The 72,089-nt window shown below is 38.4% G+C and overlaps 1 protein-coding gene across 1 annotated transcript; it reads right to left on the reverse strand.

Annotated features, from left to right (window-relative positions):
- Positions 1 to 2,780: 2,780 nt before the first annotated feature.
- Mmrn1 (multimerin 1) lies at positions 2,781 to 47,288 on the reverse strand. Its single transcript, XM_057775126.1, has 8 exons — positions 46,667 to 47,288; positions 38,594 to 38,713; positions 36,188 to 36,294; positions 24,146 to 24,259; positions 22,260 to 22,433; positions 17,682 to 19,640; positions 5,310 to 5,462; positions 2,781 to 3,962 (listed from the first exon to the last, which is right to left on the reverse strand). The coding sequence occupies exons 1-8, from the start codon at positions 47,230 to 47,232 to the stop codon at positions 3,541 to 3,543; spliced, it is 3,615 nt and encodes a 1,204-aa protein (XP_057631109.1). The 5' UTR covers positions 47,233 to 47,288; the 3' UTR covers positions 2,781 to 3,540.
- Positions 47,289 to 72,089: the final 24,801 nt, after the last annotated feature.

A 72,089-nucleotide genomic window follows, 5' to 3' on the forward strand; every position in this document is an offset into this window, starting at 1 on the left:
TTTGATGACATTCATAGGTGCTGTAATGTGTCTATCCTTGCATTAATTGGTATCTGTCCACTCTTTGGATACATAGAGTTTTTTACTTGTCTGTTGGACATGTGGATAAACGATCACCAAGAAAGCTACTATGAACATTCATGTGCATTCTTGGTACTAACATATGCTTTTGATTTTTGGTAAATATGAAAAAATTTTCAAACATCTCTTATATGAAAACATTATTTTTATTTTGAACTTTGAACACATTTTAAAATTTGTAAGATTTGATGAGGCTATGTTGAGCAGTTTAATATTAATATATTACAGATAGAAACAAATATATAAAGGTCTGATGTGGGAGTCCCGTCTGAATGCTGTGAATATCATTGGTTAATAAAGAAACTGGCCTGGCCTGATAGAGTAGAGCTTGGCAGGAAAAACTAAACTGAATGCTGGGAGAAAGGAGGTGGAGTCAGGGAGAAGCCATGGAGCTGCTGCCAGAGACAGACACATTGGAACCTTGCTGATTAAAATATAAAATAATGGAAATGGGTTAAATTAAGATGTAAAAGCTAGGGGCTGGAGAGATGGCTCAGAGGTTAAGAGCACTGACTGCTCTTCTGGAGGTCCTGAGTTTAATTCCCAGCAACCCACATGGTGGCTCACAACCATCTGTAATGAGATCTGGTGCCCTCTTCTGGCCTTCAGGCATACATGGAGGCTGAACACTGTGGACATAATCAATCAATCAATCAATCAATCAATCAATCAATAAATCTAAAAAAAAGATGTAAAAGCTAGCCAATAAGAAGCTAGAGCTATTGGGCCAAGCGGTTGCTGTGGGAGCTCCTTCCACTCCTTTAGCCAATAGCCATTGAGATACCAGCCCACTGGGGCGTGGTCTCTTTCTCTTTAGAAACAGTGGCAGCCCTCTGCTCTCCCTCTTGCTCCAGAGATTAGACTCCTTTCATGACTGTCATGTAGGACAGTGTTCTGTAAGTTTTTTCTCTTCAAATAAATAACTCTTTGAATCCAAACTGGTGTGGGATTGTTTCACTTTAAGCGGTGATTTAAATAATATGATTTCTGTGTGATTATTTTGGGAGTCTAGGCAGCCAGGAAATGAACAAGCAGCCTCCTATCACAAAGGTCCACCAGTTACCACTTAATGAAATTAAGAAATGTCTATTCTCTGTCCATACGTTCTTTCTTTGAGAGGTAAATCTTTCAGCCTCTGTGTGCCTCTGTATTTCATGGGCAGAAAGAGGGTAGGAATACATAATATGTATTTGATAGATTAATACATAATTAATGGCAGTATAGTGGTCATTAAAATTGACTCCTGAGAGACGATGGCATTATAAAAATATTCTCATTGTTTTTATTACTACTCATGAGAATATATTCAAAAATCCTCTGACAAATATAAAGAGAAAATACTATCCTAAAAATGCTATTCTAAAAATAATAGTAGTTAGCTTCATTGCTGCTGACATGATACCTTCCTACTTGTAGCATGCTGCTATAGTCAATGAGACCCTGTATAAAATTGTTTCGAAGACAAAGGCATACCATGCATCCAAGAATTCATTGAATCATACAGATTAATACTTAGCCTTTTAGGAATAAGGGTAGATCTGTATGTTATACTTTTAGGTAGCTGGATAAGACATTCTGATCTCCTCCAAAGATTAGAAAATTGCAAATTTCTCCTCATTTAAGATTTATTCCAGATAGTCTGTCAAACTAGGGGACCCTATAGGAAAGTGATTCAGGGAAGACACACCAAGAAAATGGGAGGCATAATTGTCTCTTTAAATGGATAGTATACATATATTTCTTAAAAAGCCCTTCCCCGCTACAGTTCTTACTCCTTTCCCAGACACTGGGTGAAACTTTTAAAAGAAACTAGACCTTCTTTACAGTAATTTTACCCTGCTTTCCTACTCTTGCAGAGTAGACTTTTACCTTACCAATTGTAGTCCTGCCAGTTGCTGCTCACAGTGATAAGGACCATCCAGTTCTAAGATGAAACCTTCAAACTCCACCAACATCACACAGAGGCTTATTGTGGAAATGATGAGCACCAGTCCTCTTGGAGATGCCCATACCTATGTTCCATGGCAAGCCCTCCTTAGTTCTGCCAAGTCCCCCTCATCTCCTGCCCATCTTTATTAAACCTGTACTAAAAGATCTTTAGTAAAATTTGCAACTCTGCCAGCTCTAGTCCTGATAGTTTCATTGTCAGAACTGAGAATCCTGGTTTGGCCTCACTGGGAGTCCCTAAACCTCTTTGGGAAGTCCTCCTGCTGCCGATGGTGACATGGAGGAATTGTGCCTCATTCACTTGTGACCTCAATGCCGACCTTCTATTTCTTGAATATTGGCCAAAGGTCTGGGAATCTTTCCCTTTCATTCCAGGTTTTCTCACTCTTTCTCTGAAAACCTCTTCTTTTTTTTTTACCAAGCATTTACATCTGGATCTCCATTGCTGAACATGATGACTTTCTTGAACTCTAACTCAAAAAGGCATGAAGGCCTGGGGAGATGGCCCAGTAGTTAGAGTTCAATGTGCAAGAGTGAGGACTCTCAGAACACCACACATACTTGTACACATGCACGTGCATAAACACACACACACACACATTACAGATGAAAAATGGAAAAGGTAGAAAAGCTCATGACCTTTTCCTTTCTTCTCTGTCTCACTCCTCCTAGAAGCTTCCCAAATGTACAGCTGCTTCTTTTTGCCCAAACTTTAAAGAAATGGGACTTGAGCTTCCTTCAGTGTCCATCTTTGTAATCCTTTATTATTAAGACTTAGAGTCCACAAAAGGAAACCCCAAATTTCCCCACAACACTATAATAAAAGAATATGAATCAAAAGCATTACATTTGTCTTCATATAGATGTTATATGACAGAGGCAGAGAAGTAATACACAATCCGTAGAATTAAGTATAAAAGTATCCAAATAGGAGTCAGTTATTTCTCCATTTTCCAATTTTGAAAGAGAATATTTAAGCATATTTTATATTTATATTTTACTTTACTTAGTTTTTAGCACAAATATAAATGTTAGTATATAAAAATGATCAACTCAAAAGTAAAGCACAAATAGAAGTTGAAAAATGGCAATTGTTTTTGTCTTTGAACTATATTTGAGCTTGTTATTCTAGGAAATTCTTGTTCTATAGTTACACACAGAGAATAAATCAGAATTTAAGTTTCCTTGGCAAGTCTTGCTGTGTGGCTGACAATAGCATGTGGCTGACATTTTATTTTACATTGGAGATACCACAATGAAGGAGCATAGGTAGGCGTGTGTACAGTAGCGTACACATTGGGTTTCTGTGCAGTCTCTGCATTTCCTTAGGGGAAATAATCCTTTCTTGCACAGGCTGACCAAATCATTTTATGACATATCCATTTAGACTCTTAAAAGACATTTCTCATTTCATGCAGAAATGCCACAACAGAGCAGATGCATGTGCAAGGGTAGATAAAAATAGAGAGAGGCAGCTCTGGAGTGGAGTGCCAGTCTGTCTCTTAGACAATCTTAGGTGCGGTATAACAAGAAACCACTAAATGTGGTCACAGGTGGGTATTTGATTGGTATTGTTCCTTTTACTAGACGCATCCACACTTCTTGCCCGTAGTTTAATTCAAATAAGGCATCCCCAGTCAAAACTCTATCACAGTGCATTTCATTGTCGGGGTTTTCAGATTCAAATCTAAGCTTGTCTACTCCATCAACCACCAAAAACCCTGAGATATGAGCACTGAATGACTCTATAGTGTATTTGAATATGTACACTCCAAGGTATGGAATTCTGAACTTGCCAGTCCTTGGGTTATATGAAGCGCCATAGTTGACGCCTAGATCATTGAACAGGATAGGACCAGGAGTTGTCATTCCGTGAGTGTGAGATACGAAAAACGCCACCATCGGAGCGTATCTGTAAGATCCTTTGGAAAAATCTGTTCAAGGAAAAAAACAAAGGCAGGAGTTATTTTTCAGGTTTTTATCTTGTTTTTCTTCCTATAGTTCTCCATTTATCTCAGTTGCACAGTCTTTAGCACAAACACCAAGGTCTCTTCCAAGCTGAACAATGCCCATTCGTCTGTATGCCTGCCTCCACTGTGGGATAAAGTATGGGGAAACAGTCTCCTGGAGCCTGTTTCTCCGTTCAGATCACGGTTGATTGTCACACCCCTCACCTCTCTTGTACAAATGCCTGCAAGATCATCTGCATACTGCTTTATGGTCCCTAAAGATGGTGCAATTCAAAGCCTGATCATTAGAGGAGGCCAGAATGCCCTGCAGGATGGGGAGACAGTTTCCACAGTCCTTGCTAGAGGCTGAAACTGAAGTGAAACGAAGCCTTGCTCATCAAGAAGAAGCAGTCAATAGCAAGTTTCTGTGCAATTAATTCCACATACACGTAGGAAAGATTAAAAATGGACTAAAATGTACTTTTGAACACAGGAAACAGATAAAGTCTAACTTGAAATATTCTGTGGCCACCAAAGATAATGTATTTTAAATGTTACACACATTTTCTATTATAAAAGTCAAGAGTGCTACATTAAAGTTTAATATTATTATTCTTATTGTATATATATACATTTGTATAGGTCATTGGTTGACTGATGGAGGAAGGTCATTGGTTAAAAATAAAGAAACTGCTTGGCCCTCATAGGTTAGAACATAGGTGGGTGGAGTAAACAGAACAGAATGCTGGGAGGAAGAGGAAGTCAGCTCAGATGCAGGGCAGCTCTTCTCAGAGACAGACGCCATGCTCTCCTCTCCAGAGCAGATGCGATGAAGCTCCGACCCAGGATGGACGTAGGCTAGAATCTTCCCGGTAAGCGCACCTTGGGGTGCTACACACATTATTAGAAATGGGCTAGTCCAGGTGCGAGAGTTAGCTGAGAAGAGGCTAGATATAATGGGCCAAGTAGTGTTTAAAAGAATACAGTTTGTGTGTTGTTATTTCGGGGCATAAGCTAGCCAGGTGACCAGGTGCTGGGGTGGCAGGAACACAGCCAGCAGCTCCCACTACAGTTGACTTTCAGGAATTAATTCTCCCCTTTCCCTGTGTGATCTGAGCATCAAATTCATGTGTCAACTGCCTGCCAGTACCCTGTCCGGCTGAGTAGCCTCGGGGCCAGGAGTGCTGCGCTCTCAGATGTGAAACTAACACCAATCTACAGGAGTGAAGAAAACAGGAAAAACAGGCTAAGAAGGCACAAATGGCCTTTCACAACTATTTCCTGCCTGTGTTCTATGTGACACTGCAAAGCATAACAAGGTGAGGCTTGTACCTGGTGCTAAGGCGTTTTCTTCCGCTGTCTTCACAGAGCAGGTATCCCCCGTGAAAGGGTGCCGGCAGGCACAGATGAAGCTGGCCGGCCCACTGATGCACGTGCCGCCGTTCTGGCACGGGAAGCTGCTGCAGCTGGAACGTTCATTCGCTCCTGGAAGGGAATCTTAGCAAAAAAAGGGATAATCTATTTCCATCTCCAGCAAGAGTTGTGCAGTAGGATAGTTGAAACGCTGAATTTGAAATAAGGAAAATGTGTCTTTAGCCTTAAGCCACTCACCAGTGTGGGCATGGGACTTTAAGCAGATAGCTCATTTCTGGCACTCATCAGGGTGGACATGGGACTTCCTGCAAAACCCTTATATCTGACCCCATTGTGTGATATAAAGATAATTCTGTGACCAATTGTATTTGAGTGTCTTAAACTTTTGAGCAACTTTGGAACAGAATATAACTATCCAAATACAGAACTATTTATATTTGAACTGGAAAATGACAAGGGTAAGGTTTCAAATCATTAGAGAAGGAAGACACTCTTTATATTAAGGATGTATTATTATTTAAAACTTTTATGTGTTCATATGCACACATGAATAAATTTATGTGTTCCATATGTGTACAGATTCCTGCACATGCCAGCAGAGGGACTTAGATTACCTGGAAATGAAGTTAGAGGCAGTTGTGAGCTGCCTGGCATGGGTCCTGGGAATAGAACCAGTGTTCTCTGTAGGACTAGTAAGCACTCTTAGAGTCTGAACCATCAGCCTTCTAGCTCTACCCTTTTTAAGACTAAAGGGGAGAAAAAGGCCTTTTATATTTGATCATCTGAAAATAAAATCTTACTTTGAAAGTTAAAATTTTGGTAAGTGACAAATTAAGAGAAAAATTTTAACACACAAATTTAGTGACTCATATTTATCACTCATGAAAGCCTCTGATGATCAGACATAAGAACATTTTAAAAAATGGAAAATGGCTAATGAGATGAGCTGACAGTTCACTGAACCCTGACAACACTCTGTAGGTTTTTAAACACCTTCAGCACTACTATGGATCACATGACTTACTATTATTAAATAATAGTAAATTTAGCCACAATTAAGTCATGTTTATATCAGGTAGAAACAGTTTAAAAATTCAAATACAAAGATCTAACAAAAAGGTCAAATGTTGATTGACAGTTAAATGGCCAGACCCCTTGACTGGAAAATTTGGCCATACTCACATTAAAGGGCTCATTTACTTAGGTCTGTACTTCTGGTCTGTGTACACAAAGGTCACTGCTAATAGGGCTTTTGTAATATTATTTTGATTTATTTTAATTTTATCTCAAAAAATTAAAATTCCATTTAATAGCTAGTGATTCAAGTTGAATCACTTGTCAATAAATCAGAGTATATTGCTACAAAGAGAGAAAGAAAGAAGAGCAACTAAAGAACGTGGTACAGCCTCAACACTCTTCATTGACTGTTGGGGAGCTTACAGTTCATGCAGTACACACAAAAGAATTTTGCTAGAGCTTTAAGTTACAATAGCAGGTATAATCATAATGCAAAATTATGTAAATTCAGAGAAAATGCTGGAAGAATCATTCTTTACTTGCCACAGTTTTTGTTATGGCACCACCTTGTGGCAGTAATCTAAATTTAAAATTCACTCATTCCAAATTTTGTGACTGTAGATCACTTAAATTTTGGAATTCCCCATGCCCCCAGCATACCCCTGCTCTGTCTTCGTATATAATGACTGGATTCTATATGTGAAGGAAGTTACATTTGTGTGAGTCTGCCTTATTTCTCTCACCATGGTGACATCCAGCTTCATTTAGTTTTTACATTATTTTTACAAGTGAATAGGCTTCTATTGTATGTTCATAAAACATCTTTCGTGTGTGTGTGTGTGTGTGTGTTCAGGGGTGCTATTAAGTGCATATGTATACATGTGGAGGTCAGATTGGTGTGGGGTGTCTTGACCACTTTCCACCTGATTTTTTGACATGACCTTTTGTTAAACCCGTATCTCGTTGATTTGGCTACTAAGGCTGGACAATGAGTGCCGCAGTCTTCCTGTCTCTGTCTCCCCAGTTCTGGGATTACAAACACAAGCTATATACATGAGTCCAGGGGATCCGAACTCAAGTCCTCATGCTTGTATGGCAGACACATTATTTACTGAGCCACATCCCTGACAGACAATATATTTATTTATTAAACTTTGATGAGCAGGTAATCAGATTTTATATCTTGACTATTGTGAATAGCTAATAAACATCGAGGTTTAAGTGGCACTATATATGCCAATTCACTTGAATTCATACACACACATATGCACACATATATAAACACAAAGCACAAAAATGTTTACACACATCCATATATGTGTGCATACATGTACAGATAAAAATAAACGCACGTAGCTATATATACACAATTATACACATACACAAAGCCACAAATGCACACACACATATGCACACATAAAATACATGTAAACAAATGTATATACATATATATAGTTGCACACATACACTCACACAAACAGACATATACACAGACATAAATGCATGCACATACACAACAGATGTACACACACAGTCAGATAGAGATGTGCAGAAAACTACTGAGATGCAGGGTGATTTTTAAATGTATTAGCACTGAAATTTACTTGATTAGATATAGTATCAGAAAAGGGAACAACAAAACCTCCATGAAAGATGTACACCCTGGAGTTGTATGGCTTGATGAAATGAGGAACCTATATTTCTCATTTTTAAAACTGGGTGATTTGTTTTGTTTAATAATTGTTTTATGTAAAAAAATCTGCATATCCTCTGTTTCTCTATGTACATAAGTAATTTACTAAAAATGTGGTCAAACTTATTAATTTTTTAAAGAGAATATATTAGTACATTCAATCATTCCAATCATTTTGGAATTTTCTTTACAGAGACTTTATAAACTGCTTCTCCCATCTAGGAAAGTATTTAAACAGTTTAGGCAACATATTTTATGTATTTGTATGTATTACATTCAATGTATTTGATGAAATGTTGTAAGCTGACCTGCATTTTTAGAACAGGTTCATGCCTTGAACCAGACATTAAGGCCTTTTGTTTGCAGTCAGAGCTCATCCTGGAACTTAGCCCACGGCCTGCTAGCTTGAAAACTCCCAGCAAGTCTCTATTGCTTGTTGAAATGTGAGCTCCTGACTGCAAATCACTGGCTCCATTCGTTTTGACATCCCCTGACCTAACTCCATGATTAATTCCTGGGAGACTGCTCACTTAACAAACTTCACTAGCAATGAGTAGATTATACAGCAGAGGTGGAGAATAATGAATTATTTCTGAAACTTGATCAACTCTACAATTCTAACTTTCCCAAATGACAATGTCAATCTCTCCTGTAGACTTGGCCTGTAGGACTCCAGACCTGTTCCAGGGAGAAAAAAATTAAGACACTATAGAATGACAACTTTCTCTCATTGTTACCAGTTCCATTCACTTCTTCAAGGCTAAGACTTCTGCTTGGTGTTCAGTGTCCAGTGTACACACTCAGCTGTCATTCTCCTGCCCCGTTAGTTTTTGCAATGGAGCTCTCGTCTCTCAGCATTACCGAGCGTGTTGCCCACCCTTCTCCCGATCTTTCTGTGGAGTCACTAATCTGCAAGATGGGTTCAATTCTGCCTACTTGAGTACCTGAACTTTATCCTATTACTTCAGTAGTTCAAACTTCTTGTGACCACACAATTGCTTACCCCCCGACTTCTGTCCTGTGCTTTCTAATCACCTGTCTGCATCAGCTTCCAAAATCTCTTTTTCTTCTTTCTTTCTTTCTTTCTTTCTTTCTTTCTTTCTTTCTTTCTTTCTTTCTTTCTTTCTTTCTTTCTTTTTTCCCTCCCTCCCTCCCTCCCTCCCTCCCTCCCTCCCTCCCTCCCTCCCTCCCTCCCTCCCTTCTTTCTTTCTTTCTTTCTTTCTTTCTTTCTTTCTTTCTTTCTTTCTTTCTTTCTTTCTTTTTGTTACATTCTTGGTCCCACTTGCTACTTAAGGTATTTCTGGCCTTCAAGTTGAGGACACAGCGACTCACAGTTTAAGATGCAATATCCATGTTACCTAGTACTGCATACATTATACCAACTGAGTCTTGATGGTAGAGACTACAGTGACAATTGCTAGTTGTCCCTTTTGAAAAGATTTCACATTTCTTCCAATGCAAAATAAGTCGTAGGTCTTATGTAGCTTTGCATCTGTCTAAAATTTTATCACAAGTCACTTATACTCTGATGTTACTGGCAGCATCTAAAAGTCTACCTCAACTCGTGTGTTTATGATTAGTACTGTCAATAATTAAAGTTACTCTACTTGACTTGTCATCTATGTCTGTGGAAACCATGCCTTGCTTTATTTTGTGTGAATGTGTCAGTGATCCAGGCCTGCTTTGAGAGCATTTTCACATTTACTTTGTGTGTTTAGCTAATCAGCGCTAAAACATGTGATGGCACCCTGCCAGGTATTGGGCCTCACAGACGGGCAAGAGTGGTTAATAACAGTATGGCAGTTGGAGTTGCTAGTAGTTGCTGCTACCACTCTACTTTTAGACATCCCATGACTCAGATTGTTTTTCTTTATTTCCATAGCACTTTAAAATGGTTAGGAGTTCAATAATCAATTTGTTATGGAATTAGCATAGAAAGTGAACTCTGAGAATCCGATTTTGTCACCTTCCCTGCTGCTACAATTGCCTTCCCTCAATGATTGCCTGATGTTGTATGTGTTCTCGTATCGAACTTATCACACTTGACGGTAATTGTGCATGTGTTTTTACTTCCCTGCTTTAGGAAGCCAAAGGGCTCACACTTTCCTCCTTAGCTGCATTGCCATGAATTCACAGAATGTGTGACATACACAAAACGGCAAAGCTTTAAAGGATGATTGAATAAGTTAACGGAAGTTTGAATTGGTGCTTAGTGCTTTATCCAAATTCTGTCTTCACAGTTTCACAAAGAGCACCGGGGTTTTGTGCAGATAAGAACAATTAGTTGAGTGGTTTTACCAACTCAACGTTTTACTATCTTGTGCAGGGAGCATGGCTAATCTTTTAATGCTAATTTCCCTACACAGACCATGACTAAAATTAATTTTCTATTGTCTTGGGATAGTTCACGAATCTTAAGCTTGGCATTTTGAACTCTAATATGAACTCCAGTTGGGTTTTTTTTCTCCATCCTATTATAACACTGCATAAAGGCTGGTGGTAATTTGCACACCTTAGAGAGCTTGTTCCGTTTCAGAGCACCTTGCCCTCACGAACACTCACGTTTTGTGGCTTGTGACCGCCTGTCCCCGTGTGAGCTGACTGAAGACGGGCACTGACTTGATGCTACACTCCATCTACTTAGTTTTTCATAGCACTCAATCACAACTTATTCAGCAGGAATTTCACAATGGAACTAGTACACTGTGTTCTGCTTTATTCTTGCTTATTACATACACAATAGATTGTGCAAGTTAGAGAACATAATTATATGTACAAGCTATCATTTTATTTTACTTCATGATTTTATTGTTTGCTTCTGTTTTATTTTTTTTCATTTAAACAAGCAGTTCTCAATCTGTGGGTCATGACCCATCTGGGAGTGCAGTGACCCTTTTGAAAGGGATCACAAAGCAGATATCTTGAATATCAGATATTTACTTTGTTTCCTAACAGTAGCAAAATCACAGTTATGAAGTAAAAACTAAAATAATTTTACGGTTGGGGGTCACCACAACATGAGAAACTGTATTAAAGGATTGCAGCATCGGGAGGCTGAGAGCCACTGATTTAAACAATAAAAACTGTGATCCCTGCCCATGACATAATAGAGTTTCAAAAGGATTAGTGGGTACCTGCCCTGACGTTTCTGGCCAGTTTCACAGCACGCAGGTGAAAACAGTCTGGCATTCACTGTGTGATTTCTGCTGCTAGGTGATTGCTCTCACCCTCTCACCTTTCTTCATATCTCACCTTGATTCGAGTGATGACAAAATCCTTCTACTCTCAGACTTAAGGCACATTTCAGTGCCATTCTGCTTCCCCATTTATTATATGAGACTTAACCTTACATTACTGTAGAAATAGCTCACATTCTCTTTCTGACAAGTCTTGGAAGTGTCAAGGTGCATGTTTATATAGAATATTTTAACTTACTCAATTACTTATATGGGGCACTCTAACATATAAATGTGTAAAAATTCTTTTCTGTCATTGCTGCTTTTCCTTAAAAATGTTAATTTTTATAATTGTTTTTCTTTCGCATCACATCTGTTGTTGTTGATAATGTTTTTTTGGCTTCCTTTTTTGTAACCCCTCAAATGTTGTTTTAAATAATATTTAATTCTACCTGCAATCTAGGCTATCAAGAAAGCTTTTGGAATCCATTTATCTGTATTGCGCCCAATGCTGGGGTCACTGGCTTGTACATTTATCCCTCTTTGTTTTGTGTGGGTGCTGGGGATTCTAACTTAGGTTTTTATGTTTGGAGAACAAGTACTTTTACCCAACTAGCCATCTCCACAGCTTTAGAAGTTCAAATTAATACTTAAAACTATGTAGTGTAAAAAGAATTTTCTTGGTGTTGACTAACATTAAAAAATAACTTGATAATCAATATGTAAAACACAATGTTATTTTGCTGTATTTCAAATGAAAAAAATGTAATTAATGAGCAGCAAAAAAATGTATATATTACATTTGATGTAAAGAGCAGTTAGTAATCAAATTTTCTTCCAAATCTTGATGTCAGAGGAGTTTACTGCTGTGAAAACTGCTGATTCTTGCTTGAGCAAATATGCAAACCCAGTTAATGGGTAGATAAATACAGCCAACTGTATTTATTTATTTATTTATTTATTTATTTATTTATTTATTTATTGTTCTCTCTCTTTCTCTCTCTCTCTCTCTCTCTCTCTCTCTCTCTCTCTCTCTCTCTCTCCTACCATCAGACCAAATACTACAAACTTTACTTCAGAAAATGACCATTGAACACCTGGGTTTCAGACGAGTCAGAGACATCCTGGTATGAAGGGTTTGTTAAACCTGCCAGCCTTCCCGCTTCTTCTGTCGCCAGTCTCCACAGGAAGAAGATAATAGAGAAGGTGAGGGGATACTTTTAATTCACAAGAAGCCATGAACAGAAACTTGTTCATTTAATATTCTCTTCAACTCAGATATGTTTTATCCATAAGAACAGAAACCATTCCTAGTAGATAGGCCTATAACCAATTTTGACACAAAGACTTTTTCTAAAGACTTCTATGCACATAAAAGAGTTAATGGATCTTGGAAGAAGTGGGCTTACGGGAAGACAGTTAGGGAGAGACAAAATGAGTAAAATATATTATGAACATGTATTTTAAAAAGTCATGGTGGAAGCTGTTATTATATATAATCAAAGCATAAAAAAGGTTGGTTTGAAGGAAAAGAGAGTGTAAAGACACACATAACTGAAATTGAGAAGTTGCACCATCTTTAAAAGTTGCTTTGTGCTTACAATTTGGTTTTAGAAATGCAGGATTGTTCCTGCTGAGCAACTGTCACTTCAGAGGATGGGTTTCTGTGCCTGTTAAGAACAACATGCCTGACAGTGCTGGGAGCTAAGGGGCTTCTCTGAGAAGAAATGTAGTGCACATATTATGACATCTTTCCCCATTTCATTAACGAGCACAAAGACATTGGCCTCTTCATAAGCGAAGCACCAAGAAGCCTATTCATGGATTTTCTGAGTTTTCCTGATTTTTTTTTTTTTACCATACTTGGTCCTAGTCTGCTTATTTTTTAAAAATTATAATCCATTTTAGCTGTGGATACAACTAATTCCAAAGACTGTAGTGATTTTAGGGATCACCAAATGTGTGTGGTTTTCAGATTGTCTAAAATAAACGACGAGTTCTGAATTTAATTAGCCTTTGTAACTGAAGTGATTTAAAGTTAGCTATTTTATACAGAGGTCATCTTTGCCAAATATACCTTATCTTAAAGTGCGCTTAAAAATCTTATTTTAAGTAATATAGAAAATCATACCAATAGAAAATTCTCTTGAAGAAAACCATTCTTTATAGACTTTGTAAAGCATTGAGAATGTAACCCATTGATAGAACACTTTCCTTTCTCTCACAGGGTTTGGAGTTAGATCCCCAGCACCACAAGAGAACAAGAAGCATGTGTAGGTCCTTTCTCATTGCTTAACAATGTGCAAGGTTTTGCACAGTTAACTCATTATGCTTTTTCACATTATGTCACAAGGTACATTATACACACACACACACACACCCCACATGCCCATGCTGAGTTTCAAGCAATAATTTTTAAAAGACAGAAGCTGTTAGAAAAAAGAAAGAGAAAACAGTAAGATTAAAAATTCAATCCTGAATTTCTAGTGATAAAAGAAAATAGACATCAAACATTGGGTGAAATAATAAAAATGTAAGCTATTGAACAGAGCTAAGAGGATCGCATCGCATAATCATAACTAGATAATGGGCCACAGGCAGAGAATTTCCTTGATCTGGAAACTAAACCTGTAAGGTGGTCAAGTTATTTTACAGATGATTTACAGTTTAAAACATACACGGCATTACAAATAAATGTGTTACCAAGAAAGGTCTGAGCCCTGGTTCTAAATTCAGCACCCAGTAGTTATCACAAGTGTATCTATGAAGTCACAAATGCTGGAAATGTGTGAGAGCGGTGAAAACATGTAAGGATTCACTAGGCTTTCCTCTTAGCTTGCTTATATTCACGAGACAGATGAGTTTGGAAAACTATGTTGGCATGGTGCTGAATATTCTGTACACTGAAGTCTTCCTTGGGAGTACAGGAACAATCATGGATAAAAGAAGTAACATGATTCTATGCTTAAACAGTGGGGAGTGGAGACCATGAAGTCTGCTCACTGCACAGTGATACTGCAGATCTGTTGCCCTTGAGAGGGCAAGCAGCCAGTCTCTCTCCAGGGATCAGTCAGCCAATTGCTATACAAACAAACCTTCAAACATGAAATTAAAATGCATAAATCTTTGATATCTATCTGAGTATTGTATAAAAACGAATCAAGTGTTTGGAAACTAAGCCAGAATAGCTTCTCAGCAACAGCCTGGTAGACACCATATTTAGCATAACTGAATGTGGGCTTTCCCTTTTACTACAACAGGTTAAGGCAGATTTCATGAATAATTCACGAGACTTTCAGTAACTACCCTGTGGTCAGGTCACAGGAGAGTCAAGCTGAAATCAGTATCAAGATTTCAGCCATATCAATGGAGGTCTCAGGTGTCAGTCTTTGAATACTTAATAAAAGAAAGTCCCAGGAATTTGAACTTTGGCCACATGGAATGCTCAGCAACAGTTATATTCTGTAGAGCATGAAAGGCAGGGAGGAGAAGCATAAGGGTGATGTGGGAGTCTTCTGTTTTGTGTTGATTTTATTGGTTAAATAAAGAAACTGCCTTGGCCCTTTAATAGGACAGAAAATTAGGTAGGCAGAGTAGACAGAACAGAATGCTGGAGAAAGAAGCCAAATCAGGCAGTCGCCATGATTCTCGCACTCCAGACAGATGCAGGTTAAGATCTTTCCTGGTAAGCCAGCTCGTGGTGCTACACAGAATATTAGAAATGGGTTAGATCAATATGTAAGAGCTAGCCAATAAGAGGCTGGAACTAATGGGCCAGGCAGTGTTCACAAGAATACAGTTTCCGTGTAATTATTTTGGGTAAAGCTAGCCGTGCGGGCGGCCGGGTGCCAGGAATGCAGCCCGCCGCTCCTTCAACATAAGGGAGAAGGCATAGGAATACATTCTCTCATCTCTGTAGGTGAGGATCGAGGATAGAGCCTTAGGCAGTAGATCAGGGGACCTGTTACCTGGAGGATACTTCAGTTATTCGCTGATTGTTCCTGGTTCTTCAAAAGAGAATAATAATACCTGTCTTGTAGGCATTGTTGAATGAAGCAACATATCTAGTACATCTACAAAGTCTGCAGTGAGTGAATGTTAATAGGGTCAGGCTTCAAAGTAAGTTATCATGTATTAAAATTAAAATTTATATATAGATTATTCTCACAAATTACACTTTTGTAAACATTGCTAAAAGATGAATAATATGATAAAGAGGTTCCAGAAATGATGGTGTTATCCTCAGGTTTTAGTTATGATAAAGAAAATGTAGTTCCGGGTTTTACCCTACAATATCAGAAGTCAAAGGACACCGGGCAGTGGTGGCACATGCCTTTAATACCAGCACTTGGGAGGTAGAGGAAGGCAGATCTTTGTAGGTTCAAGGCCAACCTGGTCTAGAGAGTGAGTTCCAGGATGGCTAGGGTTACACAGAGAAACCCTGTATCCAACAACAACAAAATAATCAAAACAAAACTTGTGCTTGTGTGTCTGCACTTGTGTATCAGAGCCTGTGCCTGTGAATGAGTCAGAGGTTGGTGTCAGGATGTCTTCCTCAGTGGCTCACCATCTTACTTTTTGAGGGTTCTGCAGCTCTTCAATGAATCTGGAGTTCACCATTTCTGCTAGACTGATTGGTGAGAGACCTGTTTGTGTCTGGTCCTGTCTGTTGCCATTACAGATGATCATAGCCATGCCTGGCTTTTCTCAGGAACTTTGAGGATCTGCACTCAGGTCCCCAGGCTTTCATGGCAGACACCTTACCCTCTGAGCTATCGAGCCATAGCTCTGGCCCCTCAGGTGCTCTAGCTAGCATCCCTGATTTTGTCATCCTATATAGTCCTTACTTGTTCAGCTGTTCACGGATTGCCACCAGTTTATAGCTCACAGCAGGAGGGTCGGGTTGACAGGTGAGCAATTGACATTGGCTTGAAAGGATCCCAGGCCTTAGCCAGGAAATTCATTGGAAGTGATTTCCACATCCACCGCACTTGGAATTGTGTCCATGCCTCTTTACTGTATTGGCATTTTTATTTTTGTCTTGACTGAGAAGCCATAAAGGAGTTTTTATTATTAACTTTCATAGATAAGAATATAAAATTTGGTTGAAAAGTAAATAAATGCATAGGAAGGAATTTTATCAAGGTGCCATCAGAAAAACAAAATTTAGAGCTGTGTTATTTCCTGTCAGGCCCTTAATCAAATATTAAGTCAATCACTCAAGTAAGAGCAGTCAGCAACATCTGACTATCCTCTCATGCTCCGTTTCAAAACTTCAGAATGTGTTTCTCTCTTCTGTAAGTGAACTGCCCTGGGCTGTGAGCAGAGCATTTCTCACAGTGATACACTGCGGTACATTTTCCCTCATGAGCCCAGGAAATTACCTACTGCAAACCACTTATTTCAGCATGAGAAATAGATGCAGAGGGGTGAATTGTCTTATCCTTCCTTCCTTCCTTCCTTCCTTCCTTCCTTCCTTCCTTCCTTCCTTCCTTCCCTCCTTTCTTTCTTGGCAGGGTTTCTCTGTGTAACTGTTCTAACTGCCTTGGAACTAGTTCTTGTAGACCAGGCTAGCCTTGAACTCACAGAGATCCACCTGCCTCTGCCTCCTGTGGTGAGATTAAAGGCATGCCCCACCACTGCCAGCTTGTTTTTCTTTTTTAATGTTATTGACTAAAGTAGAGACTTAGTGCTACAGTGAGGATCAAGACCTGAATCTTAGGCCTCCACTTCTTCGCCTGCTCCTATTTTCTGCAGATTATACGGTCACAACAGTTTTCAAGGCTCCTTTCCACCATCTCTTCTTACTTCTTACCCTCACTGCATTGGGCCATATTTATTTAGTACCATCCTAACTTGTGTCCTCGTGTTGGTCTGTTTGACAATGACTGGCACTGCAGCAACTTCATACTTCTGCATCGCATATTCACTGCAGCCAAATCATTGCTCTGAGCTTTCAAAGACATCTCACTCTTTGCTAAGTTGTAGCTAAGTAGAATTTTTTTCTTCACATCCATTCCTTTCTGAAGTCTACTCAAATTTGATTTCTGAATAGTCCCTTAATTCAGTAACTTGAGAGACATTTATTGAGTATTTATTGCATATTTTACTCACTAAAGCTCAGATTAATTTATGGTCTAAATTTCTTAACCAGCCATATGGAGGGAGCTTCATAGGAGAATGTTTGCTTATTTAGTAGTGGTCTGGTTAGATAGAGTAAAAACGTGTAGACAGGATATCTACTAATGTTCAGCTGCGCATTGACACCTAACTTACGTTCAATCAGACAAAAAAGTACATCAGTTACTTTGCATTACTTTACCTTGTCCAAACGTGAGTATGTGCCTTCCCTGCCTCCAGTCTGGCTATGAAATAGAATCTACCCAATAGCATGTAACCTATAGCATGAAAGAGGTTCAAAGTTGTTTTCCAGTTCCAGCTTACCAGGATGTAGAATGTTGTCTGTGTTTCTTTGCGTCCGGCCTATCAAGATGGTCGTCACGTTCACGGATTTCTTAAGCGCATTGGGTTTCTTCTGAAGTTTTACCTGCTTCTGAGGCTTGGCAATATTTGCCAGACCATCAGACACTAATCGATCAACACTCCAGGTTAAGTTAGATAGAGCAGCTTGAGTTTTTATTTTAACAATTGATTCCACAAGTTTCGTCAGACTTTCTCTCAGGGGACCTTCAGTCCACGCAGGTAAGGGAGCACTCTGTCCAAAGATGCTTGCAGAAGCATTGAGGCATGTCATTGAAAGCTCATGAACAGTTTTGTTAAGCAAAGAGAAATTCACTGAAAGATAGATAGATTTTGCTTCCAGTGCCTTAAACCTGGAATTTAATACCTTCAATTGAAGATCAGTATCTTTCTCATTTGATAGCACACCACCTTTTTTAAGTGAAACGTAGTAAGGTATGAGTGTCTTGGTCACTTTAGATTCAACGCCTTGCAAACGAGTTTCAAACTCCTTGGCAGTCTTTGTTGCCGAGAGTATATTTTCTTCTAAATTACTCATGTTTTCCTGACATTTTTTCACCTGGGAAGAAGTTTCATTGAATATTTGATAAACTTTTTGAAAGTTTAAATGGCTTAGTTTCTCATCTTTGGGCAGAACTGTAAGGGCTTTAGCAATTTGCAAAACAAAATTATACTTCTGATTGTCATTGACTAAAGTCTGAATAGAATCATTCAGACGCTGGAACTCAGAAATAAATGACAAAATGGATTCTACATTTTGGTTACACTCACAAACCTTGGGATTATCTGACCTAGCACTTAAACTCTCCTTCAACACATAGTTATCTTGAACAAAATCGATGGCATTGTTTATGACAGCCATTGTCTTATTTAGGCCATCTTCTGTTTCTAAGACATGGTCACCGATACGTCTTTCCAAGAATTCGTCCCGGCTCTGCACTTCATTTCTGAGTAAGTTGTGTCTTTTTGTAAGTTCTTTAGTAAGAACGTTTAGGCGATTGATAGCCGCGATCAGGTTCTGTAGCTCTCTGCGAGTAACTGCGGCTTCCTTTGGCTCGCGTATAACCGGCTGTCGAATCGGTGACCTCTGCTCCAACAAAGGCTGGAGGATCTCCATGTCATATGTTAAGTCATTCAGCTGCTCGCTTATTTTATCCACCTTGTTGTCCATGGGAAAGATAACCTCAGACAAGGTTTGGTTTAGCACATGTAGATTCTCCTCTGTGTCCTTCAGTTGATATGTAAAGTCGTGCCTGCATTTAGACACCATTTCCTCACATTCTCCCCTGACTGACTCTTTCTCCATCTCCAAAAGAATGGTGAGGTTACTGATCTTGCTTTCTTGGACACGCAGATCACTGAGCATCTGCAGCAGCATCAGCCCTTGGTTGCTTGCTGTCTCATGGAGCACGGAGAGATATTTAGTGACGTTACTGCTGCTTGATTCCTCAGAGACAACATTCTTCATTCCTGATGCTTGCTGAACTGAGAGCCGCTGTGTGTTCGCTTCCTGTATTTTGGAGAGAGTTTCATCGAGGGTTTGCTGGTACAGAACTCTTTCGGAGTGCTCTTGTCCTATTGCTCCTTCCAAGTGAGCCTGCTTTGCTTGTAGCTCCTTGAGCGGCTTCTCACAGGTCAAGGCCATTTCCTGCCTGACATTCGTGATGTTATTCTTTAGGTCCGTGATATCATTCCCTGTGGGTTGATTTTCTTGTGTTAAAAGGAGCTTTTGCTGGGCTGTTACTGAAACCAAGGACGCATTGACTTGGAGTACTGCCTGCCTGGTACTTTCCAGGTCCTCTGACAGACTTGACACAGTCTTGAAGAGCTGTGCAATCGTTTCCTGCATGTCATTTTGGAAGGCTTTAAACTGTTCTTTTACTATATTCCTTAGCAGATCATCAATGCTTTTTGATTTTAGAGCTAAAAATAATAAGATAAAAAAATAGAAAAAATACACAGTTTTGAATTAAAAAGACATATTTGTGAAAAGACTACAATTCTAACACCAAACACTAACTACATGTACTAGTGAAAGTAATTCTCCCCTGCATATATTTATGACATTAAAATTTTTTTCTAGTATTCTTAAAAGATAACCACTTCCTTTACTGGAAAATATGACATGGAAAATCAATTACCGTGTAGAACACACTATCACCATAAGCCAATGGTTTTATGGGCAAATGACAAAAAGGAAGTGCTATTGACTCCAGTGACACAGACTGCTCTACAGCAATCCTTAGTTTGGTTCTGAGTGAAAATAAATCACACTGGTGTTTTTGTCTGAGTATATTCCTGTTGTTAGTATATAACTGAATTATCAACTGTCTAGTAATTAGGGGCAGCACTTACATTGTGAATTCATAAATGCTAATAAATCACAGAAAAACCTTAATAACTTGAAGGGAAATATAGATATCCATAAGACTTAAGAATGCCTTATAGAAATAAGTAGTGAAATTACTATTCTTTACAAAATGAGTGAAATTTATTTTAAAATATAAATTTAAGACATGTTAATAATATGACATTAATTTTTGGCCTAACAAGAGGAAATAGCGTTTCTAACACTTGAAATGTACCTGGTAACATGCTGAGGCTGTGTGAAACAAGAAAGAAGGAAAGAGAGGAAGGAAGGTAGGAAGGAAGGTAAGTAGGAAGGAAGGAATGAAAGAAGGAAGGAAGGAAGGAAGGAAGGAAGGAAGGAAGGAAGAAAGGAAGAAAGAAAGAGAATTAAAGAAAGAAATGGGAGACAAAAAGGTAGAAGAAGAAAGGGAAGAGGCTGGGAAGGAAAATGGTCTGGATTATTTAAAATGACTTAAACAGAAAGTGATTATTTGAAAAGTATGAAACAAAACCAAACCAAAACTCAATCAAACAAACAAAAAGCATTATCTCATACAGAAACAATAGGAAAAATAAAATATATACTTAAAAATCTAGCTACAAATAATGATAAATGAAAGAGCTGTTCATTAAAATTTATTGAAAAACACATTGATTATCATATGAGATTCAGGTCAAAAAGGAATTTTAAAAATGCAAGTTGTACACAGTGAGTCATCACCGAGTAGGCTCCACAGTCTTGTTCTTTTTACAAAGTGTTTAACACACGTGAAGACTCATATAAAATTTACTGTAAAAGCGAAATTTTAGAAGAAAAAAAGTCCTCTTTGAACGTCTTGCTATTAATTTTTCTAGTACCAAAAAGAAAACCCTATAAACCATATTCCTAGAAATATATTCTCTAAGGAATAGGGTTGCTAAATACAGAAAGACACAAAAGAATAAAAATACAAAAGCCATGAAGTATCATGCACTCATACATGGCAGCAAACTATGAAGGAAAGCTAAATTAGAAACATTTGAATAGCTACAAGAGAGAAATTATACAAAAAACATTCTTTCTCTTTATTTATGAGCAAGTCAGAGGCATGGGCTAGCATTTTGGCAACTACCCACTTATTTCCCAAGTGTTTTGTGAATGTGTATCGATATCCTATGTGGATAGCAGAATCTGACAGCTTAAAATGCATGGCATTTCTACGGCATTACTCCATAGTACAAATATGTCTGTGTTTTCTACAGGATAATTTAGCCATTTCTAGTTAATTAAAATTCAATTCTCACAGTTTCCAAAACTTGATGATGTACAATGAAATGTTTATGCCTGTGAGAGTTAGTTTTTTGAAGATTGATATGAAAAAAGAAAATTTAAGCCTTATTGAGTTTTCTACCTGAAGACAACTACTACAAAAACTGATAGATGTCTCATTCCAGTTATCAAAAACCTGACATGATCAGAAGGAAAGAGTATGACTGACAGACTGGAAACACGATGCATAGATAAGATGAATATGGATCTTGCTGAAGGATATTGGAACAAATGCAAATATATTTGGCTCCTTAGCTATCATTCTTTTATGCACCTTTGGGAAAATCACAGAGAAATCTCAAAATCATAGTAGTGTTCAAAAAGACACCAAACAAAACATTAGCTCAAAATCATGTTCCCTGATAATGTTTTTTCCATCTGCAGTTCTACAACTCATTGGTAAAGAAACATTCGCCTAGGTTTCTGAGTTTTCAAAAACATGTCACTATGCTTCATGTTAATACCTGTGTGGGATTGCTCTCCAAACTACTTGACTGTTTCATGTGATTTAAATGGCATTCTTTTGTCGATGTTATTGACATTCAGTTTTAAAGGTTTTGGGTTATAATATAGTTTCATCATTTCCCTCCTTTTATGTCTTCCTTTTGCATCACTAACATCACTCTTTTCTAGCAACTGTGATGGACGTGTGGGCTCATTCTAACGATGGCTCAATACAAGTTATGCTGTAACTAGGTACAACATGCCTGTTCGAGTGAATATTACAAAAATATGTTTTGAATCACAATTTCCAAGTATAATATATAAGTCACATATTTTAAATTACCTCATTAAAAATATTTATTTCTTTACTATCTAATTTGAAGTAAAGATTCAAAGTGGCAGGAGAACATGTCTATGAATAATTTTTATTTTACTCTTACCTTTTAGAAGAGGTTGAAATTCCTTGCCTTTGTCTTCACTGATTTTCTCTTCCAGGGAGAAGAATGCATTCCTCATGTCCTCTGTGGCTAGAGAAACATTGTCCACTTTCTTCTGCAAAAATGTCAGCTTCATCGCCTGCTGGCTCATTTGCTCTGCCATTTTTTGAATCACAGCTGCACGTAAAAGAGAGAGAGAGATTTAGTACCATTAAAATAATAGATGCAACACCTGTCAAAATTTTTGTGTATATAAAGATAGTTCAAGTACACCATAACACTTATAGATTTGAGAATACAGACCACGTTTCAGTGGCAACATGAACAATGAAGCTTTAAATTAAAAATCTTTAATAACTAAATTCTTTAATTTTTACATTTTGAAGTTTTCTCATAATCTTTTTTTTAAAAAGTCTTAGTCCTGTCATCACATTCTGAATAAATTCAAATACTGAGGGTTTGAAAGCTAAAGCAATGGGCTTTCTGTCCCCCAGGTAGTGGTTCATTTCTGCTCTCATTCCGTGTCCCAGCGCTGAGTGTATGTAGTTTCTCATACGTAAGGTGCTGTAGCTGTTCAAGTGTTACTTTCATTGCAGTACTCCTTGATGTGCTCAGATCCCAGTTTACAGTGACTCTTCTGTACAGAAGCAGTAATCACTGCTGCTTTATACACAGCACTGATTCAAAGACCTGCCAGGATTTTACAGATACTGAGTCACAACATAAACTAAAGAACAGTATGAGGTATGTTAGCCAAATTCACATTTAAAAATTAATTCTTTTGGATGATCATCCAAAATAAAAGATTTTACTATAGCATTTCCTACATATTTATCGTCATTTTTCATTCATATCCAACTTTTATTACCATCCTCCTTGTCACCATTCTTCTTCTTGGAGTTCTCCTTCCTCCTCCTCAATGACTTCCCCTACTGCTAAGCCTTTCAACCTATCTATCTATCATCTATCTATCTATCTATCTATCTATCTATCTATCTATCTATCTATCTATCATCTATCTATCAATCTATCTATCAATCTATCTATCTATCTATCTATCTATCTATCTATCTATCTATCTATCTATCTATCTTTTTATCTGTCTATCTACCTACCTATCTATCTTATATCTATTATGAACTATCTAATACATGTATGATATTTCTGCATGCATATATATATGCATATATATATATACACACACACACACAGATCCTATATGTGAATTTGTATGAATCTAGTTTTCACGTGTGAGGGAAAACATGATGTTTGTCTTTCTAAATTTGGATTATTTCTCTTAACATGATGATCTCTTGCATTTTTAAAAAAGAGATGTCTTTAAATATCATTTCTCAATGGGGTGCCTTGCTTTGTTTACCAAAATCTATGCCACTATTGAAGAGACGCTATTGGCACTAACTGACTTTATTTTGGGGCTAAAGTTAAGTCTGAGATGGCAAAGTACAGTATTGGACAGAAAACCCATCCCAGGCTGACATTCGATCAGTACAAGGTCTTGGGTATACAACCATTTCCCCAAGTTATCAGCACCCCTTTGTAGTATCTTATCAGTCAAAACAGCCTTCCCATCTCTTTTAACTCAGTCAAGCTGCTCCTTCTACATCAAAAAAAAAAAAATAGCTGATTTTGATTTTGGAAAACTGTTATGTTCTCTGGATGTGTGATTGCAGCATTTTTAGTCTCCTGGGTTTGTGAATGGATTTTTTTCCCCACTGCTTTATATAAATCTTTTCCATCTGGGAACCTACAACCTAGTGCAGTTTCTCCAAACAATTAGCAACCATGTAAGAGGATTGAGAAGTGTGTTAATAAATCACCACCGAAATGGTGTTGGCAATTATTGGGTTGAAGGTGACAGTAATTAAGACCTGGGTCGCCACCGTCTTGCTTCTGCTGTTGCTGGGTCTGCTGGGCCGTTCCGTGGTCAACAGCTGTGTGACTTTCAGCCTGGTTACTGTGTGCCAGTTGCTGCTGTTGTTCAGCTAGACAGAAGCAGAGAGAGTATTCAGTGTTAGCATTGGAAGGGCCTCCTGTTCCCAGTCCTGAGTGATAATGGGACTGACGTTCATTTTCCTGTGTACTGAAGCGTGGTGATGAGGCCGACTGCAGAGCAAACTGTTTCTGCCCCATTCATAAGACAGGGTAATGCCACATACATTTGGAGGTTGGGGTTCTAATTTTGCCTTGGGAAGAAGAATTATTCAAGATCCATGTGGGTGAAAAATGGACGGAAGCCTTTGCAGATGCAGCCTGCGAAACTGAGTGGATATTACAATCCATTATGGTAAAAGCAACAGCAGCCCTGTAATGCATTTCTCAACTGGTGACTGCTGGAAGGAGTGAAAGCTGCATGTTCCTTACAGCTGGACACCAAACCAGCTGCTTAATAAACAGAGCGTTTAAGGAGTTGTTACAAAATTATAAAAATAATAAATACATGGTTTCTGATAAACTAATGGTAAAATTAAGCAATTACAGATATATCTCAGGGGTTAATCAACCCGTAAAGTCAGTGACATTCCACAAAAACCAGAAATCTTAGTACCTATATTTAAGGAACACCACGTCTTACAAATCAAATAATTTATATGTCTATATAATATTTCTTTGGAAAAACAATTTTGAGAGATTCATTTAAAATATTAAACCCTTCAATAATACATGTTTAAATTATAGACTTTGAATAAACACATTTGATCACTGTTGCCTACACACATACATGTATAAATACGTGTTTGCTGTCTATCTGGATTTCTCTTCCTATGAAAGTTTGTGTCAATGAAATGGCAATTGAGCTGCATGTCAATGACCATCATGATGCACATGTGGCCTTGCTGGCAATCTTTACGCTTTCCTGCTCCTTAAAACAGGCTGCAGGTTTGCCACTAATTGGGGTTTGTCTCCATTATCGCGTTGAATTTTGCTGTGCTGTTCTTCAAGGACTTGGGCTAATCAATGAATTTCCAGTTGTGTAGAGTTTGTTTCGATGTCCCCTCCCACCAAAACTGCTGAGTTATTTAGGAGAAGAAATTGTTGCAGAGTTTTGAGACAAGAACAGTGGTTTGAGAATTAGGGTAAAGAGTGAAAAGTATTAATCTCCTGTGAGGTCCCAACAATAATGTTCTTAGGGTGTGAATTCAGACCGATTCATGCAAAGATATCTCTGAAATAACAGTGCAGCTCTCCTGCCACAGCTCCTCTGTGGCTGGGATAGTAAAGCATGCTTCTGACAATTTGCATCTCTGCCCACTCAAGGGCATAGCTAAACAGTAAAGCAATGGGTTGAAAATTAGAGTCACCCCTGTGACCATGAAAACATTCTCTGGGAAAATTTGAACCTATAGCTTCAGAACCCTACCCTGATTTAAGAAATTTCTGCATGGAGCACCCATCCCTCTTTTACCAAGATGGTCATGTGATTCTGTGCATGCTAAAGCTTGTGAACCACTGAAGGAAAGCAGCATGATCTATATTCCTCTGCAAGCTGATCTCATGTCATTCCCCATTTCTCTGGGTACTGAGGAGTGTCCAGACCATAGACTGTAAATACTAATCACAAAATGAGCAAATGGGTGTAATAGGGCTGCAATAACTTGTCCATTTCCTAACTGCATACTTTCAGGAGTTTGACCACAGAAAGAAAATGCATTAGTGGATTTAAAAGTGAGTGAGATAATGTATTGGAGTTAAAGCAGAGTGGTCAGAGTGGTCAGTGTCATGGCAGCGTGACACAGGCTCGTTACTATAGAAACTTCCTCACTCTCAGCTTTTTATACAAATCTTACATCTTTGTTGCTGTTTTCTACTGTTTTAGAATGATATTGGGTTTTTTGTTTCTTTAATTTTATTATAGATAGAAACTAGAAGTCTTTATGACTTGGAGACTAAACTATTCCTGTTTTCTTCAAATTCTTCTCCCAAGGCCATGGTTCATTGGACCTATGCTGGGCGATTGGACACATGTGTATTTAAAAATTTCAAGTTGTTAGGTGATTTTGATTCATAACTCTGGTTAGATCCACTAATTTAGAGAAGAATTGAAAGATTTTCCAAAATCTAATACAATTTATTGATACGAGGCAGAATTTTTTCTATATTCACAGTAAAATTGAAATATAAAAGTCAGTCTTCATGGTTCTTAAATAGGATCCTAGTTATGGCTATAACATGCTTTAGAGGCATGGTTTATTACAGTCTAACAGGTGAAAACCATGTGCCCATCATTCCGTAAAGAAGTGGGCTGTTATAAACAGTGGTATCAGCAAGAATTGCTCAGGATTCCTCAGTTCTCTCATGTACTCATTGTCATTCTCTCTGTGGCTTAGACAATAGGACCCAGCAAATGGATTATGGACCATAAAAGAAGCTCTTGCTGTCTCCCCAGCAGTCACATCCAAAGTCTACTGATGGCTCAAAATCCCTCCGAAGTAGACTCTTTCCCACTCTACACCCAGGCTGCCAGTCTTCCTTCCTGCATAGCTGTCTTTGTGCTCCTACTCTAGATTCTAGTCAGGATGAATCAATGCGGCTTGTCAGTTGTCAAAATACTGAACCATGCCTTTCAGAAAATACATAATAATACCGTATAACAACTTACAGAATTAATCTTAAAACTATGATACTAGTTTATTTCAAGTTGACTATGTATATATGATGAAAGATATATTCTTCAGGATGTATGATGAATAGAATTCCAACCCAGCACCATCTGAAAACTATTTCCTATGTCACATAATATAATAATTATAAAATAGGATATCATGGCATATCAATTTTATGCCACTACTCTTTGTGGAAGAAATATCTAACAAAATGAAAAAAATAAATATTTAGGAAACCAAAAGTCAATTAAAAACTGATATATTATTAGTTAAATGAATATCTTTCATATATAAATCTTAGATGTTAACTGAACTTTTAGAAGTTATTTAGTTAACCACTTTTAAAAGTTAACTAAAATCCAAAAGTCATGAATTTGACTACAGTTAATAGTTTTATTTCAGGAAACTAGAAGGAAAAATGTTTTTAATATTATTAATAATATAGTCATATATAGGAACACTCAAGAAAAAAATTTCTATGAATTGTGATTGTAAAAATATAGTCAATCCAGATAGTATACAGCTGTATTTGGAATGCTTGATAGGATGGGACAGGTAGATTAACAAGAGTTTCAGGCCTTTCTGGTTAAAGAGCGACTCTGTGTATAACAAACAAACAAAACACCATTGATGTGAAACAATGGAAAAGAGAATACACTGGATATTCCAGACAAGTAGAGCAATAGAGCAGGATAAGAACATCATCCTGGAAACCCAGACACAGCTTCAGAGAGAATCCTGCTGCTGTCAGTCACTGTGTTCAGACATATTAGATGGGGACAAGATGGCCATGGTGTCAGCAAGCATCTGAGCATAGTCGTGCTGGGTTCATATATATGCGCCACATTTCCTGCAATGCAGCAAACACACAGACGAGGGACAGAAAGACAAAGAGGGCTTGTGCTACAGAGTCAAATATGAAACACTGGAAGGATTTTTGGACTTTAGTAGTGATCTTTGGGACCAAGGTTAAGAAGACATTTTATAAATTATTCTCCTTGTGAATAATTTTACATATATACGATATTAAAACATCTATATTTGAAACAGATGATATTTGGAATACATTATTCGAGACAGCCACACAAATATTATATGAAACCAAATATAATGTGATCAGTTGCTTGAGAAAATGAAATCTTTTCCAATAAATTTAAATGTAAATTAAATGTATGTGACATAGCTATAAAGTTAATAAATGTTCCTTTGTTGATGTTGCCCCAACTATGACTAAATGGTGCTTATACAGCTCTAAGAAGAAACTACATTTGTATTGCCTTAGGTAATTTCCTGATTTAGCTATCAAGGAAGATGGACAACATTTAAAAGCATGCAGCTTTTATAGATTGCAAAACATGAATATTACCACTTTTCTTACAGTATAGTTCAGAACAAGACTTCCAGAACATCGACACTAATAGACATTACAGATGTACAGAGAATTTGTGCCTTACAATGGCTCTGGATCTGAGTGGGAATTCTTCAGAAAAAATCAGAGCAGTTTCCTGTGTTTAATCATTTTCCTGAAAGGGATATTTTGCTGATGTATCCTTGGTCAAGGAAAAAGCATGTCAGGAGCCAGGAGACACCAGCAAGCCTATCAGGGATTATTTAAATATGAGTGGTTATGATTTCTGTGACTTGGCATTGTCTCTATATTTATTATGGTAATTAATATATTAGTTTGGAAATCAATATGGCGGTTTCTCAGAAAATTGGGAATCAACCTACATCAGGACCCACAATACCACTCTTGGGCATGCACTCAAAAGATGCTCAATCGTACTACAAAGACATTTGTTCAACTATGTTCATAGTAGCATTATTTGTAATAGCGAGAACCTGGAAATAACCTACATGCCCCTCAACCAAAGAATGGATAAAGAAAATGTGACACATTTGCACATTAGAGTATACTCAGCGGTAAAAAACAATGACATCTTGAAATTTGCATGCAAATGGATGGAACTAGAAAACACTATCCTAAGTGAGGTAACCCAGACCCCAAAGGATGAATATGTTATGTGCTCACTCATAAGTGAATACTAGCTATAAACAAAGGATATTGAGCCAATAGTTCATGATACTAGAGAAGCTAAGTAACAAAGTGAACCCTAAGAAAAACATATATAAATCCACCTGTAAAGTTAAAATAGATAAGATCACCTGACAGAATTGGAGCATAGGGATTGGGAGAGAAGGGAAGGTGGAAGGGGAAGAGGAGGAGAGAAAGAATGTAGGGAGGAGAATTTAAGGGAATAGGATAGTCGAGATGGAGGAGGGACAGAAATGAGAGCAAGGAAAGAGATATTTTGATTGTGGGATTCATTATGATGCTAGCAAGAAACTTGGCAGTAGAGATATTCCTAGTAATCCACAAAGATGATCCCAGCTAAGACCTTAAGCAATAGAGGAGAGGGTGCCCTGACTGACCTTGCCCTGTAGTCAAACTGATGAATATCTTAAATATTATCATAGAAACTTCTTCCAGCAACTGATGGAAACGGGCAGAGACCCGCATCAGAACACTAGACTGAGATCCTAAAGTTCAACTGAAGAGAGGGAGGAGTAAGAATATGAGCAAAGAGGACAAGATCATGATGGGTACACCCACTGAAGCAGTCTACCTGAGCCAATGAGAGCTCACCAACTACAGCTGAATAGGGAAGGAACCAGCATGGGACCAAACTAGTTCCTCTGAATGTGGTTGACAGTTGCATGGCAGGGGCAGACTAAGAGGCCACTAGCAGTGGCACCAGGATTTAAACCTACTCCATGTATTGATCTTTTGGGATCTTATTTTCTTTGGATGGATACCTTGCTCAGACTAGATATAGTAAGGAGGGCCTTGGATCTTCCTCAAGGCAATGTGCCTTACCAGGACGGAAGGAGGAGTGGATGCGGAGTGGGGTGGAAAGGTAATTGAAGGGAATGGGAAGAGGGGAGTTAAGTGGAGGGAGGAGGGAGTGGAAACTTGGATTGGTATGTATAATATAAAAAGATATTTTGTTTTCTTTTTCAGAAAAGTAAAAAAAATAGTAAAAAAATAAGTAATGCATTCTTACTATAGTTTATATATATCAGCATTACTGAAATAGTGGGTAAATGGTTGAACATTATCATTGTCCCTCCCCATAGCTCTTATGTTTACAGTTTCAGTATAGTTTACTAAAGTTTTTGTTTAGACAGTAAAGTTTGCTTCAAATACTGTTACTACGTTCCAATAAAATTAAACCTTTTCATTTTATTACTTATCAAGTATGGCATGTTGTAGACTTAATGAAGAGATTATAACATTACACTTCTTTACTTAGCATCTTGCTAGAACTGGGAAGTTGGGGCCTTTGTCTCTGATACATGTGAGTGATTGTGAAGATAGACCATGACCAGGGAAACTCATAAGAGAGTGTTTAACTGGGGACTTGCTCACACTCATGGTTTCAGAGTCTTGCTCAGAGTCTTTTATCATCACAGAGGGAAGCACGGTGGCACATATGGCTCTGGAGAAGTAGATGAGAGCTTTACATCCCGATCCCTCAGCAGGGAGAAGAGAGAGAGAGAGAGAGAGAGAGAGAGAGAGAGAGAGAGAGAGAGAGAGAGACGACCTGGCCTGGAAACCTAAAAGTTCACCCTCAGTGACAGACTTCATCCAACAAGTCCTACTTCTTCATCCTCCTACTCTTTCAAACAGATCCACTCCCTGGTGTCTAGGCATTCAAATATGTGAGCTTGTGTGGGCCATTCTTCCAACCACTATGTCCACCCTTTATGGTGGAGAGTGGCTGCTTGAGATTTAAGTAAAAGGATTTTCTCTAGCACCATAGTTGTTCCTGTACTACCCAATTCAGACCAACTTTAAATATTCAGAAGTAAGAAGCCCTGCTATGAGACAAACTGGGGAACGGAAGGGAGATAACACTGAATACTGAATTCTAATTTTCTATTGACCTTGGAGTAAAAACAATCATAAAATATCATTCATGAATCCTGGAAAGAAAGAAGGGTTTCGTTTTATAAACAGGGAGACAGTGATGATCTAGAGAAACCCAAAGTCTTGAAGCAGGAACCAAGGAGCACAAGGACAAACCTTCTTCAGTTAGTGACAAGTGGAAGAGGAAAGGAAGCTGTCAAGACCAGTGATAAAGTTTCCCCCAGAAGCACCTGCTCCAAACCTGACAAGGACACCTTCCCTTAATCCCCAGAACAAAGGACAATACAGGACAATACACAGAGCTAGCAAGCGAAAGTCTTTAGTTTCTTAACCCATTCATGGATGATTAAGACCTGTTTGGTAGACTGTTAAACCTTTTAATTTATTTTGAACATTTTGGTGAAGTTTTAAAAAGACTGATAAGAAGAAAAATACAATTGAGGAATAAATTTCAAATGTCCTTATGCATGTGTGTACCCACATGAAGCAAGTGATAAAATTGTCCTCTGAATTTCAGGGGGTTAAACACCACACAAAGATCTTTGGGATCTGGTATTCACACGAAGCTCTCTGCTCCGTAGTGCATTTGCTGAGGTCTCTAGCAAGGCTGTTAAAAACTCAAAATGCCTGTTTTACAAATTCAATAGTTCATGTTATCTTTTCCTGGCTGTGTTTGTCAGTCAGAGCTCAATACTTCCATTCAACCCAATTTATATCCTAGGATTTTGACTGGCAGCTGCAGAGGGCTGATAGGATCTCTTACAGTCTGCTACTTTCCTGTGATGAGGAACCTGGTTGATCGATGGTCCTTTATTTTTTCATTTAGCAGTTGTTCTGTGTCCGCTGATGTATTCTCTTCAACACAGACTGCAGAGGTTTTCTCAGCAATCTATCTTCCCTTTCACACAAGCACAGACTGCTTAGTTCCGTGCAGTGCAGATTTCTAGGTCTCTTCCCTTGTCTTCTTTACATGACAGATGCAGCTACAGAGAAGCGCTAACTGAAGCCAGCAGACTATGGAGACCAGTGTGCTTATTTTCGAAAGGCAACGTTGGATTTTATTTGTGCTTCTTTGGTCTTATGTTTCTCTCTGCAAAGCAAACTCTGATATTGGTGATCAAGGACTCAGAAGCAAGGTCAGCAGATTTCAAGAGAAACAGCTTTCTTATTAGGTGTGTTTATTATTGTTTTCTATTTAATAAGACAGATTTAATTTGCAAGTTATTTTTTTTGTTGTTGTTATTTGTTTTTGATTTTTAAGATATTTTTCTTGAGCACTTTGAACCACATGGAGGAAGTCAGTAATGTCAAGTCAGTATGGAGGATGCTCTCTTTCCTGTTAGTTGCCAGAAAGCTTCCTGTGGTGTATTGACTTCTAGCTGCTCCTGCAGCATCAGGTACACTGGCAGGCAGATGCTCAGTGTGCTCATGAAGAAGAACTCAGTAAGCTGAAGTATCCAGCTTCTCAGACAAAGGCTCTGAGCATCAATGTCCTTTAGTCAAATCCTACACAACGTTACTGAGCAAGAAGTTCCCATAACACAACATACGTCCTAAAGCAGAAGACGGTGAAGAAATATAAGAAACAGAATTGTTTCTTCATTTAAATAGTATAAATTTCAAGATGATGAATTTGCAATGTATTATGAAATAATCTCACTTCTGACTCCATGTATTTAAAATGTTAGTTCAAGCAGTTTTATAACTGGTTGAATTTTCTTACACACACAAAATAAAATGTCTGTCACATGTTTACAATGTACCTTAAGGGGTCAGTTTATTCCATATCTTTACTTTTATTTTCAGTATTCGTTATTGCTATGATAGATATTATAAAATGTAATTTTATAGATTTTTTTTTAAAGAAAACCTATGTGGGGTCAAATGTTTAACAACTTGGCAATAGGATCTTCTCTAAACCAGTATCAATTAAACATAAATTACTTTCCTTTGTGATATAATAGATATCATGCCTTGTTCCACTTCAGAATATTTTAGAGACATCTACTGGAGAGACACAGAATTGCAAATTTTATCTCATAGCCATAAGTGTTATATTACTCTAGGCATTAAAAAAGTCTCTAATATGATATTGTAAAATAAAATAAGGCTCTTGCTAATGGAAAGCTGGAAAGACTTGTGACTAAGTTCAGAAAGCATATAACTATATGAAAACTTTTGCTTTGATGTCAGACCTAATATTTGCTTTCCCCCCTAAATTACCAGTCATGTAATTTTTTAAAAAAGGATTCTTTTAGATACTATCCTGTTTTGGTAGGTAAACTATCGCTAGACCCAGGGTTCTGATTATTTGTGCTAGAACACACACAGAGCAAATAAGCACATTGGAATAGGAGCTAGGAAGAATTACCCAGTGGGTTTGATGTGCAGCATCTCTTGCTGACACCCAGAGGATGGATTTCAGAAGGAAGAGGAGGAAGAGCTGGGAAGAGGTGAGCACTCTTGGGGAAGAGGAGGGTCTAGCTACCAGTAGGTCTACTGATACTTATCATATATTTAAACCATCTCTCTACTGCAATCAAATTAAAAGGAAATTATATTTACATTTTGAAATCATTTTTGTTTCTGGAGATGAAACTACTTTGTGAAGCAGAGATTTATGAAGAGTGTATGGAACTTTACACATTTTCTATGAATAAATAACCCAGTGATACTTTGAGGGATAAGCCCTGAAATAATGGCTATTGTACCTACAAAACCAGGTATCTACATAACCAAACTGTAGAGCTCTCAGCAAAAGTTTAAAGAATGGATCTAGTCAGATTGATAATTCATGCCCTTTGGGGTAGCCTGCCTCATGAGTGCTGTCAAACACTCTATGCTTATGGGGGACAATTTGATCCCCTGTATGAAAATGAAACTGGTACATATTTATTAAATGTAATAGGTAAGGGGACAGCTTGGGATGTTATTAGGTAGGTATCAGAATGGAAAAGTGTGAAGGAAAAAATATAGCAGGAGAGAACTAGTGAATGCTGGTTCAGGGACAGCATGAGACAGTGACTGTTGACCCTACCAATACCAATCGCACTCATAAAATAATGCAAGTATTTGGTGGACTACAATAAAAATAAGAGAAACATAGCCAGGATTATGTCTGAGCAACACGACATCCTTTTGGAATCAAAACTACATTAGAATTTACACTATAACAATTTAAAATAATTGGGCAAACCTGCTGCCCTAGCCTTATTTCCACACAGATTTCTATAGCAAAGACGCCTAAGAGATTAATCAGCAAATGCTGGCCTTTTGTGTACCTTTAATTCAGTGGCTATGACAGGAAATCGTCACTGATGCTTTTCTGAGACTTTTCTTTGTCAACATGTATTGAAACAGAAAACTGCAAATCTAACATTAAAGATAGCCATAGGTGGCTTCTAGGAAGAATTTCAGATGCGATTAACTACAGAATATAAACCACTTACATTTAGATACTTGGTAATCCCTGTAAGAAGCCAGCGGCGGTGTAGTTATCACTTAGTTTTGTTTCTTGTGAGTATATTTACCATGCCGGAGTTCTGTAGCTTCTCTCTCATCTGCATGCATGCAGTCTGCCATAACAGTTAAGAATCGATTAACAAGCCCAGGAAGCTGAATGTGCTGCATGCCCACCTCTCAGTGGTTGGGCCCAGGACATGCTTTAACATATTGCTTTTCTCCCTGCCACCTGCAGTCAGCTATTCTGTGCAGTGGGGTGTGTAATGACAACCTGCATCTGAAAAGACACTTTGCAAACCAACACTTTATTCTTTAAAAAAATAATCAGTGGATTAATATTCTCTAAATATCTTTCACATAAGAAGAAAAATAAAGACATAAGCAAAATTCCAAATAGTGTCAAGATTTTTAAATAACGTAAGAATGTGTTTAAGAAACAAATGCACTGTAACACTGTGACTATGTTTGCACACCTTATAAAAATGAATTATTTGAAAACAGTAATATATTTGGATCTTTTTCAAATATTTTGTATTACCTCATTTCTAAATATTTTCGGTGTGGGTATTTTTTTTTTTTTTGTAAAAGTTTTGTTTTCCCTGGTTACAAGGTAAAAATTTACGGATACATTTGAAAATGTGCTGGATTTAATGTTATCTATGAAACTTAAACCAGGCCCAGAGAAAACAGCAGTGTGGAAGATTTGTCCACAGATTCTCGCTGCATGGGCTGGCTAACCATGGATAATATCCCTTACTAAACTGCATGATTCTTGCAGCTCTTGCATATGATTCTCTGTTTCTTAATGCGACTCCTAATGGCTTCTCCACAGTTACATTAATTTTTAATCACAATCTCCTACACTGTTGATTGAATTCCCCACCACTGCTAATGGCCTTTCTTGTAATATTCATCCACTTAAAATATGAATGCAGATGTCACATCTTATTTGTCAAAGAAAAGCTGTTTAATCTGAAAGCAGCATAATAGATGCATGGACGTTAGGCTACCGCAGGTGTCTGTGTGCTTCATCAGCCTTCCACCAGGACATCCTTAAAATCTCTGCTTTAAAAAGAAGACTCCTTTAAGATGAAAAAAACTCACCTAATTATTCATAAGTTACATGGTATATTCTTTAACGTGAACTGTCATTCACATCCCTGTTATGTCAAGTACTTGAACTGGAACAAAGCCAGAGTGTTTTATAATTATTTTATATGGGTTATTTCTAATCATTTTATTTAAACTATAGAATGACAATTTACAATAATATCTAAGGAAGGTATGTCTTTATAGTTTTAGTTAATAAAAAGTTATACAGTGAGATCTTCTTACTCATTTCTTAAAACTAACACAAGGATGAGAGGAACAGTGATGAGATTTGTGGGTGACTTAGGAAGTTTAAAAACAGCAGCAGACCTAACATCTGGCTGCTTAGTAATTTTCCTTGGAGCACAATTGGTCCATTCATGGTGCGGGAGAATTGTCTGTATTTCGTTAATTATGTTTTAAATAAACACTGATTGGCCAGTAGCTAGTCAGGAAGTATAGGCAGGATAACCAGACAGGAAGTAGAGGTGGGGCAAGGAGAACAGGAGTATTCTGGGAAGAAGAGAGCTCTTTCTACAGTCCTGTTTCAAACACCTAAGATGCAAGATGTGACCTGCCCTGCTGAAAAAGGTACCAAGCCATGTGGCTAACATAGATAAGAATAATGAACTATATATGTTATAAGAGCTAATACGAAGCCTGAGCTAATGAGTTAGTCCTATGGAGACCTCTGTGTGATTTTCTTTGGGACCTAAAGACTGTGGGAACTGGACAGGAGAGAAACCTCAACTAGCAGGCCCTTATGTTACACATTCAACTACTTATGTATCAGAATTTTTTATTATGATGTTATTATGGGCATATACCTTTGAGCTGACAGTTTGGCCCTATGTATCCAGGACAGCATCTCCATTCTAATGAGGTCACAATCTTATGCTGCATCCTATAGACAGCATTGGACGTCTTCTGCGATCTGGAGAGAAAAACAATTGATACAAAATTATTTGTTTTATGTTAAGATGGAATCAGGATTTACAAATATAAAGTGCTTAGAATAATTCCCAAAATGTAATAACCATTTAGTTTTGGTACTATTATAAAGTCTTAAACATATCATCAGTATTATATTCAAAATAGCCAAAAGGATTTCTTTGAATATGCAACAAAAAGCACAAGTAGTTTTACTATTGGTATTTTAAATTAATATCTATCACTTCATTTTCTAAAGATAAGATAGTTTTGCTTTGCATAATGTTTTCTAGCTAGATCAGTATTAGAACTTACTTTAATTCTAATACTATGCTTTAAAGCTGAGGAGCACAAATAATTAAGAGATAAAATAACTTGCTCAAATGCCCAGATCTAAAACTGGTGGAATTGGAATTTTAATCTTGATTGTATGAGTTACGCCAATGCTACTGGAATTTGTCACAGCCAACCCTAGTGAACTGTCCAAGGGTTGTTGGTGAAGAACTGAATTAGTGGGGTTTCAGTTTCTGTAGTAACGTGATAGGTAGGACAGTATATCAGAGGTTATTTTTCAATACCAGAATGAGCAACACCATTCTTTCCAGCCCTAAAAGCATGCCAAGACATTCATCTGCATCTACTTCAATAAGTTATATTCAGTAAATAATTCTGTTGGAGGGACTATCTCTAGCCCAACTGCTAAAGTTAAATAAGGAATGAAAGTGGAATTTATTTAGTTTGTGGGACTGACTCTAGGACTTAGAACTTTGTTGAATCATGCTAGATGGTCGATGTTTCTGCTCTGGCAAACTGAGTGTCTGCTGCATGGAATGTTGATATAATAAAAGAAATTTAGATATCTATTGTATAAATACAGAAATCATGAACAAATGCAAAGACCCATTCAAATAGACACAAAGAGAAGAGATAGGAGTAAGGATAAAGTAGCTGGGTTTAGAAAAAAGTAAAGAGCAGGAGAGGAACTCACCTTGAACCCAGAAGAACAATATGATAAGGATTACCATAGTAATGTTTTCATTACTCAAGAATTAACAACATGTTCTTTGTGCCTTCCTTGACAAGAAAATTGTCACAAGGGAAAAATGGCTGAAAGCAGGGCCGCAGCTTAGCTCTCTCAAATCCCTACAATGTACTCAGCTCTCTGGACCGTGAATTCCAGTCCTCAAGAGACTCAGAAACACCTGGATATTATGTGTCCTTCCTGTGCATTGTTCCAGACTGCTGATGCATCAGATTTATTGCCTGGGTTATTTGTATGATAATTGTGTACCTTAGATTCAGAGCTTGAGTAGCAGTGCTACATTTTCTTCCTCCCTCTCTTTGTCTCTCTCTCTCTCTCTCTCTCTCTCTCTCTCTTTTGTTTTATCAGTTTCTTTGTGAACATCTCTAGTCAAGCTATGGTTACTATGTGGAGTCAGAGAATTTATGAAGAGCTCAGCCTTATCTTATGACAATGGTATATGTGTGTATGGACATCCATTATAATATACTTATATGTGCAATGAACAATATGGTCACTAATATAACATATACATAATAAAATATATCCATATATGTAATGAACAGTATGGTTGCTAATATAATCTATATATAATATATTCATTTATTTATAAATGAAGGAAAAACCATTATTGGAAAAAATTCATTTTTAGAGAAAATATTTTTGTCAATATCATTTTCACAGACCTTTACTTACTCTGATATCTCAAAAAGATATTTTTAGAAATGCTTATCTATTAATTTTTATAGCCATACAGAAATATGTGTCATGAACAATATGGTTACTAATATAATATAAATAATATATCCATCTAAGTATGGTAATTATGGCATATAAAAGAAGAGCTGCTTTTACATGCACAATCACAGGTAATGATTGTCTATATTTTTAATACAAGTCATATTATATATGGACTTTTATCTAAAAATGTTAATAAATCTTTGACGTTATCTACTATGCCTTTCATAAGAGCCTCAGTTCAGGCTTGTTGACTAGGTTAATAATACAATAGTGACTATGAAACAAGAAGGTTAACACCCCCTAAGAACTCTCAGGGTACTAGGCAGTAAGCTGAGTACATGAGTGTATTAGCTCACATGATTCTCAAAGCAAATACACAGCACAGGTATTATTAGTAATCACATCTTCATTTACTAAAGGTAATCTGTATAATCTAATATAGAGACTCTCTCTCTGCTTAGCCATACAGTGCCTGGAATGGCTATTCCTATGTATTTTAGGTTTACATGGAAAACATCTATTTCCAGAAAATATTGCATACCTTTGGGAACAGAGTCCACTGGACCAGCCACAGGATCCTCTGCCATTTGGGGTGTAAGAGCTGTGAGTGTCCAGTATCACTGTCGGAGATAACTTGGTATGTACATAAGCACACCAGTTCCTGAGTGAACAACAATTATTGGTAGAAAAATTCAATTTTGGTCAAAATCATTTTCAAAGACCTTTGCTTATATACAGAAAAGAAAATGAACAGTGTTTGATAATTGTACCTAAGGAGATTTGAAGAGACAGTATATGATGAAAATAATTAGAGCCTACATTTTGTTAGGTTTAGAAAAATCCTGAACTGTTCTTATATTTAATTTTAGTATTTGTACTGAGATCAAAGACTTAGACCTCTGTCTATTACTTTGGGATATATATAATAAGATATAAGGTAAAAAAGTTGAACCACATGGTTTGGCATAAAAACTGACATGTTGATTAATGGAATCAAATAAAAGACCCAGATGTACATCTACACACCTCTGAATACTTGATTTTTTAATAAGGAAACTAGAAATATGCAGTGGAAAAAAAAAAGCATCTTCAACAAAAAGTGCTGGTCTAACTGGATGTAGGCATGTAGACAAATGCAAATAGATTCTTATCTATTACCCTGCACAAAACTCACGTCCAAGTAAATCAAAGATCCCAACATAAATCCAGATACAAAGAACCTGATAGAAAAGAAACTGTGGGAGAGCCTTGAATGCATCGATAGGAGACAACTTCCTGAACAGAACACTACTAGCACAGCACTGAGATAGATCGACAACTAAGAGATGGGACTTCACGAAACTGAAAAGCTTCTGTAAGTGAAAAGACACTGTCAGTAAGACAAAAAATCAACCCACAGAATAGGAAAAGCTCTTCACCTCCACATCTGAAAGAGGGCTAATATTAAAAACACACAAAGAACTCAAGAAACTAGACACCAATAAACTTTATAATCCAAATAGAAAATGGGATTCAGATCTAAACTGAATTCTCAAGAGAGGAAACTCAAATGGTCATAAAAATTTGAAGAAATGTTCAACATTCTTAGCCATCAGGGAAATGAAAATCAAAATGATTTTAAGATTTCGTCTTTTTTACTGCTGAGTAGTACTCTAATACGTATATGTTCCATACTTTCTTCATCCATTCTTCCATTGAAGGGCATCTAGGTTGTTTCCAGGTTCTGGCTATTACAAACAATGCTGCTATGAACATAGTTGAGCACATAATTTTGTTGTATGATAGGGCATCTCTTGGGTATATTCCCAAGAGTGGTATTGCTGGGTCCTGGGGTAGGTTGACTTATTATTTATTATGAATGCTCAGTCTTATCTTACACCTGTTTTTGGTAGCTCTTATAACTTAACCTGTTTCTCTTTACCTATATTTTGTTTCAGGGCTTTTCACCTTTCTTTTCTTCTTTATGTTCTACTCCAACTATCTGACTGGTGGCTGCCTGACTGGTCACAGGCATGTCCTTCTCTTTCTTCCTCGCTCTCTCCTCCTCCTTCTCTCTTGAGCCTAGATTTCTCCTCCTACTTTTTCTTTTTGCCTGCCAGTCCCACCTATTCTTTCCCTGCATAGTTACTGGCCATTCATCTCTTTATTAGACCTATTAGGTGCCTTAGGCAGGCAAAGTGAAAAAAAATAACACATCTTTATATAATTAAAAATGCAGCATAAACAAAAGTCCGTCTTTACATCATTAACAAAGGCAATACAAGCAATTGCAACTCATCTGTACACAGTTAAAGCAATATTCCACAGCATAAATAAATGAAACATTCTTTGCCTAGATAAGGTAATATTCCACAACAAGTGAGGTAACCCAAACCCAGAAAAACAAACATGGTATGGACTCAAGTATAAGTGGATATTAGCTGTAAAATAAAATGTAATAATATTATGGTTCACAGACGCAGAGAGTCTAAGTAACAAGGAAGTCTAAGGAAGGGATGCATAAATCTCCCTGAGAAGGGAAAATAGAATAGATTTTATGGGTGGATTGGGAGCACATGGGGTTGGGAATAAAGGGAATCAACTTGCGGGAGAGGGAAAACTTACTGGGAGAAACAATTGAAATTGGGGGACATTTTAGGGGTGAGGCAGAAACCTAGTGCAAAAACAAGCAAAAGGAACACCTCTTTGACACCCAAATTTGCAGCATGGTTAGCACCATTACTTGCTCTCTGGAGCTGAACAGAATGGTAGAATGGTGAGTGCAATCACATTTCTAGTGACAGACAATAATGGCACACAGCCTTCAGGGTCACAGTTACTGTGCAGGATATTTTTGATGTTACACCGTTGCCATGTACCAGATTCTCAGTGTGATGGTAGTTCCTATGTGCAGTATTTGTGACAGGATGTGAGAAGAGAGCTACATTGTCCCCATTCCTTGATATAGCTGGAGTTTGCTTTTTGGGTGGAACTTATTTTCTATTTTTAAAATCAATAACAAAGTACTATTAAAATGGGGCTCACAAAATTACAGACAAGTGAAACACACATATTCTTGTGGTCAAACTGTGATGTTATCTTGTTCAAGAATTTACCAAATTTTATTTTTCTTCAATTCTGGTTCTGCTCAGGCTGTGATCTCAACAGAGTATTGCAGATGACTTCTAGTCCAGCAGGGGTCAGACTTTGACCAGTAGCAGACAAAGCAGGTTAGCTGTGTAATGTCTGCTTTTCTGCTCAACCCGCTGGTCCTTCCTGTCAACTGACTCTTTCAGCAGGTCTCCTTAAATAGTATATTTTTCACTTATAGCGGTATAATTAGAAACATAAAAGGTGTGGGAACACAGAAGTTTCTCACTTAATTACTTGATCTGAACAAGCACTTGTCAAATTCAAGCGCTTTAGATGTATATATTTATAGCAATTGTGACAAGAAATAGAAGAGTAATAGAAGTCTATGATTAATGGGAGAAATTAAAGTGCAGGAAACACTCTAGTGTTTGCCCTGGCAGTGACATAATGGAGGTACCTGTTTGTCAACAAGATGAGAACTTTCCTCTCTGACGTGATGTTTCTGGCATTTCAGTGTCCTCAGTCTTAACTGTAACTTCTCAAATACTGTGTGGACTTAGGACATCAGGGGAAATAGAGTCTTGTCTGGACACGATTTAATTTCTAATCACCCCCTCCCCATGATTGTCATCTGTTTTTTCACAATCCCTCACATTCCAGGTCACTCAGGCTGGAGCAAGGAGCTCACTTAAACTATGTATCTACATGAATGAAATTGTGGAGCAAGGAGCTCACTTAAACTATGTATCTACATGAATGAAATTGTGGTATTCTCAGTTTTTGCTTTACTCCTTTTCAATAGTATTTTTGCATTACTTCTTTTCTCTTGCTGTATGTTGATCACTCATTTCTCTTCTCCTTTCCATGGCCATTCATTTAAAACCTCCAGTGCAGACACCTGTAACTATTAGGTCATCAATACAGTTACATCAGGTGTGGTGACACACACCTGCCCATCCAGCACTGGGCATATTAGAGCTGAGAATCAGGAGTTCAAAGTCAGTCTGGGTAACATAGCAAGTTGAAGGCCAGCTTATACTCCCTAAAAAGCTCCAACCCTTTTCTTAATTCTTAATTCCAGACTCCCTTTTCATGACCTGAAATACTTCTCTTCACTAACGTTTTCCAAATTTCTACCTCTGAGTTTTGATTTCCCATCTGACCCCAAAACCATGCAGCAATCCACCACTCCCCATCTTCCTGAGCTCTTTCTTTGTTCCAGTCAGTGAATAGAATTACCAGTAAGATAAGTAAAGTCCTTGCTTCCATGAAAAGCAAAATGTGCACAGCAGCTGTCTGCAGACACAGGTGAGTGTGCTAAGAGAAACTATGGGTGTGATGTGCAGACACAGGTGAGTGTACTAAGGGAAACTACAGGTGTGATGTGCAGACACAGGTGAGTGTGCTAAGGGAAACTATGAGTGTGATGAGAAAGGAGCAGTGCACTAGAGGGATGAGGTCAGGCTGGTCAGAGATGGTCTCTTGAAGAGGTGACATCACACTAAAGTAGGAAGAGGAAAAGGACCCCCTCATTCTAGACACTGAAGAAGGAATACTCAGGGAAAACAGCAACCCCCTCCCCCAAACCTATGAAATTCTAGAAAGATGGATGTTAACTTTTTTAGTCCACAAGCATCAGTGCCTGGAGAACTCAAAGCGGATGTGTTGTGTGAACAGAGATGGTGAGACTCCAAATCCCCCTATTCTGAGAAACACCTCTTTGAGAACTCAGAATGTATTTTGAAAAGTACAGTGAACCAGCCAGTAACTATTTCCAACTCCTTATTTAAGCCAGTTTCATTTGTTTTTCATTTTCGGTTTGCAAAAGTGTGTGACGATAAACAAATTCTAAGAGAGTATGACACAATCCTCTTTTCACATCAGTACTTGAGATATTCATTTCAGGCATCAGGAAGAGAAACTATATATCCAATGAAGAATGCTAACTGGACTTTCTTGTTTAAGTGAACTCTCACTGTGTGGAGGGCCAGGCGCAGGAGTAGAATACCGATGGAAGTCAGGAACGGAGACTGGCGACTGACAAGGGCAGGGTTAGTACAAGATGGAGAGAGGCAGAGTGACGTGGAAACCACCAGAGGCAGAAGAGACTTGCTGATAGATGAGATAATGTTTGTAGAGAGAGGGAAGTGTAGAGGATCTACTGAGGCCTCCATTTACAGAAGCAGCTTAGCTCACCGAGATGACAGCCACTGGATCCTTGTGTGTAGTAGGTATGAGTATGGATAAGTTAAGCGGGTGGCTGGATTGTATCATTCTATCTCTTATTCTTAGTCAAGGCTTACTGAGCCATTCAGAATGGGTAGCCCACTTACCCCCATTCACTCTCCCCAGCTGCCTTCACACATATGCTACATTTGGCACAAGTGCTCAGTCGCTACGGACAACCTTTCCTGCTCACACCTGTCACCCTGTGACTTGGGTCTCATGAGGGTGCAGGGTGAGGGAAATTTTGGTCATCGAATTTTGCCATCACCGTGTTGAGGATACATTGAGTGTCCAGCAAATGTCTGTCCTACATATAAATGCCCTAGTACTAATTTCATCTTTTTGTGCCTATTTCAATGTGCTTAGTCATTTAGAAACACCCCTTTTGCCCGACAGGAAACCACAGATCTCTCATAGCTACAGCCCTCCCTCAGAGGGCTAAAAGGGAACCAAGTCAGACAAAAATAATCCAGATGAATCTTGCAGAAAGGAACCTATCATTCGCACAATTAGTCACTTTTATTAAGAATTATTATTAAATTCCAAACATGACAGAGTGATAAAGGTACGATGTGCTTGTCCAAAATCACCCAGGGTTTATTTTCACTGAGAAGTATTTCTTGGGAAAAGCTCTACTTACATTTGAACCCCTATTTCACATTCTTTTTTCTGCTTTGCTATATATACCATTTTACCTAGGCCAGAGCACAGTAGAGATTTAAATAACACTGGAAGGAGGTTCCTATGTGCAAAGAGTTCTTGAGTTCTTTGTGAGAATCCTTCTCTGAGACGGGCAGTATTTAATCCCAGCATTCAGAGACAGAAGCAGGCAGATTTCTGTGAGTTCAAGGCTAGCCTGGTCTACAGAGTGAGTTCCAGAACACCCAGGGATACACAGAGAGACCTTGTCTCAAAAAAGTAAAATGAACAAACAAACAAAAAAAAAATACTGAAAAAGAAAAAAAGAATTCTTTGAAGATTGAGAACCACAGCAGGCATTAGAGCAGCTATCTAACTGTCTAAGAAGGTTGCCATTATGTGTAAAACCAATAGAAAACAGGGAAAGACCATGCTATCTGGACAGAGAAAGAGGAAATGAAGGTTCAGGATGTTGTGGACCAAAGAACTAAAAGTCTGGCTGGCAGGGTGTGGTAGAAGATAAAGTTGGAGGCTAAGCGTCAGGTTGTGTGAGTAACTGGGCAAGAAGCCTGAAGTATATTCTGGAGGCAGTCAAGAACCCTTGAGATTCACAAACAGAAAAGTGAGACACTTGTTCTGTCTTCTCACTTGAGATGATGCCTCTCTTCTGCTAAAGGAGAGCACCAGGGACCCCAAGCCTCTAAAGCCCAGCCCATCTCTTTGCTCTGAGATCTACTAAGTAAATGACTTTAAGTCAATTATTTAACCTCTTCAAAAAGACATAATGACAGAATCTTCCCTTTGTTATGGAGATATTGTTATATATAATGGTTAACTGGTTCAAACACACACAAATGCCATATAAGTTACTGTTAATCAAATCAAAATATGAGAAACTTCTTTCAACTCAAGTCTTTGGATCTTTGTGTCCTGAGAAAGAGAGAGAGAGAGAGAGAGAGAGAGAGACCTTGTTTTCTCTCACACCACCGTCATTTGGATGGTCTAATGAGTAGGATGCCTTAGACTGAATAAATAGAGAAGCCTAGGTTCTCCAAGCCCCTAAACAATAGAATTCTTAAGCCAAATGTTTCTTTGCTGTAGAAACAATTGAAGTTTGTTCTCAGTGGGGAATCCATACGGTAAAGTGCTGTTCAGCTAGTTGCACTTCATATGTGGTTTCTTGAAACACAGGTTGATACTGGGAAAATCAATAGATATAGGGATGTTTACTTTTTGTAGCAAATATTCACAGAGGTAGGAAGACATTCAAATTCTTTGTGTGTTTAAAGCCTGGAAGAGTTCCAGGCACATGCTGGACACTCATAAACAATGATCAAAAAATAAGTGTTCCCAAGTGTTGAGGAGAAAGGCCTTAGCTAAAATAACTAGCATTAATTAAAAGTCTAATATCAACTCTAATGTCAAGTCTGATGTTCATACATAAAATAGTTAAGTAGTAATTTTAATTGTGCTGCAATGATACGTACTTCTTCCACAAGTTGTGCTTTAGTTTGTCTTTTCATATGCTTTATTGGCTCCCTATTCTATCACCAAAACTCTTCAATTACAGACATATGAAAAGCTCAACACCATTTTCTAGGACTGTTAAAGGGTTCTATTGAAATTCAAGAAAATTGGGTTACAGAAACTAACAAAACACGGTAAATAGAAATGATAAATGAAAGCAATTTAGAAGATTCTCAGTAGATAGCATTTGTCATTATTATTATTTACTAGGGAACTTCTTAGAAAGTAGGATATGTGTTAGCTGTTCTGGATCAAAATTCCACTCGTCCCATATTAAACATGGCTGGTAACATTTGTTTCACAGTTAATTTGGATTATTCCAAATTCCAAGTGAATTTTAACCTAAAATGATACTTACATTTGAAGTTTTATGACCCTGAAATTTTATAAATAGACTTGACTTACAGGAACCGAGACTCTCAGGCACATTGGCTTCAACTTTCCTACCTCTTGCTCCTCAGGTTATCCAGTCAACAGCTTGCTCGAAACAGCTTTCACCCAGCAGGTGGGAACTACCATTTTTAAGTTAAGTTTTATTGTATTATAGGTATAACATATAACTCAATTTAGACTCTTGAAACTACTTCACTATGGGTAAAATTATTAACAAGGTTGGCTCATACCTCTAAATACACAGACGACAACAAAATATGTGAATAAAACATTCACTTGCTTAGGCATATGTTTTCTCTGTGTTTTGTTTTTCGGCCCATTTGGAACTTTTCTTACAATGCCCCTTAATACTTGGTTTTATTTGACTGCCACAATTCAGATCGCTGCCACATTAAATCAAGCTGAAAAAGCCTGCTTTCTGATTCATCACACTTCTGACAACAGAAATGGGATTTTTTGGACAACTGTTCTGTGAGCCACACATAGCTAAGTTCTCTTAAGTGGGCTTTCCACACTCCCCTTTCACAGTGGCATGTGGGTGTCCCTGATTCTGAGCAAGTGGAAAAGAGATTTTAGCCTTTTGTCCTTTTATCATCTCCCTTCCCAAAGACCATGACTGTAGTTTTGAAACCACTACCAACCACAACGTGATGCTATGAACCTTACACAATTCTGTGAGCATGAGAGGCTTCAGACCACTAGCGTTCAAATGTCTAGACCACAGTCAGAAAGAGAGCAAGAAGAAAATGTTTCTTACTTTCCTCTAGTTGTTTCAAAGCTGGATTTTTGATAGCTGGGTCTTTGACTTCTGCTGAGGTGCGTTTCCCGTGGGGACCTGTTCCCCATGTCTCCAGCCGACTTGGGGGAGATAGCTTGTTGATTGGGCTTTCTGGAAAAACTTTGAAGGAAGTTCAATGTGGCATTAGCAAGCTCCACCATCCCTGCTCCCGGGCCTGGTTTCATAACGGGTTTGCTCTGGAGAGCAAGAGGCAGTGGTGCCATCACTGCCCCTGTCTTCTCTAGGGGTGTGGGCATTTGGCTTCTCTTCTCAGCTGAGGCGCTTGTCTCAGAGGTCTGCAGTGTTGACAGCAGTAGAATATCTTCCGAAGGTCTCTCGGGAGCTGCAGCTGCCTTAGAGGAGGGATTCTGAGTGGCAGAGAGCACTTGAAGGCTCAGTACTTCACTTTGAGGAGTTGAAGTGGATTTCAGAGTCAGTGGGGAGTTTTCCTCCTCAGGTGCAGTCCTTGAACGCAGGGTGTTGGTAAGCCCCAAGACCACTCCCCATAAACTGGAAAGCAGGACAAGCAACTTCGGTCCCTTCATGGCAGTAGATTTACGCACAAAATTTCATGTGGAATTGAGAGACAAAGACCTTCTAGTCTTCCTGATAGCCACTTCTGCACCAAATGTCCTGAAACTGGATCTAGACAATCTGGTGTGTGCAGAGGAAACAGGTTTCTGTGTTTACAGTGTGCTCAGGAAACTAGTTTTCCTGTTTCTGTACTTGTTTGACGATCTGTGACCCTCCAGGATGGATCAATGAATGTGGTAAAGGACCTCTGAGAAACTAAGGGAAGAGGGGAAAACATAGACAATTATCACCAGGAAAAGCCAGGGGAAACCATGAAGTCACATTCCTTTTCCCAGGTACGCTCAAGTACTTCTGCCTTTGCGAAACACTTCCCATTGGCAGTCGAGGGTGGAATTTCTTAGGCTTGATGAAAGAGTTTAATATTTTGCTGTACAGTATCAGGAAACTAAGAAAAAAATGTTGTCGAGATTTTCTTCCTTCTGTGCCACTCCCGGAGAGCCATGCATACCCACGGGCACATACACCAACACACAGTTGGCATCTTTGCGCTCCTTCCTGTACTGAGGGAAGGATATATTTTACATATATGCCTCAGTTGGATCGTTACTAAAAGTCAATCTCTACAATTTTAGGTAATACAAAATCTAAAAGTGAAAAATAGAAAGGCATACAAGAAATCCATTTTGAATTTCGACCTTAAAATCTTTTTTATCAGTAATACCAATAACTGAATGCTCAGGAGTTTTTTTTTTTTTTTTTTTTTTTTTTTTTTTTTTTTTTTTTTTTTTTTTTGGTTTTTCGAGACAGGGTTTCTCTGTAGCTTTGGAGCCTGTTCTGGAACTAGCTCTTGTAGACCAGGCTGGGCTCGAACTCACAGAGATCCACCTGCCTCTGCCTCCCGAGTGCTGGGATTAAAGGCGTGCGCCACCATCGCCCGGCGAATGCTCAGGAGTTAATATTTGTGCTTTTCAGCTCAGATCTGTGAGTGATGGGGTTTGATTAGGATTTTGCCATTGAGAAACGAATGAAGGCTTACAAAATACATTAAATTGGGGAATGTCACATTATTGCTATAAACCAAAAGCAGAGGAGTTTTGGGTAACTGAAAATCCAGTTGAAAGGAAAGTTTTTAAAGGTATTTTTGAAGTAAAGACCCTTTATGAAATATGAGTTAATTTTTCCACCATGCCTTGAAATAGGCTTCAGCTACGCTCTGTCCTCTGAAACATTTCCTAACAGACACTAGACAAATTAACATTATCACAGTTTGTGACATACACACATTTATTCATGCAATCTTTTAAAATTCCAAGTCATGGGATAAACTTACTCTTAGATACTGGAACTCTAAAAGATCAGATCAAGGATTACCCAGTGTCTCTTTATGTGTGGTCTGTATTCTGTTGACCACAGAATAGACTTTTTAAAGAATTAGCAAAGTGGATATGCTGCATACTTGTTATAAATCATTATAGATATGTGTTCTTGTCCCTAATTATGGTCAGGATACCAGGGTTCAAAATAAACCAGAAAAATTTCCCTTGGTTTACCAAATACTGTCTGGGTACATTTTCTAGCCTCCAGTTTTACGGTTGATTTATATGATTACATTGTTGACCTACTGGAGACTGTCAGATACAATGTGAGTTAAACCAAGACTCAGAAACCAGCCGCTCTAACTCTGACTTTGACTACAAAACAGCACAATCCAGAAAATGTATCCATAAGAGCAGAGAATCGAGTGGGGACCCCAGAGGCAAAGGCTCCAAACTGCAGAAATTGACCCCGTGAATGTAGTTCTCAGTCCTACAAAACAGATTTCATAGATGCCTTGCTTAGAAGAGACAGGAACAAGCCAACTTAGTTTATAGCAGGGCAGTAACTCAGCAAACATACACAAAAACATTTCTATTTAAAGCACAATTTAATGTCGGCCATGTTAGATCCTGTAGAAATAGAAATAGCTCAGACACTGCTGAACATTTGCAAAACGGAACAGTGATAAGCTGTTTCCTTTCATTGCTTTGTTTGTTTGCTTCAGTGGTTTAAAAGACCACCTGATCCCAGCCACAGTAAGTGAATGTTTGTGGTAAAGGACTAATTTCCAGATCCATACCTGATGCCACCTAGCTAGCAAATGGTAATAGGATTGAATGGCAATGAGCTCTGCATTTCATCTCTTGCAAGATATTGACCAATATAATACCTGTGCTTGTCCCCGCGCAGGCTTAAAGCGACCTTGTGATCAATAGGCTAAAGGTTCAGTATGTCGTTATTGATCTGCTAAGCCCTGCTGTGCTGTAACTGCCCTGAGAATGCCTAGCTTACTTGCTGGTATATGGATCAGTCCTTACTCATAAAACACTTACACTACAGAAATCATCAAAGGCCAGACCCCAAGTTCTGCTTTCTCAGACTGATTAATAAGCATTAAAAAGTTAAGGGAAAAATCTCCTGAACTGAAGAAAACTTAGCGTATTACTTCTTTTGGATAAAGGAAGGAATCTGTTTTTGTTTTTGTTTTTTTTTACTTTGTTTTATTATTATTATTGAAAAAAATTTCCGCCTCCTCCCGGCCTCCCATTTCCCTCCCTCCCCACTCTTTTTCCCCTCCCTCTCCAGTCCAAAGAGCAGTCAGGGTTCCCTGCCCTGTGGGAAGTTCAAGGTCCTCCCCCCTCCTCCAGGTCTAGGAAGATGAACATTGAAACAGACTAGGCTCCCACAAAGCCAGTACATGCAGTAGGATCAAAACCCAGTGCCATTGTCCTTGGCTTCTCAGCAGCCCTTATTGTCTGCCATGTTCAGAGAGTCCGGTTTTATCCCATGCTTTTTCAGACCTAGTCCAGCTGGCCTTGGTGAGCTCCCAATAGATCAGCCCCATTGTCTCAGTGGGTGGGTGCACCCCTCGCGGTCCTGATTTCCTTGCTCATGTTCTCCCTCCTTCTGCTCCTCATTTGGACCTTGGGAGTTCAGTCCAGTGCTCCAATGTGGGTCTCTGTCTCTATCTCCATCCATCGCCAGATGAAGGTTCTATGGTGATATGCAAGATATTCATTAATATGGCTATAGGATAGGGCCATTTCAGGTTCCTTCTCCTCAGCTGCCCAAGGAACTAGCTGGGGACATCTCCCTGGACACCTGGGAGCCCCTCTAGAGTCAAATCTCTTGCCAACCCTAAAATAGCTCCCTTAATTAGAATATATACTTCCCTGCTCCCATATCCACCCTTAAAGGAAGAGATCTTAATGAGGGAGGGAGAGAGGGGAAGGTAGAAAGAAAGAGGGCGAGGACAGTGATAGAGGGAGGAAGAGAAGGTGGGCGGAAGGAAAGGAAGGTAGGTGTTTGCATTTCTCGTTTGGTAACTTGATGTTTTAGGGTTTCTATTGCTGTGACAAAAACACCATGACCAAACAGCAAGTTGGGGAGGGAATGGTTTATTAGGCTTAAACTTCAGCATTGCTGTTCATCCCTGAAGTAAGTTAGGACAGGAAATCAAATAGAGAAGAATCCCAGAGAGAGGAGCTGATACAGAGGCCATGGAGGGGAGCTGCTAACTGGCTTGCTTCCCACGGCTTGCTCAGTTCACCTTCTTATAAAACCCAGGATTACCAGCCAAGAGTGGATGCATGAACGTGACAGTGCTTCTTAAGCGGCACTGTGAGAGACTTCCCTGCTCACAAAACACTTCACAGACTTTGTCACGTGAAGAATGGTGTCCCTGCCATCACAAAAAGGTGAGATCAGCTCTTCCCAAGAGGGGCGGGTGTACCCAGTCTTGAAAGTGGGAGAACTCAGCATTTTCATTAGTTTCTCATCCTTACAGCCTGCTGAAAGCCACTCCTTAGTGACAAGGGTGAACTGTGCCTGGGCTTCTTGATAAAAGGGGAGGCATGGCTATGCAACCTTATCGTGAGGAGCAGAAGGGACAAAGGGATCTCGTGGTCAGGCCGTCCTAGGCCTTTCAGTTTTAGATTTCAAAGAAGTAAGCACAACTGTTAAATTTAGCACTCATACCATACCTGCCCAGAGGGTTTTTTGCTTGTTTGTACAGTAAAGGATAAAGAGCTCTCTAAATCCTTGCCTGCAGTTGAAAGGAAAATCCCAGCTATAACTTTAAATATTTTAAGCTCACAGAGAGCTCAGTTACTAAAGCTATAGTCATTTTGGTTCAGGTTAGATGTAGATTACAAATGTGGGTGCCTCATTTCCCATGGGCAGGCTAGGTGCCCTTTGAAATCAGGACTTACAGCACACTGTCTGCTGGTCTTTCATGTCGATTTGAAAGAATATTTTGTTGGCTTCTTACCTCAAACTTTGCCTTTCACACAGTCAAAAATTAGAGGCATATGAAGAAAGGAGAACATATGATCCATACACAAGAAATAAACTAAGAGAAAAAGCCCCGATATTATAGATATAGAGGATTTCAAAATGCTATGCTAGGATGTGGGGAGAATTTGGAAAAATGGATGTGCAAATGAGAAAATAGCCACATTTGAGTGCACATGAAGATGAACAACGGAGTCAGAGGACTCAGTGTGGAAGCTGCATGGAGAGGTGACATGGCAGGAACAGCTGCTAACGTGAAGAGAGCCCAAAAGCTACTAAACAAAAAAAAAAAAATGCCAGGCACATAGCAACACACAAAGTTCATGAGCCTGGGCAGCATTTCATATTTTAAGAACACATGCTTATCTATGATTGCAAGAAATGAGCAAAGAAGAAGACAAAAGATAAAATCATACAGGAATGTTTCAAAATTGAGGAGACCCAGAACTTCAGCACTGCCTCCAAATCAATTCTTATGAAAATTGTAGGAAACTTTCAGAAAAAATAAGATAAATAAGTATTGGAAGCAGTTACTGAATGATGACAATATATGGGTATGTGTGTGTATACATATATGTATGTGTGTATATATGTATATATATGTATATACATGAGTCAAACAAAACTGATTTTTTTTTATTAAATCAAGTGGAAGGAAAGAATAATGAAATGTCATCTTTTAAGGGCTTAAAGTGGAAGATTAATCTATAAGTTTAAAAATATACATCTTTAAAATTATTTTTCCTGGGTATAGATGAAATTAAGATATTGACAAGCAAAGGCTGAAAAAAACTTGTCTTCTGTAAGACACAGTAAAAAGATTCATCATATTAAAAGAGAGATTGGCCCAGACGTAAGCTATGCTTGCAGGGAGAAGAGATGACCATCAGAAAAGTGACATGTGTAAATGCACAAAAACATGGAATGTCATCTCACTTGCATAACCAGTTATGATGCCTGAAATTGCTTCCACACGTTTGAGTACTGAACTTCACAGCTTGTGTGGTGCTAGCCATAGCCATTGCAAGTGAAGTGCAGTGTGATGACTGCACTCTGTGCAAGCATAACCTCAGCTGTGCATTAGCAAAGTACTAATGCTACATGTGCAAAGGAAAATAATGCTTGAAACCACAGCGGGGGTTAGTTAAAATGCGTGTCTCTGCTGCTTGACAAAACAAGAATGCCAGTGGAATAGTCCCAAAGTGGAATGTTTAAAAATACTCAGTTCGTAAAAAGGGGACAAGAGAAGAGAAAGAAGAGAATTAACAGTTTAGAAAAATAAGATGAACACCCCCAGGAGAGAGAGCCAAGGCAAGTCACAGAAAACCAACCTTCAATACAAAGTGAGGAGTCATTCCAGTTAAAAGACAGTACTGGCCAGAGTTGGAAAACTACAGCAGAAAGGACAAGATGTGAACATGTCTTGCCTTTAAAAAGTGTCTTTTATACATGATACAGAAACACATTCAAAGCAAAGGGGGACAAACAAATTAAAAAATAGTTCACTTAAGACATCAAGAGTCTTTTCAGTGACAAGTGGCCAGATTTTTACATACATAGTACACTAAAAATATGGAAAAAAGTTGAATTATACGTGTCTGTCAAACCTTCAAAAAAATGAACCAAAATTGGACAGAATTGAAGGTGAAAAGAGATAAGTCCACGGTGAGAGAGAAATTAGCAGTGCTCTCTTAGAAATATACAGATGACCAGCACTGATAGGGTGCTTGAATAAAATCGCCAATCAACTATTCTAATTGATTTGTACAGAAGACCCCAAATGAAAGGATGCATGCTTTCAGAATACACATGCAGAACACGCATGTATGTTGCCTTGGGAACTATTTCTCAGCACATTTCAAATATAAAAATTATAAATACAGTGTGTTGTAAACATTAATGTATTATACAAATAAATTAAGCCCTCACAAGTGCTCAAGTATTTTTAATCCAAAGAACATATTCCAAAGTCTAGCTCAGAGGTGAAAACACAGAAATTTATAACTTTTTAAATTAAATGAGGGAAATCATATGAAATACGCATAATCATCACTTCAAAAGCATGTGTAATGAACAGAAAACTGAAGAGATACGTTTCTGCTGTAAAGGTGGGTGAACTAAGTTTTGGATAAGAAATTGTTCCAAATATATAAAAGGAGAAAATAATAGGAACTGATAAAACAATTTTCAAAGTTGACATTGTGTCATTAATATATTAATATACAATATACTAATATATACTACATTATATCATTAATATATAATATAATAATATATTATGTAATACAATATAAAACTGTATAGTTGTAAGTGGTAATAGAAAGTATAATACAGTACATTGATATATAATTCATAATCAATTAGTCAAACATAATAAGTAAAATTCTGAGATTATCAAAAATACATATTAATGTGGGAAGATAACAAAGAGGTTATACACTGAATGAATGTTAAGAGGTATTTGGAATAATTTTAAGACATATGTTTGACAGCATAAAGTAAATAGACATGCTCATTTTTGAGAACTTTCAAAAACTGATAGAAAGGGACATTAAAAAAAAAACCCAGAAAGGTTTTATTCATAGTGAAAATGTGCCCCACCAAAAAACCAAAAAAAAATCCTGGTACAGATTTACTAATATAAATTTTCTAAAATATTGAGATAATAATGTAAGCATTACTAAATTCTTTTCAAAAATTCAATAAATACATCTGATAGAAATTTATGAGTTCATGGATGCTAGAATACATACAAAACAGTATTTACTGAAAACAAATGAAATTTTGGTTATACCCTGTGGAGTTTGGATAAAATGTTTCTGCATATTGCACACTTGGTCCGCAGCTGGTGGTGCTGTTGGGAAAGTTATGAAACTTTTAGGATATGGAGTCTCGCTGGAGGAAATACACCCCTGGGTGAGCTTTGTTCTCTCTTCTCCCCGTGTTTAGTTGAGATGCAGTCTCTCAGTTTCTGCCTCTTACTTCCATGCCTTTCTCACTGGTATGGTCATCTAGCCCTCTGGAACCATACATAGGCCAAAATAATATTTAAGTTGCTTTTGTCATGCCATTTTATCCCAGAAACAGAAAAGTAACTATCATACTTCCTTACCATAAAGGAAAAATTAGTAAACATAATGATAGTATATGAAAAAGGTTAATACATCTGATTCCCAGAAGGCTGGCATCAGAATATAATTGAAGCTTACCTTAAAAAATAGAATGCACCATATTAAAAATCAATGAAAAGAAATAATGAAAGAATGAGAAACATGCACATGCATATTTCCAGATGGATAAAAACATTTGTCAACATCAGAGAAGTTCACACTGAAGTCTGTGCTGCCTGGCAGTGGAAACACACCCACAGCACATAGCTGGTACTGCTCATGGTGCTGAAAGACTGTTACTCCTGATATGAAGGAGAGGCCAGTTCCACAGAGAAGTCTTAGCCAGTGCGAGGAGAAGCACAAAAGAATTAAGAAAATGGTGGGAAAAGAAAATATAGTATGCTGGTATATAACATTCTTTTGGACACTAACTCTTTCAAATATGTCTTGAAAATTTTATTAATAAGAAAATTGAAGCAGATGCATGCATGTAAGATAAGTATATACAAATTTATCATAGTTCTACTTACTAATACCAAGCAACAGAAGTGTCACTGTTTTTGAGAATCCAAGAAGCAACAAAAGAATCATCAAAAGCTAAAGGTAGAGCTAAAAACAATTATGTAGGAACTCAGCAATGAAACTAGACATCAGCAAAGAAAACAACACAACACTGGAACAAGTGGAGAGCTTCTTCCTGTCAAAAACTGACAAGCAGCACTGCCAGCAGTCTGTCCTCCAGAGGGGTCTATATTTTCAGTGTGATGACAAAGCACTATTAACAATCTAGGAAGGACTTAAAAACTGGGAAATAATTTCCACAAGAAACAACTGGAATAGTTCATATGATCCCACTTTAAGTCATTATTTCCACAGCAATATTAGTGTAAAATTCAAACAGGGCTCTACCCTAAAGCCAGGGTCCAGAAGGGTGACACCAAGACTGCTTAAAAGTGAGATGTTCCATGATTGAGTAGCTCCGTGACAAATAAGGATGCATTTTAAAAACCAATTTGCATGTTGAATGTTGTTTAATATTAGTGGGAGATATGTTATATTCATTTGTGCTGTGGAATATTTGCTTAATGAATCAAAGATATGGTGCATTATTTTATGTTGCATTTACTTAACACTTTGAAGTTGTGTTGCTTTGCCTAAAACACCTGATTGGTCTAATAAAAAGCTGAATGATCAATAGCTAGACAGGAGATGGTTAGGTGGAGCTGCCAGGCAGAGAGAACAAACAGTAGAAAAAAATCTAGGTTCAAAAGAAAGGAAAGAAGAGGGAGGAGCAAGAAGAACAAGGAGAGGAGGACAGTAGGTTGAGTTTTTCATCAGGACTGTTAATTCCCATATAGCCACTTAGAGACTTACTATTGATTTCAAATGCTCAGTCGATGATAGCTTATGCTTGTTACTAACTTTTACATTTTAAATTAACCCATATTTCTCATCTATGCTCTGACACATGGAAGTACCTGTTTTCAACATGACAAGTTCATCTTTCCACGTCTCCTCATCACTCCTGAGACTCCTCCCTCTTCTTCTTTGTGCTCTTTTTGTCTGCAGACTCATCTAACTCCTTACCTATCTATTGGCCAGTCAGTTCTTTTATTAACCAACGAGAGTAATACACATTTACAGTGTACAAAAACTGTTCCACAGTAAAAGACACGAGGAGCCAGCAGAAGAGGTAGGGGAGAAAGGGGGGAAGCAGAGAAAAATGTATAGCTCAATGAAATCAATAAAAATAAAATAAAAGAAAAAGGAAAAATATATTTTAAAGAAACCATGAATTTTATGTTACCAATTATATGTAAATAAGATAAAAAATATACAGGTAGATATTTAGAATCTGTTTTAGAGGGAGATTCTGTCAAAATCTATGTATATATCATTGAAGGATAATTAAATATTTACTATTTCAAAAGCTATCATATAATGGGTTAAAACGTTAAGAGTATTCAATTTCATAAAGTAATATGTTAGTTATTTATCAAGCCTTAATATATGATGATAATACTCAAATTTGCATTTTAGCTGGGCATGCCAAAAAATAAGTTTAGTATACAACCATAAAAAATGAATTTAAAATGAACAAAGTGGCCACTATTTGTTAAAAAATCTTTAAAATAAACAACATATGAAAACAACCAAGAATACGTGAAAACACTTGTCAGACACATGGCATGGTTTTATCAAATTAGGCGAATACAGTTTAGGAAAGCAGTAGAAATTCTGCTCTCTTTCTTTAAGAAGAAAAACCTAGTAATACAAAAGATCAAAGAATAAAGTTTGCCATCTAGATATAGGTTCCACCTCCCCTCTCTCCCTTGCTCTCTCCCCTCTTTTGCTCTAAGCAGCTGAGGTAAGTGTGGGTTGTTAATTGTTTCACAGTCTGTTTCTTTGGGAGATGACTTGGAGGTCACAGCTTGTAACAGTTCAGGTCTGCTGGTCTGGTCAGTCATGCACAATAAACCAACTAAAAGAACCAGATTAAATGTAGAAAGCAGAATAATATTTATTCAATGTGGTCACTTTGGGAAGTTGAGTGCCAAGTCCAGCAAAGTCCTTGAGTCCACCTACAGGGACCTGAAGGAAGAGAAAAGTTTAGTAGAGGTCTTGGGCATGCGCATCCAGTCAGACCTGGTCAGGATAGAGTCAGTACAGTCAGGACCATCCCTGCCTCCTCATTATCTGGATTTTAGCCTCTCACATCCTGTAAGGCAGTTTGACAAGTTTCTAAAATTGTTCTAAATTCTTTTTCAGAAAGACGGGTTTGCTCTCTAGCTGGTGCCCTTTCTCTTTCCTAGCATGAGCTTCCAGGAAATGCTCCACTATCTTTAGGGCCCATTATTTTAACAGCCTGTTAGTCAGCTTGAGAGATATAAGTATCTCTGTAATTGTGACAGGACAAGGCAGTGCAAACATTCCTTCATCGTGTATGCTTGCTTAGGTCATTTTAGATTTGAGAGAAATTTGACTTCCTTGATGAAAAATCCCATTGAAAACTGCCCAACTCTATTTTAGAAACTGAAGGCCAACATACCCCAGCTAATTTATCTTAGCATCTGTTAAGCTGCCTGCTTGCAGAGCCCCACACTCCTGATAGCTGCAAGTGAGATGCCAGGATGTGGGTTTGGCCTCAAACACCCTCTCACCTAAATGGTTGGTGCTACAGTTGGTTCCCAAATCCCAGCTGGAACAAAGCGTTTCAATTCTAAACTCTGTCTGAGCAGTCCTCTCTGGTGGGCTTCTTGTGGCAATAGTTTACTCTGAAGCTATTTTGGGTGACTACGGCCCAGAAGCACAGACACAGGTTACCCCAAATTCCATGTTACAATGTGCAAGCAATTTTAAAGGATTTTTATAGTGTTATAGAACAAAGAAAGTCATAAATCAGGTCAAGTTTAAATATATTGGTGGGTACCCCAGAGAGGCAGTTACAATGAGATGGGATGAGCTATCATATAGGTCTAGCTTGCTGTGTAATGACGTTCTTAGCTTTTTCGTTGGTTAAAGCTAGTGTTCTGCTAAGTTTATAGCTTCAAAGAGGTTTATATTTGTTATCATAGAATGCTAGTTCTATGTTAATGGCTTCTCAGAGGTTTTCTTTTTTTAATTATCAGAAGGTCTTAGTTCAGATATATCCCCTATACCTACAAAATTTTAAATTCTTCACAGTACTGAAGATTTAACTGGACCACCAGTCTATGCAGTCACAGAAACTCCTTCCAGGAATTGGTTGTTCACAGCCAGACAGAGCTTCTCTTCAGAAATTTTCATTCACGGGTCCCAGAACAAAAGGTACCATGTAGTTGCTGCTGGTCTGGAAGCTTTGAAAGGACGTATGTGACTGGAGTATTGGCTCATACCTTTAATTCCTTCACTAGGAAGGCAGATACCAGATCTTGAGACTAGCCTGGTCTATATAGTGAGCTCTCAGAAAAAACTTTTTCAAGAAACCAATGCTGTGGGATAACCCTTTTGTATGCTGTGAATATGTATTCCTTTTATTGGCTAATAAAAAAAAACTGCTTTGGCCTATAGCAAGGCAGAAGAAGGCCAGGTGGAAAAGATAAACTGAAAATACAGAGTGGAGAAGGGCAAAGTCTGGAGGGGATGTCATGCCAACAGACAGGTAATGCTATGGCCATGTGGCAATACATAATTTAATGGACATGGGTTAATTTAAATGTAAGATCTAGTTAGTAATAAGCCTGAATTATTAGGCCAAGAAATTCCTAATTAATATTAAGCCTCTGAGTGATCATTTAGAAGTGGCTGTGAGATGGAGTGGGACAGAGAAACCTCTGTTTACAAACCAGAGTGAGAATGAATGGTATGAAGTGCAGGCCAGGGCACAAGCCAGTTGGTCCATCAGCAACAGCCATATGGTATTCAAGTGTCTCTTCTCAGTTTCACTCACATAGCTGCTTGTAGCCTCTAGGCATAGGATCTTACTTAGAAGAAATGATACAGAGTCAGGGACCAGCCCTCTTTTTTGCTTTGGGGACCTCCAAGCTTTCTCAGAATGGCTGCTTTCAGATCATTTGACACAGTTCTCATCACTACTGTAGACCTCTCTGGAGGGGTGTCATCCCACAGGAAGGCAGATTATACATTCACTCTTCACTGTGTGCCAATAGACTGTTATGTTCAATGAAGGCGTGTAAGTTCTTCGTTGCTCTATAAAAACATTATTCCATCACAAATGAGCAAATGAAAGGAGAAAACATAACTGTTAGATTTGAAAATTACATTTTAAAATAAACTATGCATGCATTGATAATGTTTTAATATAAAATTGAAAAAGGGAAAGCTATTGAGGTGGTAATTGCCAATTAGAATGAAAGAGTGTAATTAACCTATGATGATACCCAAATAAAAGGTTCAGTTCCAACAGAGGATACTGTGCAGGTCTGAAACAGGAAATGGCAAGATAAGGTAGTATTTTATAAAATATTTTCACAGAGTTATTAAAAAACTTTTAAAAATGCTAACATTTATTATCAATGCATAACTCTGTATAATATAGAGATTATCATGTCTATATGACATTATTTATTGTGTATAATGTATTTAATGTGTGCATGAGAATCTATCCACAAGGTGTATATATATACTATATAAATACATAATATAGAAAATATGCATAATTTACTGTATTTAGTAATATATATAACTCTAAGAAAGGGCAGAAAGGAATAAGCATTGTAGAACATAAAACTATATGAAGATACAAGGAATATTTTTTTTCCATCCCTTCTCTTCTGCCTGCATGTCTTTGTGAAACTCCCTTGCCGGATGAGCATCTCTTTTAAGAATATATTGCAGAAATGTTCATTATTTACTGTTGATTTCTGTTTTGATTTTTAATTGGTTTATCATGCTTTCCAAAATCATTCAACCCCATGGCAAAATAGGATCATGTCCACTCGTTTCAATTTTTTCCTAAGCAGCATGAACAAGCCTAAACTGAAAGTCTTAAACTCAAAATGCTCCAAATTCCTAAAAATTTTAAACATTAATAATTAGCAGTTTCCTATACTTCCCAGATTCCCACGCAGCCTACAAGAGTTATCCCCCCCCTTTTTAAAAGAATCTTAATTTTCAAACAGGCTAGGCTCCCACAAAGCCAGTACATGCAGTAGGATCAAAACCCAGTTGTCCTTGGTTTCTCATCAGCCCTCATTGTCCGCCATGTTCAGAGAGTCCGGTTTTATCCCATGATTTTTCAGCCCCAGTCCAGCTGGCCTTGGTGAGCTCCCAATAGATCAACCCCACTGTCTCAGTGGGTGGGTGCACCTCTCACAGTCCTGATTTCCTTGCTCATGTTCTCCCTCCTTCTGCTCCACATTTGGACCTTGGAAGCTCAGTCTGGTGCTCCAGTGTGGGTCTCTGTCTCTATCTCCATCCTTTGGATGCTCACCTTTCTAGACCTGGATGGAGGTGGGAGGACCTTGGACTTCCCACAGGGCAGGGAACCCTGACTGCTCTTAGGACTGGAGAGGAAGGGGGAAAGGAGTGGGGGGAGGGGGGAGGAGTGGGGAAGGGGGAGGGAAATGGGAGGAGGCAGAAATTTTTTCATTAAAAAAAAAGAAATTCACACCTATAATTAAAAACATAGTTAAAATTATCTCAATACTATGGTGAAGATTTTCTGTATTACAATAAATATTTGCTAAAATCCTTTAAAAAAAGAATCTTAATTTTCTATAATATACCAAGCATATAACTTGGATTCAACTTTTGTTTAGGAAGGGGGATGGGCCTGATGAGCTCAGTTTGGAGTGTGGCTTGCTTCCACCTTAGATAATGACCTAGCAACAATATGGCTTGCTGCAAACTTGGCTAATAACCTAGGCTCACCTTAGAGTAAAAACTATCATGTGGTTTGCCACCAACTTGGTAGTCATGTGACTCAGTCTCCTTCTTTTCTAAGGTTACAAAAGCCATGTGACTTCACCACCATCTTGGTTAAGATGGCCACACATTACAAATCAGCTAAGACAGTACCCATAGTATAACTACACCAACTGAGCTCCCTGTTTATCACTGTGTCTCCCTTTTAGACTAAGGAAGCATCACCAACCTTCCAGGATTGTTTGTTTTGAAACTGAGTCATATTTTAAAAAACTCTTGTATTTTGTAAAAATACATTATCAAAGAATAAGGAAAATAAGGTTTCTAGTCTTACTGTGGACTGAATATATAATTTAAAGTTTATTTTGATACTAAAGAATCTTTTATCCAATAATTATAATTTTTAAGTCTCAAACTAATGAAAGATAAAATTGTAAAATACTAATTTTATAGAAGACTTATTTACTGATTGCAAACTGTTAAAGGTAAGCTATACAAGCAAATGGCCAGTTATGCTAAATACAGAAGTCATATATCTACAGAGACAAGCTTGGTGGGAGAGAGCAATTTTTATCCTTTATCTTCCATCATAGAGCTTTCTGTTATCTCCTATCATATAGTTTTCTGTGTATGCTGTCAAAATTAAGCCTGAAACAAATAATAAATTAGTTTGTTTAATGTAAAACAATAATATTCAAAATAAGGTATATTTAAAAATTGGTTATAAAAGATTGAATACTTGAGTAAAATGGTTAAATTTATAATACACTTCCATGACAGGAAATCCCAAGGTTCAATCAGTTCTCTTGGATCACAAGTTCCCTTTGAAAGAGCACCATCCTACCAGAGTAACTTGCATGCTAACCGCAGAACACAGTTGCATGAGAAATAAGAATTGCAGGAACTCTGTTGTTTCTACCTTTGGCTGTGTAGGCCTGACCAGAAACAAACAAACAAACAAACAAAAAAACAAAAAAACAAAACTTCTTATATACAAACAAATTACTCCTCATGTTTCACATGACAGTGAGATTGATTCTTTTGTTCAATAGAGGACCTCAGAATCTATACCTGCATCCAAAATGCCTCAAACAACAGAGAAGCAAATAGCAAATACTCCCCCTTTAACATCTCCTGAACTGGCCTAGGAGGATGCTGTGAACAGGGGAACTTGTTCCTAAGCCTACCACAAAACTCATATGTGACTTGCATGCTAATTCAACTGGTCATGCCCTTTACACTGGTATTGAGTTATTCCTCTTAGAAAAGCTAATTTCAGAGTCTATACCCTACCACTTATGTTACCTTATTAAAGGAGGCTTATGCCAGATACTCTGTCATCAAACTCACAGCCTTGGGAACTTATTCAGAATATCCACAGGGAACCTTTGACAGTTGGTTTAATATTTGTAGAGTCAATAGATGATTCCACTAAGTGACAACCTGTTACAGGAAGTCCACCTGAGATGATCACTCAGACATAGCTTCTAGTCAGCTGAAGGTCTTTATTCTAGCTGGCTGGCACTCTACTCAGGTTTGTGATGACCTAAGGACAGAACCAAGCAACTAGAGCATGGGTATTTTGAAAGTGAAAACCATATTCTGGCAATTTGTTCAGCAGCTGCAGTGGGCATTCCCAAAAGCAAGCAGTTTACCAGAAGCTAAGATAACTTAGCTGGGACATCTTGACCTTGGGTTCCTAGAATAGAGTCAAGTAATGTTCTATGGATTCTCCTTCAAGGGGATCAATTTCTACTTAAACCTGAAAAGACCTCACCAAGAATACAAGATGGAGGAAACTCTGTACTGTCTTGCCCTGCCATAATTCTAATCCCTCGGACTGTACAGGAAGAGCTGACTTACATGAAGGGGTTTCTCTCCAACCTGCACTCACATGCTGTGAGTCTCTACCCAGACAGATAATGCTAGTGCCCTGTCTGTGCTCTTCCCCTTAAACCTACAAAGAGTGCATGGGCTTTGGCAGTGATGCCTGGGTTGTTTCCTAAGAAACTGCAAAAGCCAAAAGCTCATTTAATTTGTTTATCTTACTGTACAAATTATTCCTCTAAACAACTAACCTATTTTTAAATAGACTTAGGTTAAAGATTATACCTTCTGTTGTTAGTATATGGTTACTTAGGGATTTCTTCCATAGACAAATGGAGTAAGAGTTGGCTTGTACTCTAGCTCATGTTACATGTAATGCATTTATTACAGATTTGACTTGATATAACTTACTACCTTCATCTATTGATTGATTTTATGGAATGAAAATGTACAGGTTTCTCAAGGCTCTGTTAATAGGGCCAGTTTTATAAATCTTTATAAAGTGAATCATTCATTCTCAACATGGCAGTCACTAACTTGGGTAGTGATTGCGGATGTTCTAGAGCAACAGTTCTCAATCTGAGGGTCCTTGGTTAAATGACCCTTCACAGGGGTTTCTCAAGACCATTGGCAAACACAGATATTTGTATTATGATTTGTAACAGAAGAAATTACAGTTATAAAGTAATAATAAAGTTAATTTTATGGTCAGGAGTCATCACAGTATGAAGAACTGTATTAAAGGATTATAGCATTAGGATGGCTGAGTGTTCTAGAAAAATGACTTCAGGAGATAGTTAGACAGTCGTAGTCTCTGGGAGTATACTTTTAAATTTGAAATTGAAAATAATTCTTTTGAAAAATACAACTTAAAATTAAATTGTCTCTTGAAATATAGAAATACAAATTTGATGTTAACAAAACTACATATTGTTCTGTTTTCAAATACTAAATACAGTCAGGTAGTTAATAGTCTCAACTTTAAAAACTTTGCCATATCAAATTGTTTCTAACCAAAGATTTATTTTATTTAAGATGCTGTGTTTTTGTTCATTAAAAATAACTGGTGTTGTTAATAGTTAAAACAAAGATTCAAAATGTGTCATATATGAAAACAAGAAATATCACTTGGGCACTTTCTCTTCGTAGTCATTCCTTAGGTGCTGACATTATCTGAGTTCTTTTACAAAGCTTCCAGCTTCTTGCTCCTTAGGTAGGAGTCTGATGTAAACAAACAGCTATCTCTAGTTATCTAATCCTTCTACAGAACTCTGGTCATGACCCCGTCCATCAGTTAGTTGCCTATAATTTTAAATTAATTATATAATTAACACAAATAGTTATATTACTATTTATAACTATAGCAAAATTGCAGTTATAAAGTAGCAATGAGAATATTTTTATGGTGTGGGCTCACCATAATATGAGGAACTGTATTAAAGGGTTTCAGCATAAGGACAGTTGAGAACCACTGCTCTAACTCCTCCTCTTTTTATTGGAAGACCTGTTGCTTCAGGTTGCAGTCTTCCATGTCCAAACCCATCTCGGAGTTCAGTGCAAAGTGGAAGGCTCCCTTTCTTCAGCAGGGGCTTTGTACCCTTTGTCTGACCTTATTAGGAAGCTGTCTCTGAGCCTGAATGCCTGACTTAAGTGTGACAGTTTATACAGTTCCCTGGAAATGTTCCCCCACCCCCTGGTGCCCATATAAAAATTAGGTATTATGCTCCCATCTATATGGTAGGACCATGTTGCCAAATGCAAATAAAGAATATTGCCTATTATGATGGCTCTGCTGCTGCCCACATCCTATATTCTCTCATCACTCTGGAATAAATTTGCGCTGTCTCATTAAAACTGACTGTCAGGTTATTTTTCTAGTACTCACAGCCAGCCAAGCCCTGGTTGCCACCACTCTTCCCTTTGTTCTTATAGCCTGGTGGCCAACAGACCATGAGGAAAAGGGAGACCCACATCTTCTCACCACTCTCGAGATTATTTTGGGAATCATCTGGGCAGAAGCCTCCAGGGCATCAATTAAACTTTCTGTTTTCCCATACAAGATGGGCTTAACGTCTTTCAGGACCTTGGATCCTGCAGTACTCCAAAGTACTTGAATGGATTTCTGTCCTACATAAACGTGTTGTTTTCAAACCAATAATCAATTCTAACTGGTTTGTAATGAGATCTAGAAACAGAAACCAAAAAAAAAAAAAATTATTAAAACACAAACATCCCAGTCTGGGCTTCTGTTTCCCTCCTACTCTGGCTCCTCCTTCTGGTCATTTCCCTCCTCCTTATTATCCTAATTCTTATGTTTCACGCTGTATTTTAAATTCTTTACTTACTAGACTTCACTCTATCCCCAAACAAACAGTTCTACAAAAGCTTTCCCAATAGTGTTCACTCTATAACACCTTCATTTGTTCCTTGATACATCTGCAAAAAGACCTACATTCTGTGGAGAAAGTGTCTAAAAGGAATCTTTAGTCCTTTTACCCAGGGCTGGATACAATCCTTTACATTAGTCCTCTGTTTTTCCCCATTTCTTTCTTTTGATACTTTGTAGTTCCTAGTGACTTCTGCTCTTTTTGATGCAGCGATAGTCCTGGCAATGGGACCAGTCATTGTCGTGCCATCCTGAATTAACTTTATGACTATTTTGTTCCACCAAAAGTGCTCCCTAGCCCACAGCTTTCTTGGGGAATCTTTCAGTCCTACTCTGTAACCAAATCATCTGTTTACCACCCTGTAATAATGATTTTGCAATAATTACTTTCAACTCCCCTTCAGCATTAGAGGACAGCAATAACCTAATACATTGCAACTGGTAAAGTTAAGACTTCCCTAGCTACAAGACCAGAAGACTACTTCTGCAATGGACCCAGAACTACTCCTTTTGACAAAGAACTGCCTCAGCAAAAGCCACCCATAACACATTCCCTGCATTTTTTTTTATATCCTCTCAGAGTTAGGAATGATAGTTTCTTGCTGAAGGACTACACTTCCCAGCTTCCATTGCAGACTATGGAAGTCATTTCTGCATCCAATCTTCCCTAAGCATTTTGATTATCCACCTGTGAGGATGACAAGATGTTTCCTCACTAGGAATAAACATGGTCCCACCTTAGGTCAGATGAAGACTCTCTTTCTTTCCACCTTCTTTATCTGTCTACATCAGCTTTTAAAAATTAATCTAACAACAATGATGACAAAAATGGAAACTTCCACATTTGACCTATGCATGGGCGAAATGCAGATGCATTACAAACATCACATACAGTATCTTTTTAGTACTGTCAGACCATGTGTTAAAGTCTGCTCAAAGTTCAAGTGCCTTTCTTCTAAAAGTCACTTGCATAAGTGTAAACATTTTGTGTAACTTAAAAAACCATTTTTGTGTGCCTTAGAATAATGTAATGTCTGTAAGATAGGAGCTTGGCACCAAGTAGCTCTGACGGGAGCTAGGCTGCAGGGCAAGTGCTTATGAACCAGCTACAAAGCAACTCATAGAGTCAAGTCTAAGAGCCTTGTTATGCTAAAGAGCTAACCCCAAGGCAGCAATGGATACTTTAGGGAACCAGTGCTAACCTATGAACCCTTATAACAAAGCTATTTCCCAGTGAAATGGTACAAAAACTGGAATTTTGAAAGTGGCTGCTATGGTCACTTCTTGAGACTGTAGTAGTCCTCTATGTAGTCCTGGCCTTAGTTGCTGTGGATCTTGGGGCACCTTTACTGAGCTCATGTATGCCCTCCTCTCAGCACTCGCTGATGCTTCAAACTTTTGGGGGATTTTCTGGACTTCCACCAGGGCCACCTAACTGGCCTGCCGAAAGCTGAAAAACTTCACAGCAGCTGTGTGTCTGTCCACCTGGCAGAGCTCCAGATGTGAGCACATGGAGAGGATGCCCCAGTGATTCCTGTTTGACTAACTGCGCCCCACATGATGAGATGCCTGGTTAACTTTTACACTGACGTGGTGTTGTAAGGAACGTTTGCGTGAATAAATCGGACATGTTCAAAAGGCAAATCTCCTGTAGTCATGGTAGTTGCTGAGTGCCTTCCTTTCGTACTCATGCTTAGAAGAGTCCAGTGTGCTATAGGAAGTAACCCCTTTTCTCTGCATTGAAGGCCTAGCTGGAACTGTTGGGAGATGGTGAAACCTTTAAGGAGCCAGGGGTAGGAATTACTTATGTCTTTGTCCTTAACAGAGATTGTAAGGCCTTTGTCTTTGCATCCCTCTTTCTGATTCCTAGTTGATGAAGTGTGTGAATAAGCTACTTTATTCTTGAATTTCCAAAATCTGAGCCAAGAAAGGAAATGAAACTTTCTCCATATAAACTATCTCAAGTGTTGTGTGATATTTTGATTGTGTTCTGACAAATATGTCTTTCTTGGTGTCAGAGAGCAGAGCTAGCCACTAGCTAACCATAGAGGTCTGGAGGATTGTAGAGAGAGGAGGCAGGAAGTGGTAGGGTGGGACTGAAACAGGATTTCCTCTCCTTTAAAAAGGAGAAATAGAAAAGGGAGGAAGCACCTGGCAGCTGCTCCCTGTTCTATGATCTTTCAGGTTCTTACCCCAATATTTGAGTCCTTATTTTTTATTAATAAAGATGAATTAGGTTAATGTTTCACTCAGGTGTTTTCTTTATAGTGCCATGAGGTGAACACAAGTTCCACACACAACTTCAATTCCAAAATTTGAATTTATACCACAATTCAAAAGTATGTAAAATCTAAATTACTTCAAGTCACAGTTATCTTGACTAAGAAATGTGCAAATCTATTTTGCTTACCAAGGAGTCCAAGGATCAGTGGGTTATTTAATAAACATTTATTAATGAGTAGATAAAGAGTAATCTTTTGTCCAAAACCAGCTTCAACAAAACTCGTATGTTTCAGGGTAGGAGCGTGAGGGTTAGAATTATTCAAAAGGAACAGAGATATAGGAGAAATAAGAGACTGAAATGCAGGACAGTATTGGGAGGGACTGTCATTGAATACTGAATCCACCTAATTCTTCCACACACTTATATACTTCACTCCAAAAGGGGAGGAGGGAGGAATAATGGTGACGTGTTTGAAGAGATATAAGAGTTCAAGATTGTTGGGGTACACACAGATGTGAGCCCATTCCACCTTGTCTAAAGGTCAGAGAGTCTAAGCTTATTTTGCTCTCTCAAAGCTGTTAACATCCCGTGTGGCTACAAACAAGAGATTCTGGCCCAGGATGTGTAATTTAGTATTTTGAGTGTCGAAGTAGATCTGCTCCACCTCGACCAAAGTTCGAAGAATTCAAGTCTATATTTTGTGCCGTGCTAATGAAGTCTGTTGCCTCCCTCCTCATTATTAATCTGTCTTGTGGTGACATGGGCAAGGGAAAGATGTCCTTCCACTTCACCCACCAATGCCTGAGGCAGGCTGGAGATCTGGCCCTGAGGTTGTAAGAGTGCAAGAGCTGCTCCTGTCCCGTGTCCGTGTAGTCCCATCCATCCACTTCCCCACCACCCCTCCCCACACATCCGCCAGACTGCAATACTTGAGAGATCAGGCCCTGCTCCTCACTTGGGCAACACAATAAAGCCATCCAACCCTGTTGGTGGAGGTAAGGGTGAGTCAGCTCTGAAGTTGGAAGCATGGGAGAGCTGTCCCCACTACTTGTCTGTCATGCAGCAGTGTGGGTGGTGAAGAGATGCACCCCCTTATCTCCTGCTTCTTACTTCCTGCAACAGAAGAACAAGATGACACTCCTTGCCAGTTGCACCACTCGGGAAAGTGACCTTGCTCCTTGCCTAGGCAACTGAGCAGGCCTTGTTGTTGGAGGTACAGGTGACTCATCTCTGATGTGGTGAGCAAAGGGGAGCTGCCCTATTACTCTGACATGTGGTAGCATGGACAGAGGAGAGATGCCCACCCTTCTACCTCTCCCCTTCTGCCACCCATAGTTGACTGAGACAGATGGAGGAACTGGCCCTGGGGTCATAAGAGTGGGAGGGCTGTTCCTGCCTGTCACCAGTTGCAGGGCTTGGAAGAGTGGTTCCTGGACAACACAGTTATCTTTGAACACAGGTGGGGAATAGCCAGCTCTGAGAGTATGAAAGCAGGAGAACTGGTCCTACCCCTCGCTCATTGCTGCTAGGGTGAATTACATGGGGCAATGCTGGAAATCTCACTCTGGTGGAGAGGACAGGAGAGAGCTGGCAGACTAACCAACCCTGAAGCTGTCCCAGCCTAGAACCAGGGCTATCTACGACTTGTCCTGCCCCCAATGTCTACCCTATCTATGATTTGCTGGAGCATGTGAACAGACCTTATCAGCAGACCCAATGCTGCAGAATATCCACAACACAGGGTAACAACAGGAGATCCATGAAGAGTCACAGTGAGGGCCCACCATCAGTAGTGTAATAGAAACCAGAGGCCTGGAACAAGACCAATGACCCTTTGCAATGAACAGTTGTAAGTAAAGGTATATGGACAAAGGGATTTCCTGTGTGACTCACTGTGTCATATGGCAGCTTTCATGATAAGATTTTAAATTCTTTTCTTTTGCTTTTGGGCGGGGAGGATGCAGGGGCAGAAGGAAGATTTGAAAGAATGGGAAATGAATAGGATCCAGATGCATGATGAGAACAGCAAATTTAATAAATAAAAAGAAAGAAAATAAGGACATCATACTTTTTTTTTTCTTTTCAGGATGGTTTATTCTTCAGTAGTAGTAGTAACAGCATCAGCAGCAGCACAGGCTAAATGTCTGACTTCAATCCAGACCTATAGCACCAATCCTCAGCTGTTTCATCTCTCCTTCGTCTATCACTCCCTCTACTTAGGTGACTGGGCACATGGGTGTTGGTTTTATTTTTCCCCTTTTGGTTTGATTCTAAGGTCTGAAGGTGCAAAAGCAATGGAAAGCATGTTGCCCCTTGCTGTTTTTGGAGCGGCGGGCTATGTTCCTGGCACCCGGCCGCCTGCACGGCTAGCTTTACCCGAAATAAGTACATGGAAACTGTATTTTTTTGAACACTGCCTGGCCCATTAGTTTTAGTCTCTTATTGGCTAGCTCTTACATATTGATCTAACCCATTTCTAATATTTTATATAGCACCACGAGCTGGCTTACCAGGAAAGATCTTAACCTGCACCTGTCTGGAGTGGGAGAATCATGGCAACTCCTTGACTTGGCTTTTTTTCTCCCAGAATTTTGTCTGTCTACTCCACCCACCTAATTTTCTGTCCTATCAAAGGCCAAGCAGTTTCTTTATCACTTAACCAATGAAAGCAACAGATAGAAAGATGACCCTCTTCCATCATTTCCCCTTTTTCTGTTTAAACAAAAAAGAAGGCTTTTATTTTAACATAGTATAATTATATATAGTAAAACAGTTATAAAGTAAGAATTACAGTTATAATATTTATATCTATTTTCTTTTATTATAACTAAGGAAAACTGTAACTATTTTTTTATTTTTTAACTCCATCAAAGACTCCAGAAGGATATAATCTTACCTAAGTAAACAAGAAATAAGAAACTTCAAACTCTAGAAATGACAGAGACATCTCGCTGCCTGGACAGTCACCCAAAGTTCTTTGGTACCATTGGGGCATCCATCTTTAGCCTACAGGCCCATAGTATCCAGCAGACTCTTCCATGAAGCAGGAAATTTTAAAGACAGTTTAGTCACTATCTGCTGTGTCCTGCAGAACATCTCGCAGACTCTTTTATGAGTCAGGAACCCCGAAAGACCATCTCACCTTTAGGCAAGTTTAGTAGTCCTCTTTTTGTGGGTTCTCTGTGTCCAGTTTATGTAACAGTCCAGGAAAGAGCAGTTTCTTGCCCAAATGGCTATCAAACTCCATAAGGAGTCTCTTTGATGCCCATCTTCCTCTTGAAGTAGATTGGCGCTGCCAGGAACAGATGTGTCTCATTGTCATGAAAAGCCCTAAGTTATTAAAATATTTTAAATGCCATATTTTGTAGTCTTTGAAAGATATGAAGAATGCCTATTTAACTGAAATATATCTCTACATATCTAGAAAATCTAACTAACATGACTATAAGCTTGACTATTATTGATGATTATCCATCAACAACCTATATTTCCTAATTATATATTACATTTTTAAAATGAACCAAACAATCACAATACCTTAATCAGGATCAGAAATACATATATATATAACAAAATTGACCTTAAAATCCATACCAATGTAATAGATCTTTCCTGGTAAGCCAGCTCGCGGTGCTACCCAAAATATTAGAAATGGGTTAGATCAATATGTAAGAGCTAGCCAATAAGAGGCTGGAACTAATGGGCCAGGCAGTGTTCAGAAGAATACAGTTTCCATGTAATTATTTCGGGTAAAGCCATGCGGGCGGTCGGGTGCCGGGGACGCAGCCCCGCCTCTCCCACTTCAACAGAGCGCCACTCTGTTGTATTTGGAGTGGTGGGCTACGTTCCTGGCACCCGGCCTCCTGCACGGCTAGCTTTACCCGAAATAAGTACATGGAAACTGTATTTTTTTGAACACTGCCTGACCCATTAGTTTTAGTTTCTTATTGGCTAGCTCTTACATATTGATCGAACCCATTTCTAATATTTTATATAGCACCATGAGCTGGCTTACCAGAAAAGATCTTAACCTGCATCTGTCTAAAATGGGAGAATCATGGCAACTCCTTGCCTTGGCTTTTTTTCTCCCAGAATTTTGTCTGTCTACTCCACCCACCTAATTTTCTGTCCTATCAAAGGCCAAACAGTTTATTAATTAACCAATAAAAACAACAGATAAAAAAATGACCCTCCTCCATCAGCCCCTAAGCACAGCATGAGGAGAGGGACCTGCAGTGTCAAATGCTGATCTCTCTGGTTAGAATTCTGCTTTGTTGCTAAGGAGGTTGAGGCATAAGAGCTCTGTTTTGAGGCTGTGTTATGTGTGTCACTGATGGTATGACTCCCATGCCCATGCAGAATGGGCCTTGTCCCACACCTGACATTATTTCTGTTTTGTTCTTTATATCATAAGCCAGCCATATGGGCTTCCCTGGATGCCCTCAACCCTGGGCAGTCTACTTCTCTGCCAGAAACATCCTTCCCTAGGTATTAGTGGACGTTGTCCTTCATTCTTTCATTATTGCCACCTTCTGAAACTTTTCCATATATACATGTGTATGTGTGTATGTGTGTACGTATGTGTGTGTAGATGTGTGTGTATCTGTACTACTGTGCCAACACATG

The sequence above is a fragment of the Chionomys nivalis genome, chromosome 1, assembly GCF_950005125.1.
Source record: "Chionomys nivalis chromosome 1, mChiNiv1.1, whole genome shotgun sequence".
Lineage (NCBI taxonomy): Eukaryota > Metazoa > Chordata > Mammalia > Rodentia > Cricetidae > Chionomys > Chionomys nivalis.

Excerpts from the sequence above, each read along its gene's own strand:
- Mmrn1 (XM_057775126.1), bottom strand. The coding sequence starts at position 47,232 with ATGAAGGGACCGAAGTTGCTTGTCCTGCTTTCCAGTTTATGGGGAGTG. Across the intron at positions 38,714-46,666 it reads TTTGAAACAACTAGAGGAAA|GAACTGGTGTGCTTATGTAC; the intron begins GTAAGAAACATT and ends TTGTTCACTCAG. Across the intron at positions 3,963-5,309 it reads AGAAAACGCCTTAGCACCAG|ATTTTTCCAAAGGATCTTAC; the intron begins GTACAAGCCTCA and ends TTCCTTGAACAG.